Source organism: Rhinolophus hipposideros, assembly GCF_964194185.1.
Source record: "Rhinolophus hipposideros genome assembly, chromosome: 1".
Taxonomy (NCBI): domain Eukaryota; kingdom Metazoa; phylum Chordata; class Mammalia; order Chiroptera; family Rhinolophidae; genus Rhinolophus; species Rhinolophus hipposideros.
In genome coordinates this window covers 54,113,468-54,185,556 of record NC_138047.1, presented here as the reverse complement: position 1 = coordinate 54,185,556, position 72,089 = coordinate 54,113,468, and the positions used below count along the sequence as shown (strand labels likewise).

At 38.2% G+C, this 72,089-nt stretch overlaps 1 protein-coding gene across 1 annotated transcript; it reads right to left on the bottom strand.

The window, feature by feature from the left end:
* Positions 1 to 23,349: 23,349 nt before the first annotated feature.
* BTC (betacellulin) lies at positions 23,350 to 65,042 on the bottom strand. Its single transcript, XM_081059915.1, has 6 exons — positions 64,568 to 65,042; positions 42,005 to 42,103; positions 33,227 to 33,344; positions 28,311 to 28,457; positions 26,722 to 26,817; positions 23,350 to 25,377 (listed from the first exon to the last, which is right to left on the bottom strand). The coding sequence occupies exons 1-5, from the start codon at positions 64,629 to 64,631 to the stop codon at positions 26,724 to 26,726; spliced, it is 522 nt and encodes a 173-aa protein (XP_080916041.1). The 5' UTR covers positions 64,632 to 65,042; the 3' UTR covers positions 23,350 to 25,377; positions 26,722 to 26,723.
* Positions 65,043 to 72,089: the final 7,047 nt, after the last annotated feature.

Sequence of the window (72,089 nt, the reverse complement as noted above, 5' to 3'; positions counted from 1 at the left end):
AAGTGTGGTAATTTTCTTTTGTTAATCTGTCTCATGTAGGTTTAATTATTAGACCAGTTGAAAGAACCTTGAAGGGGAGAGGAAAGTTTCTTCCTCACCCACATGGGTCACTCAGTCTGTTTTGAATCCCTCAGGGGATGTGTCTGGGTTCAAATCTGAACTTGACCCTTTATCAGCTAGTTGGACAAATTACTTAAACTCTCTGTGCTACACTTTTTTTCCTGCCTTCAAAATAGTGAATAATAATAGTGTCTGCCTTTTTAGGGTTGCTTAAGTTAATACATGAATGAGTTAAATACATGAGTTGATACCTGAAAAATAATATGTGGCTGGCACACAGTACAAATTTAATAGATTTCAGCAGTTATTATTCTTGTTATTGTCACTATATTCTATTTATTATACTTTACAAAATCCCACCTCGTATTTATTATTTATTTATTTATTTATTTATGTATGTATGTATGTATGTATGTATGTATGTATGTATTTATTTTGTTCCTTAATTACATAGTACATTCTGAGAGCAGTCTTGTTTACTATGGTATGTCCAGAGCCTTGCAATGTGTCTGACCCGTAGTGGGTGCCTTTCACCTGATTGTTGACTGATTTAATTGAATGAATGTAAGTGTGAAGGAAGTACTCAGGGAAGAAGGCAGAGGAGAACCTGGTCTCTTCATGCTGTAACTGTGCATTTTGCTGGAAAGGCTGGAGTGGAGGAAAGAGAGCTGTGCCCAAGACGGGTTATGATATGCTCAGCAAGATAAACTGAGGGTACAAACCGTACTTTGGAGAGAAATTTCAGCAGTTGCACTGTGGGCTTTTTTTATTCCTTGTCTCTTGTCCTACAATGGAAGTTTAACTGACCTTCACACACAAAATTCTGTAATGAATTCAACTCATCTTTGAACAGTAGGTGGTAAAAGTAATACTGCACATTGGGAAAGTAGTAGGGAAATTAATGAAATAATTGACCTTAGTCAGCATGTTATGTGACCCTGGCCCAAGGAACAAATAACAAAACAAGGAAAAAGTCTGAACTGAGAAGACAGTTTATGACCACTAGGAAAAGGGAAAATACTTAAAAGCCATGTTGCAAGGGGAGCAACACAGAAAGGTTTATGGGACTAGCACTCAGAGATTGTCCCTATAGAAAGGATGTAGGTTGAAATTTGGGTTAAAACAGCACTCATCCCAATAAATACACAACAACATACATTAAGTATCTGTGATCCATATAACCTGGCTTATACTGTGCAAAATGCTGGATACCTGAGTAGGTTTTTTTTGCCCTCATGTGGCCTATAATGTAATCAAGGAGGATAGTCACAGAAACAAATGACTTGGCTGCTGAGCTAGAACTCTCTTCAGGATACACTAGGGGCACAAAGGAGAGAGGAATACATTCTACCAGGGATTGGAGTCAAGAACAACTTCAGAGATGAGGCAACATCCTGAAAGGTAAGATATTTGCCAGGTAAATAAGAAAGTGCAGACACTGCCCAGCAGAAGATTTTCAGCTCTAGGGCCAAGAAACTGCAAATAGTTCAAATAATTCAGTGCTACTGTAGTATGGAGAGTGTGGGGGCACCATCAGAGATCAGGGCTAAAAGAATGGGAGGGGGCCGGATTGTCAGAGCGTTTGTATGCTTGCTAAGGAGTTTGGACTATCTCTGGCAGTGGGGAAATACTGAAGGGTATTCAGCAGGGTGGCGGTATGTTTCTTCATTTGTTCCTTCAGTGTTTTGAACATATTACATGCCAGCCACACTTCTCAGCATTAGGGATATATCAGTAAACTAACATAAAAATCTCTGCCCCTGAGGAGTTTACTTTTACTGGTGGGAAACAATGTGTATTAATCTCTTAGTAAATTATATATAGTATGTTAATAGACTATATGTGCTATGGAAACATCTGGCACAGGCTTAAAGGGTTAAGAAGTACTGAGGTGGAAGAAGAGTTGCGGTTTGAAATAGGGTGGTCAAAGATCTGAAGGAACTAGAGGAGTAAATGGTGCAGATTGTGGGGAAGAAGGGAGGAGATGCCACAGGCAGAAGGAATGTTTGGTCCAAAGGCCCTAAGGTGGGAGCAGACTTTGCTTGTACGAACAATCTTGAAGAGGCCTGAAGGGATGGAGTTAAGAAAACTATGAGGTGTGGAGATGGAGATGAGGTTAGGGAAGTAATGGAAACGGGTCACGTGCTGTGTAGGGCCTTATAGACCCGTTAAGGACTTTAGCTTGTATTAGTAATGAGATGAGCAGCCAGAGTGAGGGGCAGAGAGAAAGAAAGAGAGCAGGAGCAAGAATGAGCAGAGGAGTGACTTGATCTCACTTAAAATTCAAAAGAGTCATTTAGCTACAGAGCTAAGCACAGACCGCAGGGTCAAGAGCAGAAGCAGAAAGACCAATAAAGAGGCTATTGCAATAATCTAGGCTTGGACCAGAGTGGGAGCAATGGAAGAGAGGGAAGTGATGGATTTTGGATATATCCCGATTTTCATTGTAGAATGATCAGTTTGGCAGTGTAGAGAATAAAATTTTACATGGGGTTAACATTTGCAGAGTGCTTACTACATGCCAGATACTAACTACTTTCTATGTATGCACTCATTTATTTCCCACAGCAATCCAATGAAAGAGGAGTCATTATTATTCCCCGATTTACATAAGAGGGAGCTGAAGCAGAAATCATATGGGAGCTGAGAAAAATTACTTAGAAGAAGATCATGCAGGCACGAGATGATAAGGGTCCAAGATAATGCAATACATTGGAAATGAGCGGGGAATCAGGCTGTGAAGTGGTGGGGTAAAGAAGATAATACTTTCCATCTTTACTTATTTTATTTCCCTATTTCTGAGCAGAGCATTCATTGCACAAGTGGCCATTAAGATGGTGCAGACGATTTGACTCTCTTCTCTGGACAGAAGTGGTTTTGGAAAGCACTTTTCTCTGTAAAGCCGTGAGAGACACTTATTGTTTACTGAGCTATCAGTTTGATTCATGGGGAAAAATATTTCAGATGATAATAAAGGAGATAGTTGAAAATAACTGCCGTGTAAATATATTCTTAAACCGAGAGAGATGATGGAAATATAAAAATTGAGAGTGTCGAGGGCAAGTTTTTATAATACATGTTGTAATTTCTTTACCATATTTCTTCTGTTAGTAAACTTATGAAAGAGGGGCATAACTTCTTTCTTATCCCAGGGATGACAGGCAATGACGATTTGCAAGTCTGGATTGACTTGCAATGGGTTTTACTAATGAAGTTGTTATCTCTAAGGCGACAGAAGGATCTGGTGTGCTAGATGATGTGTGGGACCCAGCTGTAAAGAATCTTGATTTTAGTTCTAATGCTGAAATTTGCATTATCAAACCTGTAAGCCTTGCTCACAAGGCTTTTTGAGGATGAGGAGGATGCTAAATACATGAAAGGTACATAACGAAAAAATAAAATCTCAAATAATGAGCATTTGAAGGAACAGAGTTAAAAAAAACAAAAAACTTATTTACTCGCTCTAGGGGATTTTTCTGTTGAATTTACCATTTTGACAGTTTGCCCAAAGAGAGGGATACAGCAGTTAGAAGTTATTAAGCTTTATAAACGTCATTTGTCATCACAGCTGGATGTCTCAATAACAGCTTTTCAGTCTATACCACATGTCAAGTCTCACCCTTTATCTTCTTAGAGCATCAACCATAGTGAAAAAGAATCTTTCCTTTGGATTTCTTTGTTCACGGGAATATTCACTCTGCTTAAGTGCAATCTTACATTCATATGTTAAATCTCCATTTTGTGTCTTCAGGCGTACATTTAAAAATATATTCCAGATCGCTTGAAGATGGTGATTTGGGCTGTGTCAAAATTTAACCTATGTAACTCACATTTAAATGATTTGATAATTGACATTAGCTTATACTTGTTGATAGGCTAAGGATGCAGGAATTATTAAATTGTATCATTTATGAGACCAATAGACCATGATTTGTAATAAACACATTTTAGTATTTATTTTTCTATTTCTGTGGGCTCAGGTGAGCATATAAATATTATGGACCACAAACCAAAAGTACCAGTTTTAAATTAAATTTTAAATTAAGCTGCAATTTGAAGGTAGTCTAGAATATGGGGAATTCTTAGCCAGTCATCTATTAACTTACCTTTTAAATTATTTTTTAAATGTCTGGTTTCATGGCAGATTAAGCAGACATGGTTTCTTGGTGACCATCTGGTCATTTTAAAACAGTATTGAAGGAATAAATCTTGATGTTGTGTTTGCATTTTATGGCTGAAAAGGGATGGTTAAGATCATCTAGTCTTGGAATCTCAGAATCTCCAGGTTAGGAGAGAGACAAAATTATTTGAATTTTCTTTACATTACACAGCACATGCATTTCCAAGTGCCAGAGAACTTGTTATTTCCCAGGGGAATCTATTATCTCATTAGAATTTTAGGCAGATCTATTTAATATTGAATCCAAATTCATCTGCCTGTAACCGTTAGGTCCTTGTTGCAACCACTGGACCGAGCAGTATGAATATAATTTATTTTCCACGTGACAAGTCTTCAAATATTTGAAAAAAATCTATCATCTCAGTCACCTTCCCTACCACCCTTCTTGCCTCTGTCCTCTCTTCTCAAGGCTAAAACAACCTAGAAAGACTGTTATTTACGAAGCAATGGCAAGAACCCTCACCAGTCTGCTTAAATTCAGCAACATATCATTTATGCAATACACATTCTTCCCTTTGTGATCACTATACATATATTTCCTTATCTTCAGTCTTTTGAAGCTGATTTCATATAGATTATTCATAGCTCCTTCCCCGCCACCCACTGTCTTAAAACATAATTCATGTGAATCAAGCACTTGAATTCATCAAAGAATTAGGGTACTCTCTTAAAATCTCTATGCTCATCTTGTGTTTTTTTTTAAAAGGTTATTTCATTGTTGTAAGAACACAAAATGAGATCTACCGTCTTCACTAAATTTCAAGTGTACAATACATTGTTGTTGACTGTAGGACTGTAGGTACAATGTTGTAGAGCAGATCTCTAGAACTTGTTCATTTTGCTGAACTAACTTTATGCTGGTTGATAAATAACTCTTCATTTTGCCCTCCACCCAGCCCCTGGCAATCACCACTCCACTCTCTGATTCTATGAATTTGACTCTTTTAGATACCTCATATAAATGCAATCATGCAGTATTTGTCATACTGTGACTGGTTTCTTTCACTTAGCATACTGTCCTTACGGTTCATCCATGTTGTTTTATATTGCAGAAATCCACATGTAGGGATGGCTATTATTTTAAAAAAATCAAAAAAACAATTGTTAGCAAAATATGGAGAAATTAGAACTCTTGCACACTGTTGGTGGAAATAGAAAATGATGAAGCTACTATGGAAAATAATCTGGAGATTCCTCAAAAAAATTAAAGATACAACTATCCTATGATCTATCTTCTGTGTATTTACCAAAAATATTGAAATCGGAATCTCAGAAAGATATTAGCACTCTTAGCTATATTCATTGCATCACTATTCACAGTAGCCAAAATGTGGAAACAACCTAAATGTTCATTTACAGATGAATGAATAAAGAAATATGGTTATGTACACACAATAAAATACTATTCAGCTTTTAAAAAGAAGAAAATCCTGTACTCATCTTGGGTTTTGATACCTAGTCAGGTGTTCTTTTGCCTCATCTTGTTCTCCTTGGCAGAAAAAATTAAATCGTGGTAAAAGTAAAAAAAAAAAAAAAAAAAAAGTGTATGTGAGAGAGACTTATGTATGTTGCACCATTGGCACAGAGCAATTGGTCATGCCCCTCTGATACTTTCATTATGAACATAATTAGGACAACCTTTCTGTGGCTCCCAAGTCATTTTCATACAACTGAGCCTCTTCAGATATTGTTTTCAGCCTGTGACAGTCACTCAATTCTGCACTTAACTGTGTGACTTCCCCTCCAGATTTTATATAATTCTTAACAGAAATGGTTAATAATTATACAATTGGAATAAAGTTTTTAAAGAGCTTTTAATTCTCTTGAAACGGTCACCTTTTTTAGCTTCTTTAGCCCTATGAAAATGCCTGTTTTTCTCTGATATGTCTTTGAAAGCCTGTCTTCTTTCAATTGAGACTACATGGCTGACTCTAGTCTTCCCCTATGTGGCCATAACTAATTCTAGGATCATATACCGTGTTTCCCCGAAAATAAGGCCTAGCCGGACAATCAGCTCTAATGCGTCTTTGGGAGCAAAAATTAATATAAGACCCGGTCTGATATAATGTAATGTAATGTAACATAATATAATATAATTATAATATAATATAATATAATTATAATATAATATAATATAATATAATATAGTATAATGTAATATAATACCAGGTCTTATATTAATTTTTGCTCCAAAAGACACATTAGAGCTGATTGTCTGGCTAGGTCTTATTTTCGGGGAAACACGGTAGTCATTTTTCTCATATGTTTTGTTTTGCCTTTAACTTTACAGTCAATTTCACCTTGTGACTTAAAACTACATCCAAAGCAGCAATTTCCCCATCTCTTCCAACATATTTTGGAATGATACAATTTTTCAGAAAGTCAAGTGAAGAACTCATTAGATATATTGTTTTTCCCAAACGAGCCTTCCATCGGATGGCTAGAGGACTGACCTTCCCCACCACTACTCTTTAGCACTTAAAATCATAGTCGATGATTTGCTACTAGGTCATTGGATGTGAAGAGTATGTTCAGCATGCAGAACTTGAGCATATAATAGCACAGCTCTGCCTAATGTCAGCTATGCGACTTGGGGCAAATTTTTAAACTTCTATGTTTTAATTTCCTCATCTGTGAGCATTGAAAAAGTTAGTGTACATAAAATGCTTAGAATGGTGTCTAGTTCACAAGAAGCATTAAAAAGTGTTCATTGTTATTATTATTCTAGCAGAGGAATGAGGCACTCATTTACCCTTACCTGAAAAAACTTCCTCCCCTACCTGTGAAAGAGACCTATGGACAAGACAATTCACCTTATCCAGAATAAGTGAATCCACAGTGGGGTGAAAGATATTACAAGAAGAACATCCTCATATCTGATGTGTTCATTTGGGTAGTAACATCACTTCTGTATATAATGCTGGGACAAAGTAAGCATTCAATATCTAGTTGATGAATGTGAGTACAGGGACAAGAGCAGAAAACATTGTTTGAACAATTTTGCCGTTATATGGGTTAGGAAAACATTCTTTTTTCTGGCCAGGTGTTTGCAGGATATTCCCACAATAATGTTATTTCTATTTCTCTTTCTCCCCCTTTTTAACCCTAATACTTTCCACCATGCTTCATAAAGTCTGCTTTCAGAAACAGATTCCCACAGAGGTGTAAATCTCTATTTCCTCTTCAAATAAATCTGCTTCTTTCAAATATCCTGTTCCAATGATTATTACAATTGCTCCAAATCTTGGGATAATTTTGAAACTCTCTTGAGAACATCACTATAATAGTTAATATCGAATACTTGCTATGTGCCAGACACTGTGCTGCATTCCTTATGTGAAATCTCCCATTTAAACCTCACAAAAACCCTATGAGTAAGTTCTGATGTCATTTTCAATTTAGAGATGTAAAAATTTGGGTTTGGAAAAGTCAAGTCACTAATCCAAAATCACATAGCTGATAAGGAACAGTGCTAAGATTTAAATCCAGGTTGTATCCTTCCTTAAGACTGAAATTTCAAGACTGCAGTATACTGTCATACTTACTTTAACCTTTTAACTTATTTTTTTTTTAAATTTAAAACATTAGCACAGTGTTGTCTAAAACCTACTTCAAATTAGTTTTTCTCATGGATCAAGTGTTGGTCACTTACATTACACGCTAAGGGCAGCTCTATGTATCCCTCCATACTTCATCCCAAAGGAGGAATGTTGACACGAGTCCAGGACATTATGGGGTCCTCAGAGATTCACAACTGGGCCACTGTACTAAGAGGTGAAGCATTTAGATGGAGGCGTGAGGGGTCAACGGTGCTGTTTTCTTCAAGGTACTGCATACTTGTTTGGATAAGGCTGTGAGGCATGCAGGGCCAGAGTGTGGGACAGGGAAAAGGAGGTGTGCGGACTAGGCCAATTTTGCCCTGTATCTAAGGGAAATGGCTCTCTTGATCCTGGGCTTGGCTTTCTTACCTCCTCTTGAAATCTGTTAGACAAAATTCAAAGGACAGGATCAGGATGTCACCTAGAGGAAAGACACCAGGGAGGTGGGTATATCATCTTTTAGTGTCACTGTGCTTAGCTCGTTGTTAAGTTCTCTAGGAAAATTTACTAATAGAATAATCAAGTGATGAATTAATTACTGTAACAATTTCATTGACCAGGAGTTTGTTGACACTTAATATGTTTTCTACATTCGAATTTTTAAAGTACATTTGTTCTTGAGAACTAATCTAGAAGCTAGAAGTTATAATAAACTTTCTAGATTTTTATTACAGGTTTTTCAGATATTTTGCTTCTTAATGAAGGAAGAAGTAGTCATATGATTATTCCAAAAGGGTCTTCTGGATTTAGGTTATGTGGATTTAGAACATCTCAAACCTAGATTCTTCCAGCCGTAGAGTCCTACCATTTTTAAGATTTCTAAGGAGGTTAAATATTGTTCTATTGTGGTTGCAGTGGTAGGATGTTATGCCACCAGTGCAGACCTCCCACATTCAGGCTCAGGGGAAGAAGGAAAGTTTATCAAGGGCTTAGAGGATTCAATAGTCAGGATAGGCACCACCCCTTAGAATGCATGTATGTAATTACCTGCATTATGTCTACTACAATTTTATTTTATCTCCACTGATTGACAACCCCCGCCTCCAAAACAAAGAAAGAGGCCTGATCTTGTGTTAGGAAAGTCTACAGTTTTAAATCATAGGCTCTGCAAGCAAGACCTAGTTACATCACATACTATTTATGAGTCCTTAAGCAAATGATTTAACTTAGTTTTTTACTTCTTTAAGGTGACGGGGAGGATAAAACTAGGGTTATGATGAAAATCAAATGAGAAAATATGGAAATAAATTCTTTGTATATTATTTCCATAGAGGGTACTTTCTAACATTGAAAGCAAATAACACTGTTACAATGTTCATTTTACACAGTTTTACGTATGTGACTATGAGGCAGAGGACAAAGTCCTACTCTTCCAGGTTCAGCTCTATACCAGATCCTCAATCCAGTGCTGAGTCACCTAGGTTTGCATTTCCCATGAAATTCTACAAATTTTTCTGTTAGCCTGGAGGAAAGGAAGAATGTTTATCCTGCAGGTCAAAGTGGACCATAAACAAAATGGAGGGTAAGAAAAGATTGGCTCTGCTCTCCATCCCTTGTCCTTTTGCTGGGATCCTTCTCCCTTCTCCTATTCCTTTTCTATATAGCAAGCTGACCTAGCTTTGAGCTTGACCTCTCAGCCAGTAGTCTTTAAGGATGCTTCACATAGCAATCAGAAAGTACTTGTCACATCTCACCAAGTGACTGCCTAATATTTATATTAAAATTAGTTCGTATGTACTAAGAAGGTAAAGGTTATTAATCATAACACATTAGCTTTCTCAGATAACAATTTTGAATTTCCTATATGCATCTCTAGGAACTTTATTCAAGAAAGAAAAAAAATGTTAGTGAATGAGAATTTTACCAAACCGTAAAAAGACTTTTAAGTATTTGTGTTGGGGGGCCCTAAAATCACACAGCTGAGACATAGCCCACTCTACTGAAGTACTGCTGGCCCTGAGGATAGCCCTAGAGGATATTAAGGAGTCTATAATTTGAGTCCAAAATGCCATATTTTATCTAACATAAAATGCCATTGATAAGATATATCATTATTTTATGAAAATTAAGAAAGATTTTTTAGTTAAAAAAGAAACTATGACCAATGTTTTCTTATTAGTTAGAATTTTAATTTTACCCTAGTTGAAAGTAATATTTTAGATTCTTTAGATATAGATTCTTTATATTAATTATCATGTGTATGCCTCATTGTTCTGCTAATATATAGTCCAGAGCAATTCTACCGTCTAATACAATTTGTGCAAGGGAATCCAAAGATTTTCAATGGTGAGCTATTTCTTTGGCAGTAGTTCCAGCTATTTAGTTCCAGCAATTTCCCCTGCTATTTGATAAGTTTCTAATTATGTATTCATTCATTGTAACACCTGCCCAAAGAAAAAGTATTCTTCCATATCTGGTCCCCTCACTGGGGTTAATACTGCCAGACACCTAGCACCCTTGACTGTGTGTACAACCAGTTGCATGGTTTTGACCTATGGAGTTTAAAGATGATATCCACTACTGAGTTCTTTCCAGACAGAAACTAAATGGGGGGGAAAAAAAGGAAACAATAACTATTGTAGGAGGTGCTTGGCCTCTCATATTCTTTATGAAATAGGAATAAACTAAAATAATGAAAAAAGGAAAAACGAAGGTGTAGCTTATACAGGCCTGGTCCAGAATCTTTGGTTAGCTATCCACAATGGATGCTGTCTGCTTCACTTCCTGGATTTTTTAAAATTTCAAATCCTGTGTTGCTGCACATGGATTAGTTAAGAGTACCTAATATGGTCCTTTCCAGCTTAGTGGAAAAGAGTTTTGCTGAAGGTGTATTTTTCTAGGATACATAATCTCCTGGTTGTAAATTGTGGTGTTTTAATTTCTTCATCTCCTTTAATTAATTGAACATCAAAAGCAGAGAAAGCTAAGTGCTTTCTCTTAGGTAAGGCTGCTGGAAGCCCTGTAAGCAAGGGCTGCTTTTTCCAAAGAGGATTTTATAAGTCAGTCATTTTTACTTGAAGCTATCTGATTATAGCTGAGACTATACATGTCTTTCTCAAACGTGACATTGCAGTCAAAGCATTGGTCATACAATCAATGTTTCCAATCTTCTGTTTCAAGAACAGATTCTTATTGAATTTATGTAAATAATTATATGCCATGAAAATAGGAATACTCACTGAGAGTTTTTGAATTCTTCCATAAGGAAGCTCATATTCAAGGGGTGGAGAAATAGATTCCACCTCTTGATGAGAGAAACTGGTAAACATTGTGGCCATTTGTTTCAGTCTACCACAATATATCTCTCCGTACCATTATTTCTATTCCTCCCAATGCAAAATACACTGACCTCCTCTATGACTGTGCCAAAAACTGATTCAATATGATGTCAGTATAAAGATCTAATATCTTTTAATTTCTGTATTGTTCAGACATAGATGAAATCCTAGAGTGTGGTATCTTGGGTTCACTTCTCTTCATCCAGAGACGTCTAAATTTATAAGATGATATCTACTCTTCAGACAACTAACATACAATGGAGAAATGGTGACAAAGTGACCGTAACTGAGACTCTCATTTAAAAAGAGAAGAAACAGGACAACACTGCAGTGACCTTTCCATAGAAATTCTGAAATCCAGCTGAGTATATATTGTCAAGTTTCTCTCCTATGGCGAAAAGGAATGATCCCTGATTACAATGCAATTCTGCTCGCAGTTTCCCTTGTCCAGTGCTCATTCCGACTCTTGCTTGCATCATGAGATGGCCTTCATTCTCCATATGAAATCACACGTTTGTAACTAAGTAGCTTTCTCAGAATGCTGCCTTCCTACTTATAAACTGTTATGGACCCAGATAACTTTTTAATTTTGAACAATATTTGTCCATTTTAATCCAAATTTGCCTAGTATGTATAGGGATTCAGGAAAGACTACTAGAAGAAACAGCGTTTAAATCGAGACTTGAAAAATGATTGGAATTTAGACAGGCAAAGAAGGTAAGCAGTGGAAGAAGAATGTTATAAGCAAAAGGAATATTTTCTGTCTATGAACTGTAGGACCTTGGGCAAGTTCCTCGAGCTCAGATTTGCAACCTATGTCTGTCCCTGCATGATAGGGACTGTAGAGTCCCTATATTGTACTGTAGAGTTCTCATGAGGGATAAATTAGATTTTGTTTATAAAGTGCTTAATACAGATCTAGGACATTAGTAAGTACTTAATAAATATTTTCTAGGGACGGTAACAGCCTGGAGCCAGACTTCCTGAGGTTGGATCCTAGATTTGTCACTTAACTAGCTGTGTGATCTTGGGCAAGATATTCACCTTGTGTCCTTCAGCTTCCCCTTGGGGATGACACCAAGTACCTGTGTAGAGGGCTGTTGGGAGGATTTCATGAGTTCCTACGTGAAGCCTGAGAACAACTCTTGGCACATAATAGGTTCTACATGAATGTTAATTTGTATTAGGAATAAAGAAATCTCACAAAAGTTAAATTATGCATTTATAAATTATGCTATGATGTTTAAGAAAATTGAGACTCAAAAAGTGTAAGTAGCTGCCCAAGTTTCCTTAGCTAACAAATTCCATGATCTGAAACTCAAACACACTATTTCTGATTCTAACCTCACTCCTTGAGGTCTCCGTAAGCTCCAGTAAAAATTGCCTTCTTGGAAATGCAAGGAACGACTCTTGACTAATTAACATAATGATATTACCATTGCTAATACTATCCCTTGGCCCTTTCCAAATCAGTAAAGATGAATTTCCTGAAAAGTTTCTGAGCTGTGGGGAAATAGATGGGAATTCTTGTCACTCTGAATTACTCGTACCAGAATGTTCTAACGATAGCACTAAGCAATTTGTGTTTATTAATAAAAAACAAGTCTCAGATTTACATATGAGCTCCTAGAAGTGCAGAGAAAAATGCTCTGGTCCTTGAAGCACTGTTCATTTTTTAAACAGAATCAACTTCCATAATGAATTGTCAGGATACCCTTATGTAAAAAGATACTCTGTTGTCAAAATGCAGATGGGAAAAAACACCAGAGAGCTGAGCTGCAAACCCAAGTCTGTCTGACTCCAAATGCCTTGTCCTGTCCATCGTGCCAGTCCCGCCAAAGCATGCTGTCACCAGAAGTCATTTGCAGTTGCTCTTTTATGAGCTTCTGGAAGAGAGCAAAGGAGATAGACGAAGGGCTGGTTAAAAAGCACTAAAATGCACAGAAACTTAGGGTTCAGGATGGCTTTAGGATTCACCTGCTATATCTCTGACAGGGAACTGTGGTGCACATTTTCATGGAACAATGAATTTCAGATCTGAAAAAAGTCGCTAAGGCCGACAAAATCCTTAATATTCAACCTTACCTTTCTATTCTCTTTTGGTTTGGTTTCTATGGCAACCTATAGTATGTATTGGGCAATTTTGTGTGTATTCACTGAAGGCAAGTGATTGCTTTTGCTCAGCTTAGAGAGGGAGAAAGGAGTCTGGAGAGGTTATTTAGAAGAATGAATCTTGTTTTGTTTTTGGAGAACTCTAGGCTAAAGTCTTAAGAAAAGAAAACTGAGTTCATTTCTTTAACTTTGTGGTAAGCATTAGCTGAAAGATAAATAAGAATCAATTATAAGAAGGAGAGGAATAGAAGGAAAAAGAGAGGGAGAAAGAGGCAGAGAGAATGAAAAGGAAGATGGAAGGGAAGGAGAAAGAGAATAAACACCAGTGTGCTGTGTGGATATTCTCAGAAAACCCTATCTAAATTCTAGCCATTTTCCCTGCTTGCCATCATACTCCTAGGGCATTTGCCTACTTCCACTCCACCTCTCTCATCTTTTTGCACTCTGACTTCTGCTCCTGTCACTTCAATGAAGCAGAAGAGACAGGCTGGCCGACTTGCAGGGAACCCATGTCCCAACACCACCATCACCACCTGGATGTCAGTTTCACAGATCTCGAAATGCTACCTCTCCACCTCACATGCCTCCAGTTCTCTGCTTCTCCACCTGAGGGCTTTCTCCATAGAGAGGGGATTGCTCTATGTGTGAGCAGGACAGCCCAAAAGTACAGGGAATTTAATGCCATCCACAGAGGTACCTCTCAATCAATGAGAGGCTGGTGTCTATGCATAAAAATTCCATCTTGACACAAGCACTGGTGGACCACCTCTAAGGGGCACTCTGCATGGTTTCTCAAATGGACCCAGTGGGAATTAGCTCAGTTGTCCACAGCAGTAATTCTCTCTCTAACATACCTTTAGGGACCATCTCCCCCTTCTCTGTATCAATTTCCCCACTTCCTCACTTGTGGATCCTGGACCAGTTCCCAACTAAACAGTTACTCCCAAGTACTCATCTCAAAGTGTGCTTTTAGGTGCATGGAACCTAACACACTAGGGGTCCCCTTCTTGGCATCAATGTATGTGAGAAATAATATTAATAATTAAGTTATTAATGTTAACAATTATTAACAATTAAAGCAGAAGTGGTATTTGTAAGCATTGACACTGCTCCAGTTCCTCATTCGGGGTCCCGTCAGGGAACTAGAACCTCCCTGGGTGTCCATGGAGAGGAGACTGCTGCAGGGAACCAGAGGACTGTATAACCACTGGAAAAGCTGGGGAATCAAAGGTCAGAAGAGCTACAGCTAGAAGCATGTGATTCTCAGGAATATACCTACAAATCTCATGTCTGCCTTCTGTCAAACATCAGCTTATAACTGCCTCTGGAGAATAACAGCTGCTCTTTTTTTACACCTTGGAAATTTTGTGCAGATTCTCATTTAGAAGCGTAAGAGGAAAAGGACTTTGGAAAGAAAGCAGGGTTCCAGGTCTCTGCCCTTCACTGCAGATGGGAATGTAGGAAAGGAGGTGGTCATACTAAGATGATAGCAGGTAATTCAGCACACACACGTATGTGCTTTCCAGAATGTCCCAGACACGCCAGAAGCCTGACCTCGGCCAGTGCTGCATAGACACTGACAAACTCTTGCTACCCGATTTCTCCTTCTCTAGACTCCATGAGGACCACCACAAATCATCTCATTTGACATAATGTAATGATGCAGAGCTTTCAGGTGAATCACTTAAATCAGAGACTTTCACAACAAGGCCGTGCTCAACTTACATACCCAGTCACGCTGGCTGCTCCAATGTCCTAGGCCTCTCAGCCGAGCATTTACAAAACGTCTTCTGAATCTTCCTTTTCACCGCCCTGTCCCTCTATGGCCACCAGCCCCACTAACACCTGCATCTTGTTCCTCCCCTAAAGTTCCCTATTGAGGTTAAACCAGGGTAATAATTAACCGCTTGTGCATAGACTTTCATTCAGCTGTGAAGACCTGACTCTTACAAGCTTTACTCCAATGGGACCATCTGCAAATCAATGGAAACTGCAACTTTCTATATTATCCAGAGAATAGATCATTGTTTCTGACTCATTGAAACCTCTCACTTTTTCTTAGTTTCATCCTGTGGCATATGCCACCGCAGGTCACCCTTTCCTGCTCATTCATTTCCTCTTTCCTGTGGTTTTCCTTATGATGTCTTTGTTCTCTTCCCATCTCTGGCTTTTCTTCCTGTCCATGGCTGCTTCCTCTTCTCAACTGGTTGCTCTCTTTCAGTCTTTGCACCTAAACTTTTCTACCTTTAACTCTGTGGAGGTCCTTAACACTGGGGCCATAACATACCACTTTCTGAAGGTTCTGAAACATAAAGACTCTCAACCCAGGAAAATGCATGAGTATGTACTGAGGGGGTGTTCATTTTATTTTTCTCCTTTTACCTCACTGAACACACAACACTGTCCTACTTTTTCTGTACATGATAGTCAGCTACCACCAAGCAAGGAGCTGAGGTTCCCTCCCTGCATCCATTTCTTTGTGGTCCAGAAGCTGAATTGTGAATGAGGCAACTACTAGTGGCCGCCAAAGCAGAGTGAGGTAACACCATGGGGGCTGCGATGGACCATTGGGTCACAGGCCAGATGGAGGAGGAGCCCATTAGATACCAGGGGCAGTCAACTCAGCAAGGACAGGATGGTCACTGCTACCTAGGGTAATGCCTGGGCCTAAAGTTAGGACCATGAGGTCACCTTCCGTAGATTTCATCATCAAAAGCCAGCAAACACCCAGGTGGGCTGGGAGGCCTACCCCTGGATAACAGTGGATGCTTGCTAGAAGAATCCAAGGGTCCACATGAGGCCTAAATCCCTTTCCTCATCCCTTGCACACAACCTTAGTGAAAGAAACAGGGGGAGATGGAGAACCTTGGAGAGCCTGAGCTTGTATTCTAAGGGAGCCAGGAAATTTCTGGAAGGGACTCTTTACATTACTCAGTTGGGCTAGGTTTAAATAAGATTGGAAGTTTAATTAGTTTGCTTTTCTACTTACTAGTATGTGAGCATTCAGGAGAAAAAAAACTCATTAATAGTGGACTATATTAATGTATTCGATTTTTTTTTTTTTTTTTTTTTTGCTCAGCCAATTTGGTGTGTGACTGGCATTTTTTACCCCAGAAGCAAACACACACATTTGCATTTCTTTTCAAAAAGTTCACAGCATCTCTGAGGTTGAAGACTCCTGCTCTATATTCATATGTTCAGAGATAGCATTTATCGGTGGGGTTCCACCCCTTGGCAAAATCTATATTTTCAACCCTTTCATATAATTTATATATTACAACCACCTAGCAAGACCTCTTAACTTAGATGTTCTGTAGGCAGCCTGAAACTCAATGGATGTATCTTCTCTCCCTAAAGTCAGCTCCCATCTCACCTTGTTCTTGCTGTCATGACCATGCATTTCTGTGTTCCAGTCTCCTTGCTCAGAGCCAAAGGTACCGCTATCTACTCCCTTTCTCAACTTATTCCCAACTGTATCTGATGTCAAATCCTGCTATTTTTTTCCATGAAATGGATCTAGGTTTACCTCCTATCTCTCCACTTTCACATTATTATTCCATATAAAAATACTGCAAATCAAGATACAAACTTCTCCTTATTACCTCAGCCCCTGCGCCCTTCAGTCCATCTCTGGTCCTCTTGAGAATCTTATAAAGGTGTGATTTCATTATGTCTTTCTCCTGCTCAAAGCTCATCGTGTTTTGGACCTGGATTTCCTTGAACTTCAGATCTACATTTCCAATTACTTCTGGATCCTTTACAAAGATGTTTCTAGAGTCCTCAAATCCAGATTTTTTAACCAAAATCTTTATCTCTATTACCTCACCCAATCCTCCACCACCTGTCAGCTCCTCCTCCTCTAATCCACATCTCAATTCATCACACCACGAGCTTTCTGGTCATCAGTTTGGAACTTTCAGTCTGTTCTACCTATTTCCTCTCTTATATCCCCAAATTCAACAGATCACAAAATCCTGTTGATTCTGTCACCAAACGTCCTGAATATGTTGCAGCCTTTAGATTTATACCTCCAATTCCAGCTCTTGTCATTTCTCCTGCTATTCATGTCTCAGCTTTCCAATTTGCCCTTTACAATGCTTGCAGAATTATCTTCTTAAATGAGGTATCATGTCAGCTGCCTGCTCAAAACATTTTGTCTTTCCCATCCAGTAAAGTCCAAGAATTTTTAGCATGATGTATCAGCTATACTATTGTCTTGTCCAGCCCCTACCTGACAGCTGTTTTCAAAAATAATCCCCTCGACACCCTCTGCTCCATTTTTCCAACTAGGATTGTCAGATTTAGCAAATAAAACTGTAGAATGCTTACTTAAAAAGCGATGTTTGGAACATTTTTTTTTAAATGTTCATTTTTTGTTTATCTGAAATTCACATTTGACCGGGTTTCTTTCTCTTATATGGTAATATTTTTCCATACAGCCTGCTCCAAATGTGCCTCATGTTACAAGCCCATGTGATCTTATTTGTAATTATTGTTCTCTTTAAGTAGAATTCTTCACCTTACTCTCTCATATATTAATCTCCATCCATCCTATAGATCTCTTACCAACAGAAAGATCAGCTCTTCTTTGATCCTGGGACATGGACCTTATCTAAAGCTATGTAGTGTGGTGAACTCAAGACTTTCCCTCACTCTTTTTAAAGATACCCTTTATTAAGAAAGAAACTTAGTGATGTAACTCAGGGGGTTGGGGTGAATGGCAGAAATGCTTGCCAGCATAATAATGTCAAGGTATTAGTTTTTAAGAAATTAATAAAAAATCACTAATAAAATGGACACAGATTTCTTTTGAAAGGGCAAGGTAGAGAATGAATCCTAGTGGCAAGGTTTGCTTGATTAGATACTTCACAGGAGAAAAGCAGAAGCCCTCCATATCTTTCCACCTTGCCTAAAGAGGGGATACAAAAGAAACCAGCAGACCCCAAGACAAAGCCCTTCCCCTTTTGTGAAAAGACAAAGGTATTCGAAGGCTAAGGCTGCTAAATATGTGAGACACTAGAAGGTACTCCAGAGATTTGATTAAGGCATGGGAATTGATCCCAGGGAACAGGGACGGGAGAGGGTACCTGAAGGGGAAAGCTGTGTGAGGGGAAGTAGAGAGAAAGAGAGTTAGAGTCTGGGAGTCCCTCGGAAGCCCTGGGATGACTGTGATTGGGTCCAAATTCTTCCCTTCTTGCTCTTAACTTGAATGGTTTGGAAACAATTTCCAAAATATTTTCAGAGATGAAATGAGTACACTATAGATGTGTCTACTAAAAAGTCACTTTAAAGAGAAGTAGGGGAGTCAGCATCTGGAGCAGGAAGAGAATGACTATTCCCCCATTTCCTGGTCACAGGCTGACTGGCCACATCTTCAACGTGACCTACTGAGGTGACCTGGAGCATCTCCACACAGACAGTGACTCAGCAGGAATAGAGTTAGTTTGATCTCAGCTTGAGCCTTGGAATATCTTCTCATCTACACCTGCCTATCACATCCCACTCATTGTGTCAGGCCCAGATAAATGCCACCTCTTCTGAATGTTCCCTAAGCCATACTAGTAACATATAACATGCTCATCTTCTCTACTAGAGAGCAAAATTCTTGGGGAAACAAATTCAGTCTAGTTTCTTCTTTTATCCTGAGTTCTTGGCACTATGCTATGTATATAGCAAATGCTGAATATTCACCGGATGAATGAATAAACTTATTTGGGTCTTTATTATAGCCATTGTGTATATGTATTTTCTCTTTGAAAATATTGTCTCGTTTTTCTCTCTACCTCCTAGCACTTTGAACACTTTTATGTATGTGCTTATTGTCAGTTTTTGGAAATATTTAATCAGTTGAATTAGAATCTGAAGGTGGTTTACAAAAATGACGACTTTGATTTCAAGCATGGAACTGATGTCACATGAGGTGATGATATTATCATGAAAAAAAAGATGCTTCTCTGTAGTGTGATTTTCAGTGTATTGAAAAGGTTTATAGCATTGGTATCTCCCCTACGACTTTTAAGCAAGGCCGTTTCTTAGTTATCATGAAAGTAAACATCTGGCTAGTCCATGCCTGAATAGTGACAAATTCTAGACCGGTGGGATTTAAGTAACGAAGTTCCATTGATTTCAAGAGACTCAAGCAATGTATGGTTCATTTTGGTCATCAGAAAAATATTTTTTAAATTATATCAATTTGTATAAAACTTTACTATTTGTTAAAACTTCAGGAACAGCCAAACTGTTACCTTTTCATGCTTTGTGGTTTGGAAAATTATTTTGGTCACATTAAATACTCTCCAGTAAGAGCAGGTTCTGCATACCTTGCATTAGTGTGCATGCCATGTTGTTAATTCTATATGTGTCTTACTCAATGTCCTTTACTCCTATTTTCAAATATTTTTTTTTAATTTTTTTTTTATTTTCAAATATTTTAACTTAAGAAAATACAGCTAAGCCTGTTAAATCTGGCTGAAAGGTTAAAATTTAAAAACAAGCAAACAAAACACTTACTAGCTGTTTGCTACAGAATCCTCTTAATTTTTTCCAGTGCAATTTTTCACTTTTTCTAAAATCTCAAAGAGTTGTCAGCCACATAGACTTAATAATCACTTATTTAGCCAATTGGCAGAGTCTGGAACAACACATTCATTTATGTTTCTTTTTATTTGGAAAGTATTTAATTTCAGTGTACTTTTATTTCAAAGTCTGAGATACCAGAATTAAGAAGCAGATGACAATCATTTACTAGTAATATGATTTGGAAAGTTTTAAGCTTCCTTAGGCTTAGATTTATCATCAAATAAATGGATATGATAATTCTTACTCTGCAAGCACATTGTGAATAACAAATATGAGAGGTTACTCCCAGTCCCTGGCCCAAACTATTTTTAATACAACTACTGATTGTATAAGTAGTAAAGTCCAACTCTATCTCCCCAAATAGCTAATTTATCTTAGCACAATTCAAAAATGCTTAGGCCTTTAATTATTTTTAATAGCAATGTAATAATTCTTCCTCAATTTTCTCATTGGGTACTTTGAAAGGGGAAGTTGAGAGGGAGAGAAGAAGAATATAGGGAGAAAAATGAGGCAATTTCACAGGGTTGGAATTCTTCACCTTCTCATGGCTTGTTCAGACAAGAGTAGGAAGACATTCTTTCCATAAGGATCATGAAGCCTTAAAAATACAGGGCTCTTTCGCTGTATTAGTGCCATGACTTAGATCAGAACAGAATTTCTTGTTTTCCATAAGACTTAATAGAGAACCTCACTGTCTTCATTATCATCATCATCACTCTTATTATTGATTTTACTACTAATAATTAACATTAATTGTATCTTTATCTAGAGAGTACTTAAAATATCGCAGGTGCTGAGCTAAGCATTTTGTTGGTGATATCTCATCTAATCTACTCAGCCTACCCTATTTATCATTTATTTTCACCTTGTTTATGAGAACAGAAGTGTTAAGAAACTTGCCTAGGGCCTCCCAGTAAGTGACAGACCGGGGATTGAAGCCCAGACTTGTTTGAATAAAGATTTTGTGCTTATAGCTTTTGCATTATAATAGTTTAGAAGCAAATTCCCGCTCCTCTGGCCCCCCATCCCTATGCCATTTCTAGAATGATGAGGAACACTGGTGTGGTTAAAAATTGAGACACTTTGATGTGCAGCTGGAGTTGAGAAGCAGAGTGGTGTTGGTATAGCACCCAGGACTAGATTCACTTTAGGAATAAAACCAACCAACCAACAAAACACAGTATGTAAGTGATTTTTTTTCTTTAGAATTGCTAGTTCTAATTCATTGAGTAAACAAATGTTCCTAAGGTGTTAAAAAAAAAAATATATATATATATATATATGCTAGAAACAGGTTTATTAAAGTTAGTGTTTCAAAATGGTTTTACTGAACAAGTCAGATAAAGGTTCTCTCTCTTTACTAAAAACTAGCATATGACAAATTGTCCTCTAGCTTGGATCACAAAGTTTCAAAATATTTTATTATTCTGCACACATCTTCTAAGAATAACTACAGATGCCATAAAAAGCAACATTAAGGAGTTCTGTGTTTGTGCAGAATTTTGTTTGACTTGACCTCTTTCAAATGAACTGCAGACGAAAACTGAAAACAACTCTTGAAGTCCTCTGTTGTACATTATTTTTGTAACTTAAACTTGAGTAAGAATAATAAAACGTGGAATAGCTTTTAAAAACACATTCAGTAAGCATTTCTTTTGTAATACAAGTACTATAATTGTAGCTTGAACATACTTAGATATCCACATTTTGAAATTTTCAATAGCAGAAATGTTCCTAATAATTCGTCTCTTGAAAATAATTGCTGAAGTAGTTTTTGGATATGTAGTTTGTTTAGTTTCCTAATATAGAATTTCAAACACTAATGGCTGACAGGTCCTGGGGAAGAATGAATTTACAGAAGTGCCAACCAGATGTTATTACAAGTTACACATTCCCAGGAACCGTAACATTAGCCAACACGCAAGAATAGACTATTGCACTTTATGTTCCAGTATTAACGCTCAGCTGCCAAAGGTGATCACATGGGAACAGGTTCCTTTGCAGAAAAATGCTTTGAAGCATAGAGGATTCTTTGAAGAACAGATGCCCAAATGTAACACCCATAGGCATCAGCCATAGCAAAAAAAAAAAAAAAAAAAGCATAAACTAAGATTTTTATACCAAAGAAACACAGTTATACATGTTTGCTCTTGATAGTTATTATTAAAATATGTAAATTATTTGGGGTCAAAGGAAACCTGCTGGTCTTACCTTATACTGAATTCTTCTGTCAGTGCCCACCTTGAGTTAGGATAGGTTAAAAATCTGATGACAAAGTCATTTGCATAACATTACTTCTTGGATAAGCCCTATTATAAATTCTATGACATGAAAGATGATATCCACTAAAATATAAGCTCCATGAGGTGACAGATTTATTTATAAAAATTTGTTCATTGATGATGTCCTAGCACGTAAGGTACTTGGGACTTAGTAGGTACTCAGTAAATATTTTTGAATGAATTCATAACTAAGTATGAGCAGAATGTACTAAAATGTAGGTCTCCTTAAGGCAATAGCTTGGTCTTAAAGCCATGGGCACTGAAATAAGGCCTGAACTTCCTTCACAGAATTTTGCACAAACCAGGACCTAACCCAAATAGCAAGTTATCTGACTCAGAACATTTTACTCCACTCTATGTAACTTGCCTACATCACGAGCCATTATATGAAGTGGAAAATGTGAAAGCCACAAATAATCCACTTCAGGAAAGAAATAAAAAGCTCTCCTCCATCTCTGCCCATCACTTAACACTGTAACATCACTGGAACCAGGAACATCTCACATGCCCATATACTTTATCCCATCGTACTCAGGGCATTCTAGAACAAGGTATGAAGCCCTGATCCCTTCTCTTTTTTATTCCCTTGTAACAACATCTGCTGGTCCCTCCACTACTAGAATTTAAGAGAAATTCTGTAGATTTTGACAAGGATCCAAGAAATATTTGCCCTTATCCAAGATTTGGGGCAGAGACCTTGATTTCTCAGAGCCAGTCCAGTTCAGATGTAATTTCTTTCAGGAGTCTTCCCTGATTTCTCCCAAGCTGGCTTGGTCATCCTCCTCTCTGATCCCATAATACCTTCAGCCTTACTCAGAGCACCAGATTGTATTTAAATGGTCTGTAAGTTGCTGTTTCTCCTGCTAAAATGTAAGCTTCCTAAGGGACCATATCTTCATTCTCCTTAGCATTTGTCATAGTGGGTAGCACGGTGCCTAGAATACAGGAGGTGCCCAGTTAGTGCTCACTGCGCTCCCTGCTCCCTCTCCACGCTTTCCTGCAGTCATCATCTTGAGGGGCTACATGTGAAAATGGAATTGCTAGAAATGTCCCTCTCATACAAGTGAAGCACTAAGTAAAAACCACAGTTTGATATTCTGTTTCACAGAGGATGTTATTTCTGCTTGAAGAAACTGTTGTCCACAATCTCATCATGCGCTGGTATATGTGTGTGTGTATGTATATATATACATATACATACATATATATATATATATATATATACACAAAGGAAATGTATACATATATATGTATACATTGTATTAAAAATAAATTTTATTATATGATAATATTGACAGTTACATAAACAAGATCATTTAGTATATGCAAAACAATTACAAAATACATATTGAAACGATATGAAAATCTTTGAAGTTCTTTCTTGACATCAGACCTACCAAATTTCAAGAGACACTGTTGACATTCTAGCATCAAAACAAAATTCCCCAGCCTGGATTGTCTTGAGAGATACCACTGGTCAACTAACATCAGTTCAGGAAAGAAAAAACTTATACCTTGTTTGTTTGTTTGTTTGTTTGTTTTTTGTATTTAAATGCTCAAATAAGCGTTTGTTTCAAGGGTTCTGAATATCATAGAAGACTGAGAAAAAGACCGGGCCTGAAACGAGTCTAGGAGACTTTGAGAAATAAACCATATACAACACAAATCAGTTGTATATAATCCTGTTTCAAAGACAGGTATTAAGTCAAGAGAAAAAACAGGTCCAGAAAACCATCAGTTGTGTGATCTAGCTCTCATTGATATTGGAGCTTTATCTATGTTAAGCAGAAGCACAGTCTCAGTGTCTCTCCAACCATGATGTGTAACGAATGGGTGATGTATAACTTCACCTTTTGTCTGAATTCTCCACTTCATTGTGTGTATGGAGTCTACACTGTAAAGCAAAATTTGTAGATTCTGGAAAGAAGCTGCTTGACTGACATGCAGAATAACCAAAGTGTAGCAATTTGGGGACACCCTCCGTCTGTTTTTGTAAAAGATCCAATCAGACAACGTAGAAAAGTTTCATATTTTATGGAATATTAGCTAAATGTAGATTTGGGTTTTTCAGTTTTTAAAGAGTCCTTATTAATGATACTATGGAGTTTAAAGAGCCTTTGGCAAGATGGTCCCAAGTAATAGATATATGGTCATGATTTCACTGCAACAGTATTCACCTGAGAGCAATCACAGGTACTGCTTATTGGAAGAAAAAAAATGAAGATATTGTCACAACCAGTCGCTGCCTGGGCTCTGCTATGCTGTCACTGACCATGACTCTGGGATCAACAGCCTCTTTCAGTGCTATTATCGATCCTTTAGTGAGCATAAACTTACCTGGGGCTTCGAAACTGTCGGGCACTTCCTTTCCATATCTCTAATCATTACTCTAGCTAGGGGGCAAATCTGTTTGATTTTCTCATGTAAGAATTTGTTCATATCACTGAGCATTTACAAAGGAGCAAAGAAATGTAATAAGAGTCAATTATATTGACTTTATACAGTAACAGTATATACTTAGAACCCTGGTTCTAAGTGGTAACAGTAGAACCCTGTTGTTACCTAAGTGGTAACATAGAACCCTGGTTCTATGGTGGTAACAGTAACATACTTAGAACCCTGCAGAGTTTCTGCAGGAAACTGGCCCCAGCATCTCAGAGTCATGGCAAAACACAGTTCGGTAGAAAGTCTTGGGTTATACTGATGAGTTAGATTACACCAACTCTGATCAATAAAAATGATGGTGAATTGTGTAAACTTTGAATTTGGGTAAATCTTGGTTCCAGTTTTAGCTTCACCAATTGCTAACTCTGTAAATCTGGGTTAGATTATTTAACTTCTTTGGGCCTGTTTCTCTATGTGGGAAATGAGGATCATAATCGATATCTCAAAGGCTCTTGAAACGATTAAAGGAAATAGTATATTTTAAACTCTTAGCACATGGTTAGTGTTGGATAAATAATAGTTTTATTATTCATTCAATTTCTAAGTTCTAAACGCCTTCCTACGTTTCTTTTTTATTTGACTAGTAATCCTGGTGGCAAAACTTAAGTGAAAGTTTATTAAAATTTTCCTTCTTAACTGGGTGTTTCCCAATTACTAATCAATAATAAAATTTATTATTATTAATTATTATAAAAACAATAGTAAATAACACACTATTACAAACAAAAGGTAAATACATTATTTAAAATCCATTGTGCTGTTTTCCTGAGACATAGTCTGTCCTTTTTCAAATGAGCAAGGCATTTTGTAGCTTGCCACCAGCCTGGTGGTATCTTCATAGACTGGAGGAAAAGGGGGAAAAAAAAGAGCAAGCCATTTAAAAGAAATGTACTATACAATTACAAACAAAATCTAGAGCCAGCATTTTTATTTTTAGTTGCTACACCCCATTAATCTGCTGGGAGTTTCTGGGAAAGGCGATTCTTTGTGCTGCTGGGAAAGTTATGGAAAGTCACCACCTCTCTCTTGCCGTATGTCTACAAGGGAGCATGTGGCCCTGACTGCTATGGGCCTCTGCTGTGACCTAAGCGGAACTAACCAAGGACAAAGCCACCTCTTCAGACAGTGAGAAGAAAGAGAGGAATAATATTTCCCTTTGTGGGAGTTTCTGGTTCAACCAAGTGTGCAAACTACATTCCCTGTGGATTACCAGTCCATGTAAACCAAAACACTTCCTTCACTTTATACAGTTTCATTGTGTCTGACGCTATTACAGCCAAAATGACCCTAGTTGATGATGCTGGCTATGCTGTTTGCCTCCCTGGAGCCTCTTCTCTGCCCTGCTGTGCCCTCTAAAAGGTTAACTACAGATTGCATCACAAGGGCTCCCATGCCCTCTGAGTTACCTGCTGAAGATCTGAAGGCAAAAGGAATAAAAATGGAGGGTATTTTTCTCCATTTCCTGCCTTCCTACTTGTTTAGTCCAGCAGTGGCTATTTTCATCCACAGCTATGGCTTCTACCTGGTGGGCTCTCTGGCAGACCCCCTCTCAATGGCAAAGGAACACTCCCCCAGCCCTGTCACACAGAAGGGAACAGCCTCTGGCCATGGTTAGACTCTGGGAGCTACCACCTTCCTTTGGGTTCCCTTAACCATGACCCGCACGCAGGTCCCTTCAGAATCTCTTTATTGGATCATCCCAGAGGATTTGTGATTCCTGCTCGGAACCAAACTGATACAACACTTAAAGAGCTTAGAACAGCATTTGGCGTATGAAAAATGCTTCATAAATGAAGTTATTACTACAACATTATGATTGTTATTTCCTTTTAACGTGAGATGTCTAAACTAAAATACCTCTTCTTTGTGTCCAAAAATGAGGAAGAAAAAAATCATAAAATAACTACCACACCGTGCAAAATTAGAAAGCCAGTTGATGTGGGTACATTCGAAAAATTATATAGAAGTCCACTCTCCCACATGCCTGTCTCTAGGATAACATGCAAGAAAGATGTGAGAAAGTTTTTTATCTGGTTTCAAAGTCTATTTAAAAAGTCAGTTTATTTTTAGATGTTTTTAAACATAATCAAACTCCAGTCAATGATTTACTAGATGCAGTGAAGCCCTGTTTCACCAGGTAAAAGTCACCTCAATAGTTTCCCATCTACCAAATTTGTCACACTCACCATTAAGCAATGCTAGTCTCTTGAGTATCTTCATTTACAGCAGTTATATCTTTACCCAGATTTGCCATTTCTTCTTTTTTTTTCCTTCGAAGAGGACTTGGAAAATAGTGTTAGAAATTAGCATGAGCCTGGTATTTCGTGCAAACACAAAATTAATCATCAAGAGAGTCTATGATCTTATTTCTAGACTGTTAGAAATGCATAGGTTGCTTCTTTCCTTAAATATTGGAGGTTCTCTCTTAAACCATCTCTTTATCTAGGCTCCAATGATAGTTACAACAGGCAATAGTCTGGATGGAGTGCAGTTATATCTAAATAGAAAGACTATGGTACCTGATTGTTGATGGAGCTTGGTTAGCACAAGAACACTTTTCAAGCCAAGTTATTCTAGAACTAGACTGAGAAGCATTAGTTAGTGCATAAACAAGATATAATACAATATGAGAGCAGACATAAGAAAACAAAGAGAGCCTCTGGTTGTGTTAATTAAACAGTCAAATACATTAAAAAATGTGTTAGATATCTGCCAGTCCAGTTTCTCAGAGTATGATTCAAAATTAATGTAAGAAAATAGGCCATTTCCCAGCTTGGCCCAAATGATGCTCTTGCCCAAACCTGGCATTATAAAAACTCCCTTCAGCCACAGAGGAGGTAAATATATATATCTTTTAATGTTATAGTTAAAAGGAATCATATTATCTGGTTTAATCCTCACATTTTACAGAAAATAAAATGAAATGTAAAGATATTAAAAAACTTGTGCTAAGTCTCAGAGGTATTCAATGGCAGAGCTGGGACAAAAATCAGACTCCCAGAAGCTCCTCTAGTGTTTTTCTCCCTTGAAGGTTGTGGAGAAAGGAATCATGGGACGCCCTCTTCTGGTCTGTACCACAGCCCAGAATCAATTGGAACAGTTTAGGAAGTTGCACTAGCTTCTCAAGACAGGAAGATAGCACTTGAAGAAACTGCCTTTTTAGCATGCTACCTGGAGTCCTGGTCTCATAAACAATTTCATGGGTTTCCCAAAGAAACTAACTTCAGAATTGTACCAAGCCATTCTGTCTCAGAGAAAAAGCAAGGTGTTTCTTGAGTCCCAAAATTGTGGTATATAATGAAAAGTAAAAGACAAGAAAAAGAGTGTAAATATCCTTTGTATATGAAATTTTATATTTTAACATGGCCAAGGAAAAACATGTTTAGTTTGTTTGCTTCTGTCTTTCAAAGTTACTGTGTCGTAGTATAGCTTGAGGAAGTAAAAGTCTCATTTAGCCTACAAACAAAATGACATAAAATATGACTGACTTTAGGACTAAATAATTGGCTTTTTATAAATTAGGAGATTTATACAAATTTTACTTTAAATTATAACAATCGAGCTCACTAAAACAACAAATATCATGTATCATGGGTTTTACTATAATAAATATTTCAATACAAATGATGGCAAACCTGGAAGAGCAATTTATTTAAATCAAAGCAAAAAGGAAAGAGAAAAGGTAGGGAGGAGGGAAGGAAAGGAAAGAGAAAGAAAAGAGTCAGCAAGACATAATTTCTCAGATTTACTTAAAATTAAATTTAAAAATACTTACTGACAACAAATGCAGACACCAATAACCAAAATGATCAAAGTCACCATAACTGCTGTCAAACAAATCACCAAAATTTGTCCTGTATCTTCTCTTAGGTAAAAAAAGTCAACTCTTTCACATCTTGCTCCAGCGTAGCCCTCATCACAGCTAGAAAAATAAAATAAAAGGAGGGAACAACGTTAAAAAAAAAAAAAGGCAAGAAGACTTTTAAGAATCTCTAGTATCTCCTTTTAGAAGAAACTACCATCGTTTTTATTACTTGTAATTAATAAAGGACACAATTCCCCTAAAAAAATTTAGAAAGCTGTACCCCACTGTGTTCATGAGTAATTTCTCTTTCTTTACTTTGCTGAAAACCTGTCATCACTTGAACACTATTAACAATATATCTAATTTAAATAAACAGGGATTTTGACAATATACTAAAATTTAGTTTGAAATTTTAGATTCTGAGTTTGAAAGAGAGGCTATGATAAAATTCCCAAGCACTTATACATCCAGGACAAGCAATTCAAAATCCCCAAGATTTCCCATTTCATCGAGGGCCTTATGAACAGTTTCAGTGTGCCCAAGTTCTCCTATTATATTTTAAAATAATACTGTTTTATATGATCAAACAAGTGATGTGCGTGAAAGTTTGCAGATAGGTGCCTCACATGGAAAGATCCATAATTCTTATTCATCAGGATTCATTTCTTTCTCTCTCCCTCTCTCCATCCCTCCGTCCCTCCCCGCCTTTCTCACTCTTTCTCTCTCTTTCTCCCTATAATTTCCACTCATCCTTTATTCTGCTTGCAGGAGTCACACATTAGGTAACACCCTCTTCTATTGCTATTCTAGTCACCACCTCCCCAACTACATCCCCCAAAACAGAACAGGTCTTATCCTCTCTGGTTCAGGTTTCTGGTTCCTCTTTCTCATCCTCTAGGACTACATTTTCAGATCTGGACACCACTCCCTCTACTCTCTTCTAAATGGCCTCCCTTTCTCCATGGTCTTCATGGAGAGGTGCAGTGACCAGAAACCAAAAGTTCTTCCAATGGGGAACTCTTCCCTCATTCTCTCTACTCTCTAGCAATACAGTCTTAAGATTCACCTCAGCTCGGTGGGTGCCCCAAGTCTCAGGTTACAGTTAAAAGTCCATTTGACCAGCCAAGACTGAATAATACTCAAGGAGCTCAAGGCACAATGATTTGGAGACTCTCTATGGTATTCTCTGAATTGTGTCAATGCTTAAAATGTGTCAATGCATAAAAGTTTGGGAATATTTAAAATCAAATGTATATGTTGCAAAATCACCTACAGATATTTCCCTTTTTTTCTCCTCAGATTCATTCAAAACACCAAGAGATATTGGTCATACACATAATTATTTAAATCTCAAAAAGAGAAAATTCTTCTTCTGAAAAGATTTGTGTGCAATCTCTTCTTGTTTTGTTTTGTTTGATTTTTTTTTTTAAGAAAGAATTAATTGCCAGGCTTTCTATACTTTATGTCTTACAAGAGCCTAGGCAGTTAATTCCCACACAGCCTATATTTCTCAAGAAAGGAAATCCCTTAATGCCAATATTGTAGCTGATATAATGCTTCAGGAAAAACAGAAACAAGCTCAGTCACAACCATCAGTTGAAAGATAAAGGTCAATGCAAGTGGAGGAGAAAAGAAACCTGTTGCCATCTACTGCAAAAGGACACCAGGATGTATTTGAAGAATGACTTCCTGAAAGAGCTAGGTATTTTCATTTCAAGGTTAAATAACAGGAAGAATGCTTAAGAGTATCTTAAAATACGAAAATCTCCTGCACATAGGATGGAACTGGGGAAAAAAATACTTTTAATTGCATACTTAGGATGAAGATTTTTTTTAAGAGTCTTTTCTTTAGGTCATAATTAAAACCTTACAAATACGGTCTCATCCAATTAGCTTAAATGTTTCTCTAACAAATTTAGTATGGCATTTTAAAACAATGACTTTGCTCATAAAATACACAGCAATTACTTCTGCTCTTTTAGAGTGTTTTTCTAATTATAAGCTCTGGATTCAGTGGTTTAACCACGCTTTAGTTGAATTTTACTAAGTAGTACTTCTTGCAAGATAATATCTAATGAGCCACGCTAGAAGGTGAAAAACCTTAACACAACCAGTTATAGTGGCTCTCACGTTACTTCACTTCTCATCACGTCAATAACCCACCAGCTGATGGCCATTTCAATGAGAGAGAATGAGACAAAGTGTGCAAGATCCTAGTAGATGTTTATTAAATGCTGAATAACTGAATAAACGATTTTTATTTAACAAACACTTTATAAAATAAAATTTAAAATAATTTTTAAAGATGCCCAGGAATGTTGAGGACACTGCAAAATCAGACTTGGGATCACTTTTCTGAAACAATCACCAGGCAGAATTCTAAGAAATTTATGTGTTAATTAATTCTTAGAATGACCATTTAGGTAGGTGCTATTAGTAACCAATTTTAAAGATGGCGAAACTGAAGTATAGAAAAATTAAGTGAGTGGGGCTAGGATTCAAATGAAAGAAGATTGGTTCCCAACTTCATACCCCAACCACACGTAACCCCGCTTAAATGAACTGTCCTAGGGGTGGCCAGTTAGCCCAGATGGTTAGAGCATGGTGCTGGTAGCACCAAGGTTACTGATTTGATCCTCTATGGGCATGGGCCCCTGTGAGCTATGCCATCCTTAAAAAAGAAAAAAGAAAAAAAAAAGATTAAATGAACTGTGCTGCATAAATAAATAAAAATTATTCATCTGGAAACAAATCATCTCCATTTCAAGAACATACTGAGAAGATTAATGCAGGATTGGAGTCATTTGAAACTATTCTATTTTCTAATGTAGTAACAGGAACCCACAAACTCCTGTGATGTCAAGAAGAAGGAGATATGTCTGGTTCCGAGGACAGCATAGGACACGGGCAGGACAGTGTTGACCGAATCCGGGCTACACCAAGGCACCTCAAGTTCAAGCCCAGGTTCAGTATCCCCCACTCACCTCATGTACATTTTATGGAACGTCTACTCTATGCTGGGTACCATGATAAGTACTTTTGCTTAATGTATTTATTTTGCAACATTTTTAACACTTGAGAGGAAGCTATTATGCTCCAGAAAGGTAACTGACCCATTGTTAACACTGCTTATAAATGGTGAAAACAAAATCTTAACTTATGTCTATCTGATTCCAAAATCTGTGTCCTGACCCTTATGCTTTTCCCGTTGATTCTGTATCATTCCAGCCCTAAGAAGGTGTTCCTGGTTCAGACTGAAGCCTTGCTTTTGAAACTTGGCGTAGCATTAGATAGACCGTGATAGAGGGACTTAGTCACTTATCCACCAGTCATTTCTTGAGCACCCAGTAAATTCCAGGTACTGGACTTGGCACTGGAACACAAAAATGAAGAAACCGTGAGCCCTGCCCTATCCACCTGCACAGTCACAGAAGGGACATTCAAAGAAAGAGACGTTTGTTCTGCAGGGGAAATGTGTTGTCATAGAAGTGGGACAAGGTCACAGAGAAAGCACACCTAACTCCCACTGGGATGTGTGTGAGAAGAGGCAAGTTAATGCGGGGGTCCAGGGAGAGGGGATGTTTGAGTCGCATCATGAAACACCAGTAAGAATAAGCTTTGCAGACATGAGAAGAGCTTGTGTGATAAACCATGCAGAGAAACAGAGGCTTTAGAGGAACATTTGGGACTGTAATAAGAGATGTGGTCAGAACGTGAAGCCAGGATCAGAGGAGCTATGGAGGCCAAGGAAGTAAGTTTTCACCTCAGATTGAAGGGGACAGGCTGCGTATTGACCTGAGGCAGGTAAATGACACCGTGGTTTTCATTTTAGAAAGCAGCAGTATTAAAGAACAATAAATCTACAGACGTAGGGACCAGTTAGAAAAATGCACTAGGTTAAAGGGCATTCATATTTTAAAAACTCAATATATTCTCCCAAGCCAGTGAGCAACTAAAGGAAATTTTTTAAAAAAATTAGTTCTTTCTCAACACACGCAGAGGCACATTTTCCTTACATTAACAATTCTTAGTCCCCTCTAAGTTTTAGCCACATATGTTTATTTCTTTTAATTAAATTTAAATATAATTAAATTTTAAAGAAGTCCATGACTTTTAAACTTTCCACTAAGTTAAGGTTTGGAGCCACTGTTCTGAGATACTTATTTAAAAAATGTGTAAATGAGTACTGGGGTTACTACACCAAATGTAATAATTCTCTGAACTTTAGGTCAAAATTATACTTTGAAAATCGCTTTGCTCCTCTATGAGGTAAGGTCTCAGAGCACTTTGGAGGGACATCTCTATAAAAGAAAATGAATATTTAAAATATGCAAAAATGTTGTTTGTGCCTGAGTAAAATGGAACTTGGACTCTTAATCTACTATGAGTTAAAAAGAGAACTTTTCTCCCAATTCCCTGCTCTAATAAACAAAGTCACAAATCTCTATGTATAAATGGACTGGTTTCTTTGCGTTTAATTGATGCCTGCAAAAGGAACTTTTAATTTGGCAGAAAATCCTTCATATTTAAATTAATTACAAACCACACAACAAATGCCAAAAGAATTCCTTTCCATTTGAACCACATGGGAGATGAATTGAGCTTCTAAAAGTATCTTTAACGCTGGGCAGAAACAGTTTTGCTTGCATAAGGCAACAGAGGACACAGCTGGGCTTGCAACCAAATCTGGACTCTGGGATGTGCGTCAGTTCTGCGAAAGAGCTGCTGAAGCAGCCCCTAAAAAGTGCTGGGGCAGGACCAGGGGAACTATGTCCTGACAGATGGCTTCAGATGGCTTCATTAGCTCAGACTTTCCAGTCCTGCTGAGTCTCAGGCCAGCACCATTCTGTACCCCTTTGCTTGCTGGCTCAGGGCACTCCACTTACAGGCAGGAGGGCGTCTGCAGGGCCACCACGAAGCGACATCTCCCATTGATGCAGTAATGCTCATATTTCTTGGGGCACAGAGAGAAGTAGTCATTCCACTTTGATTGTGTGGTGGTAGCTGAAAAATGAGAAAAAGTTCAGTAAATCAAATCACTTTAAATACACGTTTGTAAATAGAATCATATTCCTATCTTTGCCGCGAATGTTTCTGTAGAATATACTCCAAGCTCTGATTTCTTCTTATCTCTACACTGGGTTGGGATAAAAGTCATACGTTCATGACCCCAAAAGAGCTCTAGAAATTGAGTAATGAGGATTCTGGTGGGAACATTTCACATTTGATTATGGTTTGTGTCCAACTAGAAACACTGTTGTTGTTTAAAGAGTAAAGATAATCGTGATAAGAAAGAGGCTGTTTTTTTCCATGAAGATTATCAGAGGCATGAGAGTGAAGGCATTGAAGAGAGAAGCATGTTGTTCCTTTCTTTTCTTTTAAACTTTTTTTTTTTAACTTAAACACTTACATAGCACTTATTGAGTACCAGATGCTGCTCTGCATACTTTATTGCTGATAACAGCTTTGGGAAGTATTCGTCATTCTAATATTAATTGCTTATTAATAAGCAAATTTCCTATTTATGAATGAGAGGCTAAGGTCCTTCTAGGATCGCAGAGACGCGGCAGAAAGAGACTCAGACCCAGGCAGTCTTGCCCCAAGTGCCCACGCTCCTGACCGCTCCACGCTGGTGCTCTGGCAGGACAGCTGTTCAGCAGGTACCTGTCATGGACTCCCAGCCTGAGGCACCCAGAAGTTGTCCTGGCCTAAATGGGAGAGTCTCCCTCTCATTTGACCCTGGAAGATGTCTCTAGACATGAAGAAGGAAGAAAATACTGGAAGCTTCATATCCAGGATTTCAATCCTACATGACTTTCTTGTCTTACCTTTTAGAGTCTTGATTGCCTAATTGATCTTCTGGGGACAGTAATATGCAACCATTTCCTCATCATTCACACACAGAAAGTTTCAATAAGTAAAGATGGTCAGGAGAAACAGTACAAAATACTAACTAGGTGTTCCCTGTGTTGATTCACGAGAGACACATGTCCAACCGGAGAAAACAGCTAACCAGCCAGCATCAGCCAGGTTGGACCTTTCCTTTCCTATTCATGGTATGACCAGCAGCTTGCAGGACTGAGACACTTGCGGAGCCACAAAGACCATGGTGATCACGTGATCACGTCAGGAGGGCATGACACACCAGGTTTGGTATGGCACCTGGCACCCCAGTGAGATCAAACAATCCTTTTTTTTTAGCAATGGCTACTCAACTTCTTCATTAATATTATGAAATGAGTGCGTATAATTGCTCCGGGCCACCAGAGAGAGGAATCGCACAGAGCCCTGGATGAGCCATACACAGCAAATGCCTGTGATGCCAGCTCCCATTGCTGGGGGTGGGAGAACGTTGCTGAGGAACTGGCTGACCTGGTTTTGTTGGTGACTTCATTCCCAGCCATGCTCACTGCCAGGTATTTGCTCCCATGCATGCCAGTCCATGGGACTCTTGTTGAAACTTCTGTCAGAAATAAATGCAAAGTTCCTCAAAGGCAAAGACCTACGTATTGTGGCAAATAGATGGATCAGTCAGCTTCCATTCCTCGAGCACTTTCTATTTCCAGAGCCCTGTAGCAGGCATTGCAAAACATCAAAGAAATAAAGGATGCCTCTCTCTCCCTCCAAATCGGTACAATAGAACAAATTCAAGACAACAGTGAGCAACCAACCGGTAACAACAACCATAGTAACTGTATGAGCAGTTGTGGTAAACTGGAAACAGTGGAAAGAACGCTGGATTAGGAGGAAGGAAATTCGTGTTTCATTTCCAGCTCTGCCTTTCATTAGCCATATGGGTCTGGAAAAGCAAATTAAGCTGCCTGAGATTCAGTTTCCTCATCTGCAAACTGAAGATGATAACATCTACCTTAAAGGGATGGTGAGACACTCAAAGAAAAAATGCATGTGAAATTCCCAAATGCAGAGTGCCTGGGATAATTAAATCCTCAGTAAATGAGCTGATTCTAAAAGCTAGACAAACAATGCTAATTAAATTAAAAAAACATTCTGAAAAATATAGATTTTTTTTTTTGAGAGCTAAGCAAGCAACTGAATATTGAGAATGTCAAGAGCAAAAGCTCAGGGTCGGAAATATGGCAGCCTAATGCAGGGGCTGGGAGGCACATTGCATGCCTATGGAAGGGACATGGAAGGGAGCAGCCAAGGATGGCTGTGAATGGGAGTTAGAGACCCCATTTTGTCAGTCAGCTGAGAATTTACACTGGAATTCAAGGCAGGAAAGAGCTGAAGCAGGGTCTTGTGGATTAAATTCAGTAGTCTGTGTAAAAACTAAACTCGGTAGCATTTTATCAATGTATTAGATAGGAGAGTACAGGCTGTATTAGAGCAGTGAGATGCTGGGGAGGCAAGGAGAGAACTGAGGTCCACCACAGCCATGCAGACATATGTGATGTGGGCCTGGGGCAGGGGAGTGGAGGGCGAGGAGAGGAATTTAAGATGCAATAAGACTGAATGACAAGTCTGCTGTGCTCCACAAAGGTCTTTATACTTTGCAAAACACACCTGACTTTAAATATAAGCTGTATGGCTCTATATCCTGAATTCAGTAGTTGTTCTAGTTGTTGTGCCCCTTTCGACGTAGCCAGCTTTCTCATAAACACCACATGATGAGCCATGATGACAAAAAGCACCTTAAGCAGCAGCTGCTGGATGCAGTGGTTTGATCAGCCTGGGTTCACCCAGCAGCACACACCCATGCCAGGGAAAAGGTTGCCAGGCCCTGTTTTGATGTGTTGCAGAGCTCTCTCCTTTGCCAGATAAGCATGCTCTTAAATATTCCCAGCATTATTTGGATTTAAAAACACTTTCATGCCACCGAGCAGAAAATGTCCAGTGTCCAGTGATATGTCTATGGGAACTTCAAAACCTGGGAGAAAATCAATCACACATACTACCTTCCAAAAGCCAGATAGGATCCCGTCTTCCTCTCATGGAAATTAAAGGCTTAATTTGTGCACCTTTAATTCCAGTTTCTTTTGTCTAACTTCACCAAGGTCACATTATCTGAAAGTTGAACCGCTGTGAACTCTAAATTCTGTATATTATGATACCTGACAATTTACGGTAGGGGATGGCAAAAATCTACCATTCCATTCCAGAGATGTGTCTCAAGAAGGAAAGTTAATTCTATGATAAAAGAAAGATTTGTATCATGAATTGTGTTTCTATGTTCAGTCTTGAATATGTAACAGGTTGAAGATTCCCCTGATACTGGGGGTGGTGGAACTTAATTGATCTTTTTCCCGCCCACCTTACTCTTTTCCAACCCACATGCCCAAAAGCACAACATTCTTCTAGGAATGAGTCTGTCCCAAAAAATTGCAGTGGAAAACTACAACCACTAGTGGGCCACGTCACAACACAATCTCATACAAATGGATAATATATCTCAATCTCTTCATGGCACACCATATTCTGAAGACTGTAAAGTCAATTAAGTAAAAAAACCACAAGGGTTACTGCAGGTCAGTGTATGTCAAAATCTGATTATAAGAGTTAGCTAAAGGGAACAAAAGTAAGAACATCTGTCTTTGGTCATATGGGCAGATAGGCAAGAGGTAGTCTACTACCTTGGGTCATATGGACAGTTAGGAGAGATATGATGGATTCTCTCTTTTTTTTTTTTATGATGGATTCTCTTGAGCCAAACTCAAGTGGAGGAATACAGCAGACACGCAATGTTTCAATATAGAATTTCCCTCAGTTTGATAGATGGGTTGATTAAGCAGCATTGTTTCCTAGTCTTCTGTACGTGATTCTGATTCTCAAGCCCAAACAGGCTTTGTGCTTAAACCTCTTCTTATTTTTGTGATTAAAACTCTTCTTATTTGAAGCATTAGGTTTATTTTTCATAAAACCTTCACTTACTTATTTCAGTAATGCTCACTTCAAATCTATGGAATGATTTTGTAAATGATATTAATATCAGCAGCTGTTCTGAAATTAACTATATGGATAATGCACTATTATTATTATAATACTTATTTGTAAATCTCATTACAATATTTACAATCTCATAATATCTCTAACCCCCAACTAAATCTATATTACAGTTAAATCTCTGTGTAAGTAATTTAAAAGGTGATGCTAAATGCTGAGACAGAAGTCCCACGAGTGTTAACAAAGAGAGAGAGAAAGGGATACAAAGACATATAAATTTATCGTCCCACATGTCTGTCCTAAAAAAAGGAAACACCTAGTGCAAAGACTAGTTTAACTGATCACGGAAGAGTCTGGAGAAAAGATTCTTCCTGCTCTGTGAAGTAGAGGCTAAGACTTCAAACTTCTGTCCTTGACTTCCAGGTATCTTCCCAGAAGGAGTTTCCTCATTTTACAACTTTCTTAAGCGAAGATGTTAGGGAAAATGTTTTGTATTTTTAAGTTAATTTTCCTTCTTATCTTGCCAACATCTCCCTGAGACAGGGAATGTAAATTCAAGATGCCCCTGAACAAGTGCAAAATTTGACATTTATTGTTTTTGACAAATCCCTTTTGTTTTACATCCAAAGCCATTTCCTATAATAATGTGAAAGGATAGGCTACTCCAGGAAAAGAAGAATAGATCTCACAGATGTTTTTGTTACCCTTCCTGTGCTACTAGAACATGCTTGTACAGGGGCTAGTCAGACCTCATCAGCATGTCTTTTAATCTGGAGGGCTGTGCCAACCATATCTAGTCTGATAGGAGTGGGCCTTCACTTATTGTCCTTTTTCCATTCTATACCTTCAAGGTAGAAAAAAGAATCCAGTGTTGAGTGTAAGTTTATTTGCATAAATATTTAAAATTATTCATAGCTGGTGGGGGGAGTGGAGACAAAGAACAATGGATAGAAGGAAAACTTGTATTTCCTTTTGTTTTCCAAGAGTGTACACTATGGAATTCTTATGCCTGTGATACCTTCTTTGCTCATTTTCCTTTGCTTGTTTTTTCTTAGCTCCCACAACATCTAGATTTTGCAGTGTATTGGGGCTCTATGCTCTCTTATCTTTTCTCTCTCCATTTCTAGGCTTGGTGTTTCTTGGCTTGAAAAACCTTTCTGGTGACAATACACAAGTTTATATTTCCATCTCAGATCTCTTTCCTCAATGTTAACAATCCAAGTAACATTTCCACTTAGATGTCTAACTGGCATATCAACTTAACACTTCCAAAATGGAACACCTGATTTTTCCCCTCAAATCTGGTCTTTTCTCTAGTAAATGGCATCTACATTCTTCCTGTTATTCAGGCAAAAAATCTTGAGGTCATCTTGACTCCTTTCTTTTACACTACTTCCAATTCTTCAGAAATCTTATTGGTTATATTTCAAATATATGCAGAATCATCTCTCCATCTCCACTACCCTGGTCTAAGCCATACATCTTTTCTGTGCTGGAAGTAGTCTCCATGACACCAAGTTCTAACTAGTCTCCCTGTTTCTGTCCTCTTAACTGTGTAGTCTGCTTACAGAAACCAGAATCATGCTATTAAAACTTACAAAAAGTTGAAGGCCTTGTCATTCTTGGCAAGGCTCTGCAACACATGACCCATTATCTCTCGGACCCCAACTTTGGCCATTTTGTCCATTGCTGTACCCTTGGTACCTGGAACATAGCCTGCTGCAATACCTGTTCACAAGTATTGGAGGAATGAATAAATGCTTTACTCAAGATAGTAAATGACAAACTAAAAATAGAATGCTTAGAGATTGGAGCTATTTAAAAATAAAATCATAAAATCATTTAGAAACAGGTACAACTCCTAAAGATCATCTGATTCACTTCTTCATTTTACAGGTTAGAAACTGAGCCTTTGAAAACTTAAGTGACTTTCCCAAGGTCACACGGGAGTCAGTAAAGACAAACTGCTCCTGCTGCACATTAATTCCTTTTTCAAGAATCTTTGGTCCTTATTTGGACTTTACTTTCAAGCAATTATTTTTCAGAATTTTCCTCATTCATTTACTCCGCCTTGTGATCTTTCCACGTGATTCTAGCAGTTAGCATGGTAATTAACAACACACATTCTAGAACCATTCTCCCCTAATTCATGTCAGTGAAGGGGACCAAAGATTTGCCAACCCAAAATATGCCTTTTGGGATATTGACTTTAAGTTGGTTAAGGAACAAAAGACTCAGGAAGAACCTTTGACCTTTCCTCATTACCTGCCTAACAGGAATTTAGGTAGAAGACCTGCTCCAGGAAGGAAGCTATCACAGTAACTATAATTTAATATAAACTAGTATGTGATAGACAGAAAGAAATTTACCTAGCAAGGCCCATTTGATCAAAGTCCTCTCTGTGTCCTATCGTTAAAGATGGCCCAGCAAACATTTATTTACCAAAAACTTGCTTTTCCATCCCCATGTGAATTTCCTTCCCACCCTCTGAAGTCCCAAACCACAACCCCTTTTCTTTTTAGCTCCAGAATGACACATATAAACCTCAGCTGCAGGATCTGCCTTTGGGTCTCATATTCTTATGGTACCCCCACATGTACACACTTACTAAATTTGGTTATTTTCTCCTGTTAATCTGTCTCATGTTAATTTGATTACTAGCCCACCCAGAAGAACTTAGAAAGATGGAAGGAAAATTATTTTTTGATCCTCCCCCCATAGGCTATTGTGGTTACTGGGTGACTTAAACAAACTAAAAATCTTCTGTGCAGGAAAGAAATAATTAACAGACTGAAAAGGCAACCTATAATTGCTTTTGAAAATAGTATGGCATTTCTTCAAAACATTAAAAATACAACAAACATATCAATCCTATATCTGGACATTTATTCAAAAAAATTAAAATCATTATCTCAAAGTGGTATTTGCACTCCCATATTTACTGAAGCATTATTAACAATAGCCAAGATATGGAAACAACTTAAATACCCATAAAGAGATGAATGGATAAAGAAAATGTGATACACACACACACACACACACACACACACACACACACAAAATGGAATATTATTCAGTCTTAGAAAAGAAGGAAATCCTTCAATATGTAACAACATGGATAAATCTGTAGGACATTATGTTAAGTGAAATAAACTAGTCACAGAAGGACAAATACTGTATGATTCCACTAATATAAGGAATAACCAAATCCACAGAAGTAGAGAGTAGAACGATGGTTGCCAGGGAATGGGGAGAGGGGGAATGAGGAACGAATGGGGAGTTGTTCAATGGGTAAAAAGTTTCAGTTATGAAAGATGAATAATTCTGGAGATCTGCTCCACAATATCATGCCTATAGTTTGTACTGCATTGTACACTTAAAAATCTGTTAAAAGGGTAGATCTCATGTTAAATGAGATCCTCCTACAATAAAAAAAAAATTAGAAAACACATTTAAGATACGATGAAACAGATTGTTTAACACTGCCAATCATCAGATTATGGAATAATCTCCCAAAGGAAATGTGAAAATGCCATCATTTAAGACATTTGAAACCTGACTGAAGAGAAGCACAGAAACACATAAAGTTGGCTTTATTCTTCCTCCTACATGGGTGACCAGACCCACACAAGCATGACCTAAGGCACCAGTGGATTCACAGCCTATGGGCAGTCTCCAGACCACCCACTAGTGTCAGGGAAGACAAGAAGACTGGCTGGAACTAATGACTCATTTTAGGATGACTGCTCAGCATGTTCCTGGCTCAGTTACAACTTCCCTGGGGTGTTAGAAAAGGAGCACTTACCATCAAGTCACCACACTCGCAGCTTGGAAAAGTTTCCAGGGAATACAGGAGGCTCTTTACTCCACCCTACTTTTCGAATTGGTATGTGTTTTGTTTTGTTTTGTTTTGTTTTGTTTTGTTTTGTTTTGTTTTATTTTGTTTTAAAGCAGATAAAACTGGTGTAGAAGACCAGACCACAAAATCTATAAAGTACAGACAAAATCTTAGACCAAAGGTCAGCAAACTATAGCCCAAAGGCCAAATCTGGTCCACAGCCTGTTTCTCTAAATAAAGTTTTATTGGAACATATCCAGGGCCGCTCATTTCCATACCGACTATGGTGCTTTCACAGTACCATGTCAGAGCTGAGTAGTTGCAACAAAGACTGCAGGGCCCACAAAGCCTAATATACGTATTATCTGGCCTTTTATGAAGACCAACCTCTGCCTTAGACTAATAACTTTGAGAATACTATTTCAATCATCTCCAAGGTAAAATATATAAAAATGATTGCCTCTTCCCATCGTTTAAGTTATGAAATAGAAAAAAAATAATTTGGATAGAATATGCCAACTTTCTATGAGTCTAGTCCAAGATAGCAGATGCTAGGGTCTGAAGCACACATCTGTGACACCTAAAGTAATATTGTGATTAAGAATGGAATCAGACAGGCCTGAGTGAGAATCCTGGATTTCCTATTTACCAGCTGTGCAACCTCTGGAAACTTACTTAATCTTTCTAGGCTTCAACTTGAAGTAAAGTTAAAAATAGTAACCAGCTCATAGGACTCTTGTGAAGAATGACTAAATTACTATATGAAAAGCACTTAGCACAGTGCCTGATACATTAGTATGTGTTGAAAAAAACTACCTAGTTTTAAGATTTATTATATTATCAAAAAATTAAATTTAGGGAAACAACTTTCCAAGATTGAATATGAAGCTGATGAAATATAAATGCATCACTTGTTAAATATTACCTGCACAGTTTCCTCCGGCATCTCCGCAGAGAAGGCCATCATGTTCAGGACTTCTGGTGGAATTCCCATCTGCCACAACACAGTGGAGAATCACTAGACCTTCAAGTTCAAAACAGAACCAAAACAAACATGAAAACTTGTCCTCGATGGGAGACTGTATCAAAATTAGGACCTGTTTATAAAACTAACAAGCCCATGGTTTCCATTTCCAATTCATTCTCCCACAGTGAGGGAGGGGAACACAGGTTTGCATGTCTCATTTTTTAAGCCCAATGCTAAAGGCAAAAATTTCAGGCTAGTATCCTTTATGTCTATGTATCTTAAGAGAGGAAACTTGACCATAACTTGTGATGGAACTTTATTATACAAACAGAAAATAAAGAAAGTTCTGAGCCATTGGATGAATTCACTGGTGAATTTCCAGGGAGAATGGATGATGAACCCATATAGCAATATCCTTTCTCCATTCCACACAGACCCAGTGTTTTTCAGGTATTAACTATTGAGCGTCTTTCCTTCTGGGAAGATGTGAACTAGATATTCAATTCATGGGAATTATTTAAACTATCAGGTTCCTCCAGCTACTTACCTTATCCATTGAGGACAGGCCTCAATGGAAAGGTATGGGGGATAGAAGAACACAGTGTTGTGGTTAAAACAGTTTAGAATATAATATATAGTTTTTGCCAGAACCTGATTCAAACAAATCAACTGTAAAAAATCACTTATGAGATAATCAAAGAAATTTGACACTGGACATTAGACAATATTAAGGACTTGTTATAGGTAAAATGTGATAATGATATTGTGGTTTAGGTTAATCAACAGAGTCCATATATCTTAGAGATTGAGATTTAAATACTTACTAATGAAATTAATGTATCTGAGTTTGCTTTAAAATAATCCAACAAAAGAAGGGGGTACAAGGTAGTGAGCGAATGTTATAGGTTAAACAAAATTGGTCATATATTGATTATTGTTGAAGCTGGGTGAGGGTATATCAAGGTTAACTATGCTGTTCTCTCTCTCTCTCTCTATATATATATATATGTAGATATATGTAGATATACATACATAAAAAGATATATATGTATATCTACATATATACATGTATATAAAGATATATGTACATATATCTTTATATATCTCTATATAAAGATATATATGTATACACATATATATTATGAGTGTGTATATATATATATATATATATATATTCTATTCTAAGAAGTTGGAGAGGACAAAGGAAGACAGGGAGGAGAGATAAGATGGCTTGGGAGTTAGCTGGTCCTGAGATGACCAGTTTCTGCCACTTTGCAGCCATGTGGCTTGGCAAGTTTCATAACCTGTCAGTTTTATCTTTGGCAAAGTGGAGATAATTATTATATGTTCTTCAGGGTATTGTTGAGAGGATTTAACCAGGTAAGTATGCAAAGCACTTCACACAATGCTGGCATGTAATCTATGCTCAATTAAATTGCTCATTATTATGCAACTGGAAGGAATAGAAAAAATTGCCAACTGGTCATACTGACATTTACATATCTAGTCAATGGTTCAACTGCAGATGTTCTCCAATTCAATTCGGTTCAACAAATATCTGTGAGCATCCAGAAACACACAGGTAGATAGGAAATATTTTACCCCCAAATTGTCCAAAGTTACTAAGGCAGGTAATCAGCCAACCAATTAACCATAATATGAAATAATAGTATTATACCAGAGAACAATAGTATCTAGCAAGTTCAAAGGCCACAAGAGTTTTCAAAAAGAATCTTTCAAAAGAGAGATTCTTTTCCATGAATTGAATTAGAAAAGCTTGCTTGTTTATTTATTTATTTTTTAATGGTGATAACTAGCATGGGAAACTGAAGGTAATGCATTGGTGATGGGGAAATTTGTACTACTTTTTGGAGGACAATTTAGCATTGTATGTGCTATGAACAAAAATGCTAAAAAATGTACAAATGTTTAAACCCAGTAATTTCATATCTAGTAATTTTGCCTAAGCAAATACATCAAGATGCATAAAAAGATTTAGCCAGAAAAATTCTCCATATGACTTGGGTTGTAAAAAATAGAAATTACATAAATATCCAATAATGGGGAATTGATTTAATATATGGAACTGTTTTCATGTAATAAAATGTTACTCAGTCTTAAAAATAATTTTTAAATATTAATACATTGGCTATATTCCTAAGTAAGAGAAGCAGGCTATGGAATAGAAATATAGTGTGATCTGTGTGTATTTGTCTGTGTGTGTGTGTGATAAGTGTACAAAAAATATATAGATAGTGAAAAAGGTAGGTAAGTAAGTAGAGTGTTGCTTACACTGGTTAGAAGAAGACTTCCCGTAGTATTCCTTATTTGCACTTTCTATTTTGCCACTAGCGTGTTTTGTTTTTTCCAATAAGAAAAAAAATGACTCAAATTTTTTTAAAAGTGCAATTTGGTCACCAAATGTCTAGATTTTTTTATATCTTTTATCCCAACACCTAGCCCCCTCCTTTCACACTTAGAGCAAACCAGAAACAATCATTGTGTTGTGCTCCTCAAGCACAAGACTTTTATATTACTCATCTTTGTAATCATGGTATCTAACATAGAACACAACGGATATTAGATAAATGTTGAAAGAATGAATAAATTAATCTATAAACAAATCAAGCTTCAAATTTAAAACTCCCAAAATCAATATTTAGTGGAGAATTTTAATCAATTTATCATAAAACAGGTTTAATTCATTTTTAAAATCCCTTACATGGGTTTTCTTTACGGGGAGAATCAAAAAGCTTTAATTCTGGAGTTAATCTGTTCTAATGGTGGGAATTAAAACAACAACTCTAAATCTCACAGAGATTCAGTATCTGAAAACTGGTAATGACAATATCTCCTTTTCAAGTTATTGTAAAAACTAAATGAAGTAATATAAGAAAAGGCACATGGCTGGGTGCATAGTATACAACACTGAATCTACTCACCCTCTTCCCACTATCACTTCTAATTTAGCTCATCGTTTTCCACTTTCACCTAACAGAGGGAGTTCTGATTGCACTGAAACCCTCCCCTAGGCTTCCAAACATTCTGGCAGGCTGAGGCCTGTGCCCAGCCTCCCTTCTGCTCAGGCTCACTCCACATGCTGGTATCATCTGGTGAAGGGATGCAGCCAGGAAGAGCCTCTGAAGAGGGCCTCTGGAGAGAAGGCATCCAAGGGTAAACCAGACCCCACCTACAGGGCACTGGGGCAGCGGGCACTTTCTCCTCCCACCCAACTATCTTCATGTCATAAGCTGGTGGCCATAAACCAAATCCAGCCTGAAGAACCATTTTCTCAGTCTGCATAGTTTTCAAAAACTAAATCAGGACAGTCCATATTAAACGTAGATTTTTCTGTTTCCATTGAAAAAGCAGAAAGTCTGGCAACATAGGTCTGAAACGCCTCCATGGCAACAACTGGCTGGAGCTAACTAGCAGGTGATGCCTTTAAATGCTCCAGACCCCATCAGGCTTGCTGCACTCATTTATTTTAACTGCCCAGACCCTGACAGGCATTTTGTTTTGTAACCTGTATGAAGTGACTCAGAAATCAGAGAAATGCTCACAAAACCATCTACTCAATACACAGGGCTGCTTCAAACAGAAAGGGCACTCCTGTCCTATCCACCATTCAACAAATATTTATTAAGCAGTATGTGTCTGCTGCTGGTGCAAGACACTGATGGTTCAAAGATAACATATATATTCACTGAACTCAAGGAGCTCATGTTCTGGTAATGAAGATAGACACGCAAATCTTCAAGGTACAGTGTAATAAGCACAACAGAGGTAGTAACATGGGATAGAGAATCAGCTCAGCCCAGCAGCAAAGACTTCATGGAAGATGGTAAGGTTTTAATGAGGAATAAATGGTTATTTTAAAGTACCAATTAACAATTTCTAGAAAATTAAAATGGTGTAAGCAAGATAACATAATCATAGTTTATTATTTGTTTCAGCAGTGGACAATATTTACATGGTAATAATAATGTAAATACTGATATTTTAACAAAAAATTGTCGTAAAACCAGAGCCAGTAATTAGCCCACATACACCATGTGGGAAAACTGGTTGTGATTAATCAATATCTGTTCTGTGCTGGTGAAATGTTCTGAGTATCACCTCCATAGTGATTATACTGGAATTATGAGAGAAGAGAAACTTACTAGGTAAAGCCTAAACTTGACAAGTCAAGAAATAGTGTTACAAGCAAATTATTTTGCAAGACAGAGGTGAATGCAGAAGAAACACCTAAAAGAATCAAAAGTGGCTGCTTCTAGGAGATACAATGGCAGGATGGCACGGAGTGGTGATCTGCTATTTGTTGTTATAAACCGTTCAGTACTATATGATTTTTAAAAATCCATACACATTACTAAAAATAAAATTAATTTTTAAGAAAAGGAAAAATAAAGTTATAATTAATCAGAGCATGCTAAACAAAAAGGACAGCTTGTAAAAAGACATGCCATGACTAATACAACTTGTCTAGCTTGTCTGGAGGGTGGGTGGGGATTGTGATGGAAGAGGAAGCTGGAGAGTAAGTAAGGAACAAATGTCCTAAGAGCCGTGTTAATTGGTTTGAATTCTGTTGTACAGGTAAAATGGGGTCATTGAAAAGTTTTAAGTGAGAAAAAAAGATAATTACATATATATATATTGAAAAGATTAGTTTAATACCAATATAGGTGATTCAGACACACCTAAACCAAGGTGGTGACACTGGATATGCAAAAAAGGAATAACTACAAAAGATATTTACAATGTAAAATATGAAAGATTCAGTGACTGGTAGGATAGGGGAATAGGGTGGGAAGTGAGGAAAAAGGAATCTTAGGAGGACTCCAGAGTTTGTGGCTTGAGTGACTTGCTGCGTTGTGGTACCAATCACAGATACTAGGTATACAAACAGACAAGTCGAGGATTGCTACAGACTGAATTTGTTTTGTCGAGGCCTAAATCCCAACGTGATGATGTTAGGAAGTGGAGCCTTTGGGAGGTCACTTGGTCAGGAGCATAGAGCCTTCGTGAATGTAATCAGGGCTCTCATAAGAGACCCTGGAGAATTCCTGTACCTTCCGCCATGTGAGCACACAGAGAGATGGCTGTCTATGAACTGAGAAGCAAGCTCTCACCAGATAATCTGCCGGCGCCTTCATTTTGGACTTCCCAAACTCCAGAACCATGAGAAATGAATGTTTGTTGTTTACAAGCCACCCAGTCTATGGTATTTTGTTATAGCAGCCCAAAGTGGTTAAGACAGGCATAGAGAGAGAAATTCAATTTTGAACATTATGAGATTTGAAATGGATTGTGGCTTATCTAGGAGATAACATGGATATTAGGTCTGGAACTCGAGAGGGAAGCCAGAGCTACAGGTTCTATATTTGGGAGTCATGGCAAATAAACTCATATTTCATGCTATGGAAGTGGATTTCTTAGAAAGTGCCATGTGAAAAGAGAAAGCTGGTTAAAGACAGAATCCTGAAGAATACCAATAAGACAGAGTAGCAGGAAGAGAAATGTCCTCAAGTGACTGAGAAGGTGCAGCCACAGAGGTAAGGAAAGAGTTTTTCTGGAAGAATTTGATCAACAGTATAAAAAAAAAAATGATGGAGAACTCAAGATAAGGATAGAAACACACACACTGGAAAGCGGAAAGCGCTGGTAATATTAGTGGCATGGAGTACGTAAATTATTGCAGATTACTTTTCAAAGATGTTGAACTGAGAAAAAGAGGGATAAGATTAGTCAATATGAACAAAAAAAGAGAAAGTTGCTTTGTTTTGTTTTAAATGTGAGAGAAAATTGACAGGAAGAAGCCAAAGGTATTGCAGAGAGGCAAAGGATGAATACCAATAGAGGCAGAAAAAGTTGCAAAGTTTAGTGCGAAAGGCAGGGCCTCTTCTACAATTACAGTAGTCCCCACTTATCTGTGGGAAATAAGTTCCAGGACTCCCTGGGGATGCCTGAAACCACAGATAGTCCCGCCCCCTACATACTGTGCTTGTTACTGTACATACATAACTATAATAAAGCTTAATTTATAAATTAGGCACAGTAAGAGATTAATAACAGGAACTAATACAATAGAACAATTATAACAATATACTGTAATAAAAGTTACGTGAATGTGGCATTATTAAGTAAAATAAGGGTTGCTTGAACACAAGCACTACAATACTGTGACAGTTGTTCTGATAACCAAGATGGCTACTGTGTGACTAAAGGGCAGGGAACTTATACAGCGTGGACACACTGGACAAAAAGATAATTCACTTCCCTGAAGCAGGATGATGCGAGATGTCATTATGCTACTCAGGATGTTGCACAATTTAAAATTTATGAATTGTTTCTTTCTGGAATTGTCCATTTAATATTTTCAGATTATGGTTGACTGTAGGAAACTGGAACCACAGAAAATGAAACTATAGATAAGGGGGACTACTGTATAATCCTTTGCAGTCAAAGTTAGCAATTCTGGCAAATATAACTTTGTTTTAAATGAATGAAAAGTCTTTAGAAAATAAGAGCTTAAAGGTATTTTATATTCTATACATCTCACCTCATTGTTCAAGGAAATTCAGGTTCTGGTTTAATGAATGGGAAACACCCAGCGGGTTTCTCAATTTTATACTATCGATATTTTGTGCTGGCTAATACTTTGTTGTGGGAGGCTGTACATCAAAGGATAACTAGTAGTATCCCTGGTTTTTACCCTCTAAATGCCAGTAGTATCCCACCACCACCCTCTCCCTCTATTCCTGAGTTGTCATGCTCAAAAAATATCTCTAGACATTGCCAAATGTCTCCAAGGAGAAAATTTTTTCTGGTTGAAAACCAATGTAATTCTCTCCAACCTGTTTTAATATTTTTTAATCCAATATATAGCTTTCATTTTGAATGTGTTATTTTCATCTAAATCAATTGCAAAGCCTCAAAGGTTCAAATTTTGACTTCTTAAAAAAATTTCTTAGGGCAAGTACCATTACATTGTGGAAAAATCACCAGACTCAGTCATTAATTCACTATGTGACCTTGAGTTAATTAACAAACCATCCTGACCTTTTCCTCAAGAAAAGTTAGGATGATAGGTTCCCTGTCCATCCCATAATTGTTCATGAAAAGCAAATGAAAAAATGTAGTACAAATTTAAAAAATACACTTTTATAATAATAATAATTATTGTTATTATTTGACTTAAACAACAGAAATTTATTTCTCACAGTTCTGGAGCCTGGAAGTCTGAGATTAGGGTGCCAGCATGGCCTGGTTTAGTTGAGGGCCCACTTCTGGCGTGTGGACTGTCATGTTCTTTCGTATCCTCACATTGCAGAAAGGCAATAATCATTATCTTCATCAGAGAAAGTATGGATTGTATTTTAGAGAAAAATAAAAGAAAATATGGCACTGAGATGTGGAAAACAAAACCCTTCTTCAAATGCCTAGAAATGTGGGGAAATATATAGAAAACCTTCCTATATGACTGTGCACATGAAATAAAGGGAAACTCACATAACATAAATAAACTCACATAACAAATGAATCAGCAGTGGCTGATGGGTGAGGGAATCACGTCTATCTTTATGGAACTATCTCAGACTAAGTTGCATTAATCATGACAAGGAACTCCTACAACCCTATGTACCAATTACAGGGCAATCTAATCACTGATACCATTTCTCTCTCTCTCTCTCTCTCTCCATGCACCTTTCTCCATTCTCTTCCTTTCTTTTACCCTCTTTTTCTCATTATTCTTCTGTTTCCCTTCCTTTGTTTCACCTCCTCTTCTTTCTCTTCCATCATCTCTTCTTCCTCCTTAGTCCTTCTCTTTTTTTCTCCTTCAACTATTTACTGAGTGCCTACCATAGGCCAGATATTTACAATCTAGTGTCATGGAGATAGATAGGTAGGTAGGTTGATAGATAAATAAATATAGAAAGATAGATAGATAGATAGATAGATAGATAGATAGATAGATAGATAATGTGTGTATTTTCCAGAAGAAATAATTTTATCTTAATCCCGCCTCCTTCAAAAAAAAAAGAAATCTGTCAAAAGATGGTCAGAAACCATGGTGAACATGCAAAATTTGTTTATAAAATGTGTTTTATCTAATTCAAATAGTGTAGGTTTCTATTGTCCTCATCACTTCACATCTCCAAGTGATAAGTAGGGTCTGGGTGACTAATGTTAATGTATCTCAAATTAATCTACACTCTTCTTAGGGAACTTCTGGTGACAATAAAAGAGTAATATCTATTGAGCACCTAAAACTGAGCACTGTGCTAGATACTAGAATACAAAGATGTATGTTCATTTCTACACAAGCTCTTTGAGACTCAGAGGGGACAAATAAAAACAAAGCATGACAGAAGAATAGAGAAGAGAGCGCCTATCTTTGACTAAAGGGCTTTAACTGGTCCCACGTATCACCTAGAGGACAAAGATCACGGTGTCACGTATGACCCCACAAGATAGTTGTAAAACATTGACTTCCTTAAAATATTTCCCCAGTAGCCAGCTTATTTAGTGCTAATTTGCCACAGTCTTTCTGCAGTTTGGAAATAAATATAATAATTAGTACAAATTTATATTTATTTACAAATATTCTAAGTAGTACCAATTTACTACTAGGACCATGTAATGGGTTGAATTGTGTCACTGTACCCCCCCCACACACACACACCCAAATTCATATGTTGAAGTCCTAACCCTTACTGTCTCAGAAAATGGCCTTATGTGGTATAGGGTTATCGCAAATGTAATTATAATGATGAGATTTTTATTCAAAAGGGTCACGACTCATATATTTCAGAATTAGTAAGAACCTTAAAGGTATTAAACTTTCTTACCCACCAACTCTCAACTCCCCAAAATCATCACTTGGGAGAATTTATCAATCCATCTTTAAAATTTCAGTAGAGAGACTTCATTGTGTTTTAAGGCATCCAGTTTCTGTGAGACCATTCTTTCAATCACAGTCATTTGTTCAGTCCAAAAATTATTAAGCATCTATTTCTAAAGCTCCGCAAATGCTTCTTGTTGTTGAGCTGGTTTTTGCCTTTCTGAAATTTTACTCTGCTCATTAGAATCACCTAGAATAAGTTTAATATCTCTTTTGCATGACAGATTTTATTTGAAGCCAGCCATCAAGTTTTATTGAAAGAAACTATCTTCTTCAGTCTAAACATCCTGGTTCCTTCAACTATATTTTACTTGACATCCTCAAGACCCTCATAAGCATTGTCATTGTCCCCTATGTGCAAAGTCAAAATAAAGTGCCATTTCACATGGCCTGGCAAAGACAGAATACAGCGGGACTCTTAGCCTCCACAGTGTGGATACCATACGAGGTCTGACAATTATGTTTGCAAACTTATCCTAGAAAAAGTACTACATACCTCATTGCTGAATATCACTATGGTCACCTTCAAAGTACTCCTCTTGGAAAGCTATGCCAGCACCTAGTTCATCCTTCAAAGCAATTTTGGAACTCTTTTTCTGGAATGGCAATCAGAGCTGTCATTTTATTACCCTTGATGTCCTGAATGTCATCAAAATGTCTTCCTTTCAATATTTCCTTTGTCTTTGGGTAAAGAAAGAAGTCATTGGGGGCCAGATCAGGTGAGTAGGGAGAGTGTTCCAATACAATTATTTGTTTACTGGCTAAAAACTCCCTGACAGACAGTGCCAAGTGAGCTGGTGCATTGTTGTGATGCAAGAGCCATGAATTTTTGGCAAAAAGTTCAGGTCGTCTAACTTTTTCACACAGCCTTTTCAGCACTTCCAAATAGTAAACTTGGTTAACCATTTATCTATTTGGTACAAATTCATAATGAATAATCCCTCTGATAACAAAAAAGTTTAGCAACATCATTGCAACAAGTTCACGAACTTAATTATCAGAACTTGTATTTCTGGTAATGCAGCCATATAGTATATCAGCTTTTTTCAGTTGTCCCATTAAATACTGGGGTTTTATTCTGCTTATAATAAAATAAAGTTCCTAAATCCTATGTACTACTGAGAAGCAATGTATTGATGGGTTTATTTCTTATTTTTTGTCATTCTGTTTTGCTTCATTTCTATTTTTTACCTAAAAAAAGAGATTTTACATTTGGCCCTTTTAAATGTTATTATGTTAGATTTCACCTATCATTCAAATATTTCACAATTTTTCTATTTCTTATCCTTTCATTCAACCACACTTCCCTGCTTCACGTGACCTGAAGAATTTCTCAGATGCATTAAAGCAATAAACACAAAATAAAACAAAATAATGTTAGATTAGCGGTATTTGCTAAGTGATTGAAAATTGAGTCCGTATTTCCAGGGCTAGTTTCTAAAAATCAACTTCACACACATAAAATTAAAGACAAAAAGGAAAAAGAGCTAATTTCTGCTTTAGTAAGTCACAGCTCCATTTACTTTTATACACGCTGAGATTTCCAAATTAAAAATTACTGAATGTATTAAAAGTATTCTCCCTGTCAGCTATCATGGGGAATGAGATCATTAGGAACAATACAAGCATTGAAAGAAACACATGACAAGGAGCATGACCCACTGTCTCAAAGTTACTGCTAATGCTGAGCTAAGTCATACACCAGCTGAGTCAACTATTTAAAAAAATCAAATGTGACCAACCTAAACAGTTATGTACGTTGTACTTGCCTCATCTCTGAGTCGAATTTTCCATTTTTAGAGCCAACTGCATTTTATATTTTCAAAATTAATATAACATTATCACAAAATGTCCATTCATCTATATTCTGATGATGTAGGATATCTTTTTAGATATCCTAACATCTACTTGTGTCTACTGAACTCAGTGATTTCTTATGATATCTTATCAATCTTATTTTAGGATCTGAACCTCACTTCATCTCCCATTAAAAAATCCAACTGTAAATCAAAGGAGAATTTATTAGTCTATGAATATAAGCAGAAATTGGAAGAGTATTTCATGATCAAATCCTTGAAATTTCATTTATTTTAGAGGGAAGCAGTATAGGTTAATGGGTAAAGGATAGGTTTGGAGACAAATGGAGCTGGATTTGAATCCTGGAAGTACCTTTTAATCACTAGCTTTGTGATTATGATTAAATTACTCAACATTGAACTGCAGGGTCCTCATCCATGAACTTAGGCCCATAAAATGTAACTGACATGCTAAAGATTTAGCTTTGTGTTTAAGAAATGAAAAAAGTGAGATATGAATTATTAACCTGGGTAATGCCTTGCACAGGGTAAGTCACTCAACAAAATAGCAGGTATAAGAGGCCTGAAGTAAAACAAGAATTCTAATTACTCTGGTAGAATAGATTATCACTCTCTTAAATAGATATTGATAAATTTCTACATTTATGGTGTGATTTGACTTGTGTATAAAATATGTTTATGAAACAAATATAAAACAAATACACACAATACACACATACACACATATATACACACACACAGTGCATACTACACACCTCTGCAAGTGTGCTTATGTATATGTACTTAGTGAGGCAAAACTGTATGTTGGTCTTTCCACATGCTGTTTCTTTTCAATGTTTTTAAAAGAGTTTTGAAATGAATGTGCCTCAACTAATTAACAGAAATATGGCATTATCTACATGTATGGTTCTTTGTATTCTCAGTCCAGTTCTGCCAGTGACTCAGCGTATTGTTATGTCAAACTGGATTACTGATTCACTTGGTTGGTTAAATGATTCAGTGACGCCAATCTAGCAGATAAAGTCATATCTCACATGTACTAGTATTTTGAAAACAAAGTAGATTATAAATCATCTCTAATTTTGGAAAAATAGAGTTAATGAAGTTTTAAAAGTTTAAATCAACATTCAGAGTAAAAAACTATTAGCATTTGGGAGCAATTTTCCTCTTGTATCTTTACTGTCAAGAATAAAATCAGAACCTTGAATATACATCCTATACACAGAGCATTTTCCAAGTCCAAAAAGAGATGACATCTAATATGGAGTTGAAAAAATATTAGGGAGTGGAAATGATGTTTAACATTGGGCTTGTAGTTGGCTGAGACAAAAACTGTGAAATAAGGTGAAGTTTGACATTGGTGTTCTTCTCCATCCTTTTTTGTTGACTCTTTTTGTATTTGTTGTTATTGTTGTTGTTGTCTTTCACCCTCCTATAAACTAGTATCCTCATACTACTTCAACATTCCCCCAGACAGAACATAATTCTTTAATATATTTCCCTTTCTAAATGTATTTGATTTTAAAGCAGATCTGCAAGGAGAGAAATTACTTAACTCAAAAGAAATATACTAGAAGCAAGTGTTCCAACCTGGGTCTTCTAGAAAGCAGAGCCCGAGATACAGATTAAGGGGTTATCACTTTATTTGAGAGGTATAAGCTCTGGGCCATGAGAAGAGAAAAAAAGAAAATGAAGAATAGAAAGAGGTACAGCAATGTCAAGTGTGTACCCATCATGCTGGGTGCAGCTCCAAAGAGAGCCACAGAGACACAGAAATTTGCTCAGATGACATGTTCCCTCATATGGGGCTATGTAAAGTGTTCAACAAGGAGCTGCATCTTGAATGAGTCCTTGGAAAAAGAATGAAGGAGGAATTTGTCCCAATCATTTTCATCATCCATTTTTGATTGGACAAAATACCCCCTACAGGGTGCTAACTCCCTCATTCTCTGGCCCTTTGGTGAGGGAGAGGCCAGAACTCGTGCCCTGCGACATGATCTTGTATCCAAGTCTATAAAGATGGGTGACCTGGTATGAGTGGGGAGATCAGCAAGAGACAAAGGAGGGAGTTTAAGGGGTTTTAAGGGGAGCACAATGTTTGCACCCCAATACAGAGGATTTGGGGCATCAGGACATGTCATGGAGATCCATGTTCCAGGACAAGGAGGGATTTTTCCAAGGTCTCTCAAATCACCTGGAGAACTGCCTGTTCTACAAAACTAAAAGACAGGCTTCAGGACCATAAGGGGAGACAGAGACAAGAGCAGAGAAACAAGAAGAGGGTCTTCACAAATAGATTATGTCCAGTCAAAATTAGGAAAGTAAAATATAATATAATATGAACTCCTTTCTCCACCAATGGAGTAGTATATTCCAAATGGCAGAAACAATAGCTTGCTATTTAAGAAAGGATAAGAATGATGGATAACACTTTTTCTTAGCTCATAAAAGTACTGCACAAATTTATTATTTTTAAAGCCTAAAGAAGGAAGCAATTTAACAACCTGTCACACATAAACTAACTCATATATCTGAAACCTGTCAACACCACAATACCTTTGCTAGTAAATCAACCTTTTTATTTTTCACTATGATTGTTATTTCATCTGTGACAACAATGGCTAAATTGAACGGGACCACATAATAACCTAGAGCTAGCTATTTAGAAATCATCAGTTGTCAAAACTTAACTTTTTGATTCCCATTCCCTTAAGATAAGACCAGATCAGACAGTCAGACATTGTAATACTTTAAATGAAAACCTTGAGGCTCACTGAATTTCCATAATAGTTCAAAGAGAGGAGGCAAAAGGAATCAAGAATAAGGAACAATTTCTTATCAGGGAGGATTACCTGAATGCAAAGTGAGGAGGAATGGTGGAGTTGGCCTCTGGATCTAGCGATAACACAGCCTTTGATCCATGTTTAGTCATCAAATTTTAATAATGGTAAAGAAAAGAACATAGCATTTTGGAGTAGCTGCTTACCAGACCTGAAAGAAACTCCAGAATTTAGGCCCTTACAGTAAGTCAGGGTAAGCCAACCCAACGTAACATTAACCCATCATTATCTTTATTGATAAAAACCATTTGCAGAGACAAGATATATAAACAAACAAACGAATAAATATCAGGCTGTATATGTTAAGTGCCAAGTATATAGGAAATAAATTCTACTGGAATCCCAACAAGAGGCAATGCGTTAAGCGAAGAGATCATTGGGAAAAGTTTCACAGAAGTTGGGAACTAAACAGGACCAAAGGCAGTCCCACAGAAGTGAGCTTGGTGTTTGGAAGACAGGGTAAAGCTGTCCAGCTACAGTGAAGAATTATACATAGAATTAAGAAACAAAGGCCTTCTTGATATGCACGGTATGACTGTGAAATAATTCAAATGATTCCCTTGTGTGACCTATGAAAATAAGACTCTTTAAGAAATAGCTGAAGCTTTGCAATTCCGTTCACCACATCCTGAAAGACAGAGACCCAATAAAGAATCTGACTAGTCTAGAAAACCACTCAGTAAATATTTAATAGTGGGAATGCTCTCATACAGAAATCAGTAAGAAAAAATGGGATGCTTTTCCTTTGTTATGCTTCTGCAAAAGCAAATGACAAGTGTAGTTTATTATTCTTATGTATAGTTTTATCTCACATCCAAATCAAATTTCCAGTCACTCTTTTGACCCTCTGTTACAGGATAATTGTCATTTATATAAAAATAGGGAATTTTCTCACAGATGTTTTCTGTCATAGGGTGGCAATGTTAGAAATGTGTCTTCTGAAATATTTGAAGATTTTTGTCAATATAATTTATCAATTATAGTTATGCTGGGATTTTTTTCTCTTCACAATTGGATGCCAACTGATAATTATTATCCTAAGTGATGGTAAAATATAAAGAATGCAGAGTCTTTAAGGCAAAATCTGAGCATGGGGCATAAGATTGGTACTATACTTCAGGATGAGAAGGCGTGGTCACTGAATCCAGTTTTGAGGGGAAAACCTTAAGTAATTTTCTTTTTCTTTTTTTTTTTTTTTTAATTCTTCACCATTGGTTTCCCAGGTCTCCAAGTGCCCTACCTCTTTTTTTTTATTCCCAGAGAAATCTACTGACAATTTCTTAGTTTGAAACTCCACCTAACAACCTCCAAAACTCGACCTACCTACCATTCTTAAAGTGTGGTAACATCATCCTGAGTTCTTAGATAAGAATGCTAGGTAGTCATTTGGTCCACCTTCTACCTCACCCAGGAATCATCTCTACACAACTTCCTGTAAGTGCCATCCAGACCACAAACATATCCACATCCCACGGCAGCAGATTCCATTTTTCAAAGTTCTACTTGGGAGAAAATTCCTCCTAAATTAAGGTAAGAGCTATCTTCCCGGAATTTATTAATTCAAGTTGGGCCCTCTGAAGTAAACAGAGGAAACCTTTGTTGAGACAACTTTTCAACTATTTGAAGTTGGCTCTCATAAACCAAAACTTTCGCTTTTCTATTCACCACTCCAACTCTTATCTTCCCAGTTGTGTGTGTGTGTGTGTGTGTGTGTGTGTGTGTGTGTGTGTGTGTTTGGTTTCTTTAGTTACCACCAATCTGTCTCGGTCTTTCAAGATCACCAATGATTTCCTCATAGTTCACTCGTCAGAGGCCTCTTCTTGCGCCTCAGTGTCCTCTGTCTCCATAGTAGTTGATACCGTTGACCTTCCCAACTCTTCCATCTACAATCTGCCAGAATTATTCTTCCATTTTCAGTCAACTCTGCTAGCTCTATTTCTGACTTCCTCACCATAAATGTGGGCACCATTAACACTACTTTAGTCCCTCTTTTTCCCCCCAATTTTTTATTGTAGTAAAATACACATAACAAAATTTACTAATTTAACCATTTTTAAATGCACAGTTCAGTGGTATTAAATACATTCACATTGTTGTACAACCATCACCACCATCCATTCCAGAACTATTTTCAGCTTGCAAACTGAATCTCCATACCCACTAAACAATATCTCCTCAATCCCTCCTCTCCTGGCCCCTGGCAACCTTCTTTCTATTTTCTGTCTCTATGATTTTGCTTCTGGATCCTTTTTTTATAATGTTATTCAATCTCACAAAATACTCATGGACTCAGTATTTGAACAAATATTTAATGAGGATATATCATGTGCTAGATCCCGAAATTATCATCAGCTAAATTATTCATTTATATTTGCAGCTCTGTTTTCTAAGTAGGTGATTGTCCAAACTGGCTAGTTATTAGAATCTCCCATAGAGCCTTTTTAAAAACTAATAACCTTTATTTTGTGATACAGGTTTTCCCCACTATCCAGAAGTAAAATATTCCTATGAAATCTTTCGTAAGCTGAAATGGCATAAAGTGAGAAGCAATTACCTTAGAACACGTCTTGCTAACAGAGGTGCAAAATAAATCGAGATAAAGCACGGATGCTCACAGAAACAGTTCAAAGTTATGGCAAGTTGATGCTGAGATGCTGCGTGTAGCTCCTGGGGAAGGAACCTGGTGGCACTCACTTCTCAGAGTGTGCATTGCTCTATAACAGCTGCTACAAAACAAACGTTATTTTCACCTTTTCCCTTTTTTTCACAAAAGCTCAAATCCTCTTCAGATTTCTTTTCACTTAGCGAAAACAGGTATTAGGTTGGTGCAAAAATAATTGCGGTTTTTGCAATTATTTTTAAACTTTTAAACTGCAGTTACTTTTGCACCAACCTAATACTAATGTAGAGCTTTCATAAAAGTGAAGTAGCATAAAGTGAACTTTTAAAAAGCGAGGGGTGCCTGTAGAGAAGAGTTGCGAAGTACAGAGCATTCCAATATACTCCTCACCGACTCCCATCTCCTCTAATGTTACCATCTTACATTATAGTGGTACATTTATCAAATCTAAGAATCCGCAGTGATGCATTACTATTGACTAAACTCAAGACTTGATTCTGATTTCCCAACTTTTCCATGAATGTCCTTTTTCTCTGTTAAGATTCTTAGTGTCCCCAGGTCTGTGACAGGTTCTCAGTCTTTCCTCCTTTTCTATGACTTCATTAACAAGTTTAATGAGTACTGGCCAGGCTTTTTGTAGAATGGCATTCAATTTTGAGTTTTTCTAATGTTTTTAAATGATTGGATTTTGGGTTTTTAGAATGAACTCTGGAGAGGAGAGTTCCTCTCGTCACATACAAGAGGTACACGATATCCACACGATATCATTGGTGATGTTAACCCTTAGCACCTGGGTAAGGTAGTGTTTGCCAGATTCTTACACTATAAAGGTACTATTTTTTTCCCCTTTTCATGCTCTGTTCTTTGGAAGCAAGTCACTACATCTAGCCTACATTCAAACGAGGCAAGGAATTAAGCTCCACCTCCTAGAGAGGCATTATCTACATATATTATTTGCCATTATTCTGTAAGGAAAGTTTTTTTCTTCTCTTGGAAAGTCTTTAAATAGTTAAATTCATAGGAACAGGTTAACCAGACTTTAATAGGTCTGGGGAGAGGCCCAATAACCTGTACTTTTTACATTCCTCGGGAGAGCAATCAGATTTGGGTTCTATTGCTGTAATTTGAAGTCAACTTCTATGTTTCCTAATGTTCATAGGACATTTGAATGTCTCCAAGACAGTTCACATACCCACAGAAAAAAAAAGCTCTCATTCACATGTGATACTATAAATTCCTTTTCTCTCACGGTTTATCAGTCTTGGAGACAGATTTACTTCTTCTTTCCCCTTCCTTTCTTACGCTGGACTTGTCATTATACCCTATAAATTCTTGCTTGGAAACATATATTGAATTTATTTCCTTCTCTTTGTTGCCTGGTTCAGACTTTCTGGGCTAGTTAACAGCAGCTTTCTCTTTACTTACCTGTTGTTATATTCACCTCTCTTTTTCTGATCCACTTTGCACAGTAAAACCAGTATTTAAACCACTGCATGATCTGTAATATTCCCACATTGAAAACTACCACAACAGCTACCCATTATCCATTAGTATTACACTCCCTAGAAAAGGCCCCCTGGCATGACATTATTAAGTAAGGCTAAATGAATTAATAAATCCATGATTTTGCAGAGGGAAAGGTTGTATTAGTAACTCAGGCTGTTATATAACCAATTTGGGTACTCTAAAATACCGGGAAGAAGGCTGAACACAAACATTGTTATACTTTTTGTCACTGTTTTGGAATTAATGCTTCTAGTCTATAGGTCAGGTAAATAATATACTACATAGCCTCAAAAAATGTAAAGAATGAATTTAAGTATTTCATGGCTATTTGATTTAGCCTTGCTGATAATCAAAGTAGGTTATTACCTAACTGATGTGAATTAAGATTAAATACCCCATCTCTCCTCAACCATCTAAAAAATTCTCTCATTTCTTTGAATTTGACAATTTGAAATTCATTTGAGCCACTGAGATCCCTATTTTAAAATACAAATATGCCTGGGAAAACTAGCAGTAATGAGCAGTAGAAAGCATACCCATTTTAATCAGATTGCTTTCCTCTTATTGTACTTTGGAGTCCTCCTGACCAACTGGACTACGAGTTCTTTGCGGACCCAGGGGTCTGTCAAAGCAGTTTTGGAAGTGTACCACGATCAGGGCTTATACCTAAACTGCATGCAGCCCGTATTCTGGCTTGTCCGGATCCTCCTGGGAAGACACTGATTCTAAAGGAGATGCTTACAAGCGTGGTTCATGGACCAGAGGGGTGACACGGTGTACAGCTTAGTGTCTGTCCCTCAGACCATCCCTGGCCCAGCCTCCCAGTGACATTCATGTCTATGTCCTGACATGAGCTGGCTACAATAAAAGGGCGGGGGAAAAACCAAGATTAGGTTTGCCCACTGGGCTCTCTGTGGACGTAAGGAGCACAGGAGGATTGGGGTGGGCAGTCCCACAGACACGATGTGGTGCCAGAGGCTTAGGCCCCTGGGATAGTCGTAAGTCCTCTCTGTCCTCTGCGTCTTCAATTTGGGCACAGACATTGGAAGGCTAAGCATCAGCAGGGCACCTTGAGTGGGCGCCACAAAGTTGTGCCTGCAGTATTGGGGTCTTCCAGAATTATTTGGGAATTTCCACACAACAAGTAGGAATGGAGCAGTAGCAAAAAGTAACAGTTGTTAGAATATGCAAGTATGGCCTGTGACACCTAAGGGTTTTGAACAGGAAAAAAATAACAACTCCCAAGGTTCTTCTGAGCCAAAATTACATCTGAAGAGGCAAATCTTTCAGAGTTTGGGGCTTCGGTTGCTTCATTTGTACAATGGGAATTTTACCTGCTGCCACCACCTGCTTTGAAATTTGAGAACTAGATATTACATCATGAATGAATTCATGTTTTCAAGCAGAACTTAAAACCAACTTACAAACATTGATGTTCTAGATTTTAATAAGGAAAACATATTTTTGACCTTAAAATTCACCCTTTTTTTTAAAGAAACATTTTCCCCCTTTTTTACTGGTTATAATTTTAGCTTTAGTGTTATATAGCAAGTGGATGAGAGGGAGAAACTAAAAAAAACCCAGAAAAACAGAATTACAGTGAATGATCCAATTTCTTTAAGATAAAAAAAAAAAAACAATTTGAAACAAAGTTATTTCACCTTTACGATATTTCTTAAAGTATCAAGCATCCATGAGTCTTTCTGTGATGAAAACGTTTGCATGAAGCGAAGATCCCATTACAAAGTAAATGGAAGCTAAACACTATTGTAAAAAGGTTTTCTCTTAAATTTCCCAATAGAAATGTTGGTTAAAGATCAGTAGAATGTCAAGTGGTAAGAACCTTAGTTTCATCTAAAGCAACCCCTTCATTTTACAAATAAGAGAAACAATGCCCAGAAAGCTATAATTTACATGTATATTAGGGTTCTGGAGTGCAGAGTCAGAACCAGGTCTCATGTCTGCTCAGTGCCGATTTTCAAGGCACTTTTCACTGTGACACACACACACACACACACACACACACACACACACGTGGATTACACAGCACATTGTTCACATTCCTTTCAAAAAACAAGTAAAATCACATGAGACTTAAATTAGGAACGAGAATTAAAAGTAAAGTGTGCATGGGAGAAAGAAGACCACTTGAAACAGTGATGCCAACAAACTACATTTTGGAAGGAGTGGAGCTTTTAGGGGATCTAAAAAGACTGGATTCAATTCCCTAAGCTAAACATTGAACAGGACAGTTGTACATTTAGGTTACCCTGAGTATATAATAGTACTAGATTTAGAGATTTTCTTTTTTTCATTCCTGCCTTTTGACAGGTTTTGAGAAAAACATAAAGCACTGTGTGATAGTAAAGGAGAAAGAATGTCCATCAACTTGGAATAATCATTCCTCCCGTAACATTTCTGCCGGCACATCACCCTAATCTTGGCCTGGACTAGCTCGTGCCTGGATCACACCTATGAGACAACCAGGTCCTCTGGCCCACAGCTGCCCACCCCTCCTCCTACACTGCACCTGCCACCCCCCACCAGATTTATCTCCTTAAATCTTTGTTTGCATCATATCAGTCCTGTATTCAAGAACTATGATGGTGTGTGTTTAACTGTTTATTGATACGTGTCCAAACATTTTAATGTGGTTTTTTTGGCTCTTCAGAATCTCTTTGCATCCCATAAATTCTACTTTCTGGCAGGCTGATTACCTGTCTCTCCAGTAAAGCAGTCTTATTTCCATCGCCAGCGCTTCACTAAATGCTTTCCCTCTTTTCTATCATTGATCTCTCTTCCCTATTATTTCAAATCCTACCCAAGCTTCAAGGCACCCACTCCCATCCTCCATGCAGCTGTTCCCAACTACTCCATCCCTCACTGTGGAAGCTTAGGTAGGAGGTAGCTCTCCCTTCCCTGGTTTCACGACTTTTCTCTAATTGTGTCATAGCTGTTAGTCTTGCATTCCCAAATTCAACATAGCATCTCAGGGCAGGAATCACGTCTTAGAAACTATGTCTTAGGAATTTCTTGAGCCCTCATCCCACTCCTACCCCCTGTACTCTAGTATCTTGCTGACTGTAGCAGATTCTCAGTAAATACGTACTTTGACTGTTGGACAGTCCAGACAAGGTGGAGGGAGAGAATGCCACTTTCATCCAGTACCGGCAAAGCATCAGTACTGTTTCTGGGCCTAATTCTTAGACACATTGCTCTTTATGCTCCACATCACTTCTTCCTCTGCAGGATTTGTTACGTCAGTCCCTTCTCTCTAACCGTGGTTCTAAGTCTCATCCACTTCCAACCAAGATCACGATACCATTTTAGCCACCTCTCTAACTCCAAGGACACAGCCAAATAAAAGTTTCCATTTAGAGTCCATTTATTTTACCTCCATAAGGGAAATCCCAGCCCTACCCAGGCTTTAAGCTGTAGACATTTCAGCTGTGAAGACTCTTCCTCCTCCCACATTAGTGCCTCAAGCCAGGCCCAGTTAAGACTACAAAATACTGCCAGTTTCCCTTCCCTTCCCCCCTCTACAAAATGACCATGATGCAGAGGGGGTACCTTGAAGTAGTAGGATTTTTCTGCTCCCTTACCACACTTACCACACCTTACCACACTGGAGGGCGAGGGGAGCCTTGCTTCCAGCTGCGTAAACCTTCCCCAGCACCCGAAGTTCCATCTCTCTCTCTGCCAGCGCCAACACCCAAGGTGATTAGGAGAGCCTCTAGTGGGTTCCAGTGTCCTGCTACTCCTCCCACCAGCCAGTCTCCCTTACACCAGGTGTCCACACCTAATGGTCCTTAACAAACCAGATTAAACCTTCAAAGAGAAGAAAAGCACCCCCCCAATTTCTCCTTAAAACAGGAAATAATATACAGATGCTGGTGAAAATAAAAACGGCGTTGCCAGTCTTATAAAAACATAACACATACAATTATATACAGTACATAATATTGATAATGATCAGTTACACCATATGGCCTAGGTGTGTAGTAGGCTCTACCATCTAGGTTTGTGTAAGCGCATCTATGATGTTGGCACAATGAGCAAGTCGCCTAAGGTGGCATTTCTCAGAACGCATTCCCTTGTTAAGTGGCACATGACTGTATTCCAAGTAAAGCATCTAAGTGTCTCATGGATAGTGCCCTAAGTGAAACATGTCATTTCCCTTTCCTTCCCTATCAGCGACAGGATACTCAGGTCTCAGAATTTGTCGTCTTTTCTCCAGCTCCTCCCAATTGCCCCAGCAAGAAATAGGTGTAATAATTCCTTCCCAGGCTGTGGCCAGCTCCTCTGTCTCTCCAGGGGTCATGCGCCTGCCTCTGGAACACACACACCAATCAAATTTCCCTCCACCTTGAGGGGTGCTTCCCGCTGGCATCTTAAGCCAAGGAGTTCCCTTTCCAATTCCTCCCGGGATACCCAGCTGGGTCCAGTCTCCCATGCTACTACTTCTTTGGTGGATTTCCCTCCTACGCACTCGCGGACACAGCGCCCCCACGGAGCCCCTAAGGCTTGGAAGGCCCCCCAGCCCAACGCACCCGGTCCTCCGTTCTGCGCCCATGTTTGCAGCACCAGTGGCGGGGTCCCCGGGATTCCTTCCGCCCTCGGGTCTCCCCACTCGCTCAGGGACAGCCCCAACAGGTGCCCAGTTGGCTGACCCTTAACCTGGCATTCTCCCAGTCGTCCAAGTTCTCCGACCCGCCCCAGTCAGCACCAGTGCGCCCTCAGGTCCAGATGCAAGAACAGATCAGGGTTCGCCTTCCTTGCGACTCCACCCCAGACTTTCCTCCTGGGTCTTCAGTGCCCAGCGCGGCCACTTACCCAGGGCGAAGGCCAAGAGCAATGGCTGGGAGCTAGCGCCGCTGCCCGGGGCGGTCCGTTCCATCAACCCCGCGCTGCGGGGCCAGGCAGCCCCTAGAAGAGTCTCCCTTCTCCTCCTGCGCCCCTTTTCCGGGCCTCGGGCGTCGGAGGGAGTGCCTGGAAACTAATCCTGCAGCCAGCAGGAAACGAAACTACTCCTCAGGCTGGAACCCCGACTACAGGGCAGGCAAACACCCAGGGCGGCGGCCGCCGGCTCCGTGAGTGTCGCTGGGCGGAGGAAACCTCCTATTTATTCTCGCTCTTTCTGCACACACCCCACCAGCGAGGCGCAGGACTCGGGGGTGGTAGTCTCCAGGTTGCTCCCACCCAAATTACCCCACAACCACAGCCAAGTGCATATTGGGGTTGCCCTAGGGCCGGCTCAGCCACTCCACCTGCTGGGTCGCACCTGACTGTTAGTGTCCCTCCGCCTTGGGGAGTAAACAGGTAGGAAGGGAAAAGGGAAGGAATGCACTAGAGAAGTGTCAGGTTTTCCCTACAGGGCCTGCAGGCAGCACGGGAAAAGGCCTGCTAAAACGCCAGGAACCCACAAGGAGAATCAGAGACCCAAAGGAGCCCTGGAATTCTAACTTCCCTTATTTCAGCCAATTGCTTGGAGGGAGGAGAGCGCGCATTCACTGTGGTTAACCTCAGGCATTTGACAATTTACAAGTCTTTCATTTACAGATACAATATGTTGGATGTATGGGAGTTTGGGCTCACTAAGAGCTACTTCAGAAATTTCATTTATATTTTTATTTATCCATTTACTCGTTTACTCATTGTTTTCAGTAAATAATTTAATTCTTTTACTCTATTAGATCTGTAAAAATAAGGAGACGGCTGTTTGCCTGTGGCTTGCCAAGTGCTGTCTCTACTTCATCACACCTCCTCTTTGATGGAGAGAGGGAATCTGATGGTTGTGCACCAAGCACTTTCTCGAGCACAATGACATCCTCATAACTTTCAAGGACAGAAAGCAGCATCCATTGTTACCATATGTGATTAATATATTTGTGATTGCCTCCAAAATAACTAAGGGGCATGGATGTTTTACAGCCTGATATATATTCCCTTTTCAAGATCAGTATGTAGAATCATGCATCCTCAGAAATAGTATTTCCATAGCATCCAAAAGTCCAATAAACATTCATTTACATATAAAAGGCAGTTCAGAATTCTGCCCCTTCCTCCCAATTATTTAAATTAAACAAATTATTATGCACTGTTCTTGCACACATGACATTTCATTTCAAAACCAATCCACATCACTTTAGTGCTCCAAGCAACTGATGTATACAGAGGAATAAAAATCAGCTGTTAATTTTCAGAATCCCATGCTAGCCCCCACATGACAGATAGAAGACTGGTATGGGGTTTAGAGAAAACCCAGGTTGTGGGATAGACCATTGCTGTACCCAGATGAAAAGGAGAGGAGCACAAGAAGCCAAGGGTTTGTCACCATCTCCCTCTCCCCCTTCCTCTTCCTTTCTGATCAGGGCCCTATGTTACAGCATCTTTCACTCTGAGATGACACCCTAGCCAACAGCAGTCCTGATATCCCTAACGGAATATTACTATTTTATGTTTCTTTTCCATTGATACTGATAAGAAATAAAGCACACCTAAGCAAAACATATTAAATCTTTGTCTAGTTTTGTGAAGTGCCAGGATTTGGTGGAAGTATTCATTATTCATGCCATTCAAATGTTAAATTAACTTTGTCAGGCCACTAGAGTAAGAAATAGTATAGCTTAATATGCTAAATAGGCCAGATAATTAATAGTCTCCCTAAGGGCTTTATTTACTACCAAAAATAAAATAAGTACTCTGGAGACTATGCCTTCCAAATTTCCTGACCCTTGGAGGTCCAATCTCTTCAAGGTCAAGCAACTTCCTTCCTCCCTTCCTCCCTCCCTCCCTGCCTCCCTCCCTCCTTCTTTCCTTCCTCTACTTCTTTCTCTTCCTCCTCCTCTCCCTCCTCTCTCTCTCTCAATTCATTCACTGTGGGGGAAGGTAAATCTGGGATTCAGCCACGAACTTTGGAAGAGCAGAAGGTAAAAATTGACCTTCCCGGGGCCTCATTCACATAATGAGGTGTGTCTCAATGTTTTACGTTGTTAAGTAGAACTGTTGTAAGTTGAACTGTTGCTAAGAGAAGAATGGGTCAAAGCTAAACTGGAGTCACACAGGAGAACTTGTATGCCCACTATACTCAACTTAGGGATTGCTAGAATGGTGTCTTGCTTGTGCCAACTTTAGGCAGGTAAAACCAGCCCTCCCAAATCTGGTATGAAGCTTAAATGAATTCCTTTGGAGGGCCTGTAAGCATCCGTCTGTTTTCTTCCTACACAGGGCAGTCTTCAGGCAGGAACATTCTCACCCCTTCCTCTGTGCAGTATAAGCTTGTGGTTATTTGTGGGGCACAACATGTAAACAGACACACGTGTGGCGGTAGAAAGGAAATTTTTGGAATGTATTCATTCTAGGTAAGCCTGTATTCTTCAAATTATCACTTTAAGGTGTTCGGTAATATAGGAAGATTTCCTCATGGTCATTAACATTGTTTAATTCAATACGAGTGGGTGAATGAAAAGAAATATCAGTGATGAAGGACTTTTAGTCTCTAAGGAAAACCAGTGAAGAATCACTGCTCAAAAAGCTATATTCAAATGATTTGGTTTTACAGTCTAGCTTTTCTGGGGGAAGGGGATTTTCTTTTTTTTCTTTTTTGTTACCAATTTTTATTGAACTTTCCTTTCCAATCTTTTATGGATCCTTTTTTTTTAATGTTATGCCTCAACCTGTTTGACTTGCTATTTTTTTAAGTGGCAGCTTGATATAACTTTAATAAATCTCAGAGATAATCTTTCCTGTAATATTATTGCTATTAGTTTCAGATCATCATTATGATTTTTTTCTTTGACCGTATTCACACATACTCCAAAAACTTAACTTATGACTTTTAAAAATAAGTCTGGGCTTTTGTGCTGGCCTAGTTGTGGACTATGTAGGCAAGCAGCTAAGTGTCATAATTTTAATGCTATAATATGACAAGGCCCTAAACATCTCTACCTAATACGCCCATCATGGTGGCTTCATCCTCTCCCACATGGTCCCAGATTTCCCTCAGTGTAGACAATCCGCTGGTTGGGAAAACAGGGGTGGGCTATTATATACCACTTATTTTGGAGTCTGTTTAGTCTGTTCAAACTGGAGCTATGTCACAGAATGCCTGGATCACAAATTACGTTTCCGAGCTTCACTTTCCTCATCTATAAAATGTGATGGTAATGATTTGCACAGTTTTCATGATTCACCATGTTATATATCTCTATGGCAAAACCTTTGCAGATTAGAAATTATTCAGTGTATTTTAGTTGTTGTATTATTGTAGCAAGGGAAACTAGTTAGGGATTGTTGCCGTGGAGACTCCTTCCAGTCTAAAGATGATGTTGGAGTTAGACCAGAGTAGTAGAGATGGAGGAATGCGTCTGCATATAATTTGCATACAACCAGTTGGATTATCTAAGGAATTGGATGTAGAGTATAAGCGAAGGAGGCCAAGATGTTTGGCCTGAATAACAGAAAGAATATAGATACCATTTACTCACATGAAGAAAGACCAGATTTGAGAGGAAAAATCAGGTGTTTCATTTCGGAAGTGTAAGTTGAAATGCCAGTTAGACATCCAAGTCTCAGGAATATTAGTTGGATAGCTGGAAGTGAGAGAAGAAATCTAGGATGGAAACATAAATTTGGGAATTGTTACCATAAAGATTTTTCAAGCCAAGAAACACCAAGAGACGAAGTAAAGAGAGGAGAAGAGATGAGAAAGCATTAAGCCCCAATACATTGCAAAATTTAGAGGTTGGGGGAGATGAAAAAAAACAAGCAAAGGAGGCATCATAGGCATAAGAATTCCATACGGTGCACTCTGGGAAAACAAAAGAAATACAAGTTTTCCTTCTGTCCATTGTTCTTTGTTTGTCCCTTCAGCTATGAATAATTTTAAATACATATGCAAATACACTCACACTCAACACTGGATTCTTTTTTCTACCTTGAAAGATATAGAATGGAAAAAGGACAATAAGTGAAGGCCCACTCCTATCAGACTAGACATGGTTGGCACAGCCCTCCAGATTAAAAGACATGCTGATCAGGTCTGACTAGCCCCTGTACAAGCACGTTCTAGTAGCACAGGAAGGGTAACAAAAACATCTGTGAGATCTATTCTTCTTTTCCTGGAGTAGCCTATCCTTTCACATTACTATAGGAAATGGCTTTGGAGGTAAGACAAATGGGATCTCTCAGAAACAATAGATGTCAAATTTTGCACTTATTCAAGGATATCTTGAATTTATATTCTCTGTCTCAGGGAGATGTTGGCAAGAAGGAAAATTAACTTAAACATATAAAACTTCTTTCCTAATCTCTTGAGAAAGCTGTAAAATGAGGAAACTCCTACTGGGAAGATACCTGGAAGCCAGGGACAGAAGATTGAAGCCTTAGCCTCTACTTCACAGAGTAGAGAGAAACTATCTCCAAACTCTGCTGAGACCACTTTTAATGTTACATAGAGATTTAACTATGTATCTAATTATGGCTTAGAGACTATGTGGCTATAAACATTGTAATGATTATAAAAAAAAGAATTGCAATAATAATAGTACATTCCCCCTAGAGTTGATTTCAGAAGAGCAGCTGACATTAATATCATTTCCAAAACCATTACATAGATTTGTAATGAGCACTATTGGAATAAGTAAGAGAAGGTTTTATAATAAATAAACCTAATGCTTCAATATGTAGAATTTTAGACATAGAAGTATCACAAAGCCTATTTGGCTTGAACATCAGTATCATGTACAAAAAGACTAAGGGACATTGCTACTTAATCAACCCATCTATCAAATTGAGGGAAATTCTATTATATATTTAAACGAAGTCATTTTCATGTCTGCTGTATTCCTCCATTTGAGTTTGGCTCAAGAGAATCCATCACATTTCACCTAACTGTCCATATGACCCAAGGAAGTAGACTGCCTCTTGTCTATCTGCCCATATGACCAAAGAAAGATGTTCTTACTTCTGTTCCCTTTTGCTAACTCTTATAATCAGATTTTGACATACACTGACCTGCAGTAACCCTTATGGTTTCTTACTTAATTGACTTTTACAATCTTTGGAATATAGTGTGTCATTGAAGAGATTGAGATATATTATCTGGGGTGCCCATCCATTTGTATGAGATTGTGTTGTGACCTGGCCCACTAGTGGTTGTAGTTTTCCAACTGCAGTTTTTTGGGACAGACTCATTCCTAGAAGAATGTTGTGCTTTTGGGCATGTGGGTTGGAAAAGAGTAAGGTGGGCAGAAAAAAGATCAATTAAGTTCCACCACCCCCAGTATCAGGGGAATCTTCAGGCCTGTTACATATTCAAGACTGAATATAGAAACACAATTCATAAGACTAATCTCTCTTTTGTCATGGAATTAACTTTCCTTCTTAAGACACATCCCTGGAATGGAATGGTAGACTTTTGCCATCCCTTGCCATAAATCGCCAGGACTCATAATACGAAGAATTTAGAGATCACGGTTGTTCAACTTTCAGATAATGTGACCTTGGTGAAGTTAGATGAAAGTGACTGGAATTATAGGTGCACTTCCAAAGGGCCAATGCTGGTAAGCCTTTAACTGCCATGAGAAGGAATCCTTCCTGTTTCTGGAAAATAGTATATGTGATTGATTTTCTCCCAGGTTTTGAAGTTCCCATAGACATAAACTGGACATTTTCTGCTCGGTGGCATGGAAGTGTTTTTAAATCCAAATAATGCTGGGAATATTTAAGAGCATGCTTATCTGGCAAAGGAGAGAGCTCTGCAACACATCAAAACAGGGCCTGGCAACCTTTTCCCTGGCATGGGTGTGTGCTGCTGGGTGAACCCAGGCTGATCAAACCACTGCATCCAGCGGCTGCTGCTTAAGGTGCTTTTTGTCATCATGGCTCATCATGTGGTGTTTATGAGAAAGCTGGCTACGTCGAAAGGGGCACAACAGCTAGAGCAATTAGTGAATTCAGGATACAGAGCCATACAGCTTATATTTAAAGTCAGGTGTGTTTTGCAAAGTATAAAGACCTTTGTGGAGCACAGCAGACTTGTCATTCAGTCTTATTGCTTCTTAAATTCCTCTCCTCGCCCTCCACTCCCCTGCCCCAGGCCCACATCACATATGTCTGCATGGCTGTGGTGGACCTTAGTTCTCTCCTTGCCTCCCCAGCATCTCACTGCTCTAATACAGCCTGCACTCCCCTATCTAATACATTGATAAAATGCTACCGAGTTTAGTTTTTACACAGACTACTGAATTTAATCCACAAGACCCTTCTTCAGCTCTTTCCTGCCTTGAATTTCAGTGGAAATTCTCAGCTGACTGACAAAATGGGGTGTCTAACTCCCATTCACAGCCATCCTTGGCTGCTCCCTTCCATGTCCCTTCCATAGGCATGCAATGTGCCTCCTAGCCCCTGCATTAGGCTGCCATATTTCCGACCCTGAGCTTTTGCTCTTGACATTCTCAATATTCAGTTGCTTGCTTAGCTCTCAAAAAAAAAACACTATATTTTCTAGAGTGCTTTTAAAATTCAATTATCATTATTTCTCCAGCTTTTAGAATCAGCTCATTTACTGAGGATTTAATTATCCCAGGCACTCTGCATTTGGGAATTTCACATGCATTTTTTCTTTGAGTATCTCACCATCCCTTTAAGGTAGATGTTATCATCTTCGATTTGCAGATGAGGAAACTGAGGCTCAGGCAGCTTAATTTGCTTTTCCAGACCCATATGGCTAATGAAAGGCAGAGCTGAAAATAAAACACGAATTTTCTTCCTCCTAATCCAGCGTTCTTTCCACTGTTTCCAGTTTACCACAACTGCTCATACTATTACTATGGTTGTTGTTACCGGTTGGTTGCTCACTGTTGTCTTGAATTTGTTCTATTGTACCGATTTGGAGGGAGAGAGAGGCATCCTTTATTTCTTTGATGTTTTTCAATGCCTGCTACTGGGCTCTGGAAATAGAAAGTGCTCGAGGAATGGAAGCTGACTGATCCATCTATTTGCCACAATACGTAGGTCTTTGCCTTTGAGGCACTTTGCATTTATTTCTGGCAGAAGTTTCAACAAGAGTCCCATGGACTGGCATGCATAGGAGCAAATACCTGGCACGTAGAAGCAGTGAGCATGGCTGGGAATCAAGTCACCAACAAAACCAGGTCAGCCAGTTCCTCAGCAACGTTCTGCCACCCCCAGCAATGGGAGCTGGCATCACAGGCATTTGCTGTGTATGGCTCATCCAGGGCTCTGTGCAATTCCTCTCTCTGGTGGCCCTGAGCAATTATACACACTCATTTCATAATATTAATGAAGAAGTTGAGTATCCATTGCTATGAAAAAAAGGATTGTTTGATCTCAC

Coding starts and splice junctions, on each gene's coding strand:
- BTC (XM_081059915.1), bottom strand. CDS start 64,631: ATGGAACGGACCGCCCCGGGCAGCGGCGCTAGCTCCCAGCCATTGCTC. Junction 28,458..33,226: donor CTGCAGACGCCCTCCTGCCT/GTAAGTGGAGTG, acceptor TTATTTTTCTAG/CTGTGATGAGGGCTACGCTG. Junction 26,818..28,310: donor GGTGTCTGCATTTGTTGTCA/GTAAGTATTTTT, acceptor CTATTTTCCAAG/TCCTCTTCGAAGGAAAAAAA.